Source organism: Onychomys torridus, chromosome 9, assembly GCF_903995425.1.
Source record: "Onychomys torridus chromosome 9, mOncTor1.1, whole genome shotgun sequence".
NCBI lineage: Eukaryota > Metazoa > Chordata > Mammalia > Rodentia > Cricetidae > Onychomys > Onychomys torridus.
In genome coordinates, this window is record NC_050451.1 from 57,747,509 (window position 1) to 57,819,332 (window position 71,824).

Sequence of the window (71,824 nt, forward strand, 5' to 3'; positions counted from 1 at the left end):
TATAACTCAGCCCCGGGGATCCAATGCTTTTTCTCGACCTCTGCCACTATGTACATGGCAGGTATACATACATACATACATACATACATACATACATACATACACACATACATACATACACACATACACACATACACACATACACACATATACAATACTTACATACACACAGGCAAAATATTCATACACATAAAATAAGTAGATATAAAAATATTAATCCCCATGGATTTAGAGATCCTACACTGAACACAAGTCTGGAACCTAGACAACTGGACTTGTGTGCTTCCTTCTATGAGCATCTTGTGTGAGTAGCTTGTGTATACACAGCTGGAAAGTCAACTTCTGAGCAGACTCCTCTGGAACTTCCCACTCACAAGCTAACTGGTGTGCAGCCTATGACAGGCACTTTTAAAGTACCATATGCTTCTGTTCCAAGCTGTAAGAAACAGACTGTGATAGGTGATCAAGAACGAACTAAAAACACTGAAAATACATATGCATATCTTACCACAGATAAGATCGACCAAATACAAGTCTCCTTGACAAAAACATGCTAACGGAATTTTCTTTAGAAATGCTGCCACTTGGGGAAAAAAAACAAAACCCTGGTGCAACAGGGTATAGAAAGGATGAAGAGGTGGGTTTGGGTGGGTTTCCTGATTGAGCTGAGTTAACAGGTGCTTGACTTCAGCTTTAATGAAGATAAGACACCACCTTGTGGCCAGAAGTAGAAATTCAGGATTGATCACACAGTGAAAAGAGTGTATGGACATTAAACCCTCAAATATGTCTCTGCTCTAATCATGACCTTACAGCCATGATTCCTAATGCATACACATTTCAAAGCCTCCTAAACTCTCCCTGCTCCTGTCTGTGGAGTGAGTCATCACTTCCACTTCCACCTGTATGGATTTACTCATGACAAACACCTGGGGGAGGGGAGGGGTTCGTCTAGGAAGACAACACTAGAGATGTTCCCGAGAACTGGAGCTATGGATGCTAAGGAGCCACCATGAGGAATCAAACCTGGGACTTCTGCAAGAACAGTGTTCTTAATAACTGAACCATCTCTCCAGCCCCGTATGCTGGTTAAAAAGAGAAGTCCAGAAGTCTTCATTTGATCAGAAGTGCTCAGGAAAATAAAATTTACTAATATAACAATTTGTAAAATGCAAACGATTCATCACCATATTCTGCTGAATTTGTGTAGCATTCTTTTTTTTTTTTTTTTCAAGACAGGGATTCTGTGTAGCTTTGCGCCTTTCCTGGAACTTGCTTTGTAGACCAGGCTGGCCTCGAACTCACAGAGATCTGCCTGGCTCTACCTCCCGAGTACTGGGATTAAAGGCGTGTGCCACCCCCACCCGGCTTGTGTAGCACTCTTAAAACTGACTTTTTTTTTATTAAGATGGTTCGAGCTGTCCCAACTTCACAGGTTACATCATATAGCCAAGTTGCTGGGTGATAGCTATTTCTTTGTCCTTGAGATGTTACTCAATGAAATCGTATTGCTCCTAATTTTCGTGGGAACCACTTAGGATGCCACCAACCCCACTCACTCTGTGACCTCCGTCCCATGGCTTTTTCCAAAGACCCTCAACATCACCCATAACCCATAACTCCTCGCAAAGGCAATGTTGCGGTTTCAGTGTGAAATGTCTCCAACAGTGTTTAAATACTTGACCTTCAGCTTGGCAATTTTGGGAGGTGGCAGAATCTCTGGGAGGTGGAGCCTACCTGGAAGTGGGGGGGACACCCAGGGTTCCAGCTGCACTCCCTTCTCATCTCTCTGCTCCATCCCTGCCTCTCCCCCTCCCTCTCAGAAATGAGCAAGCCCCTCCCACACCCTTGCCTTCAGGGCCATGAGGTGGTTCACATCTCCCTAAACCAGGAGTCAAAACAAGTCCTTCCTTCATCAAGAGTTGCTTTAGACAGGCATTTTATCACAGTGCAAAGAGGAGGAGAGGAGGAGGGAGAAGAACAGGAGGAGGGGAGGGGAGGAGCAGGAGGAGGGGAGGGGAGGGGCAGGAGGAGGGGAGGGGAGGGGCAGGAGGAGGGGAGGGGAGGGGCAGGAGGAGGGGAGGGGAGGGGCAGGAGGAGGGGAGGGGAGGGGCAGGAGGAGGGGAGGGGAGGAGCAGGAGGATGGTGAGGAGCAGGAGAAAAAGTGGGGAGTAGAATACAACCAGAGGCTAGAAAGAGGGCCCATGGGGAAGGGTGGGACCGCTCTTGCAGAAGACCTCAGCTTGGTTCCCAGTACCCACACTGGGTGGCTCCCAAATGCCTGTAACTCCAGCTTCAGGGGACTCCAGCGCTCTCTTCTGGACTCCATAGGAACCTGCACTCATGGGCACATGCCCACACCCGCAACCCACACACAAATTTGTTTTAAAATTAAAAGTCACCAACGCAGACTGAATGTTTACATACAGCTTACTGTCGATATAACTCCTACAAAGTGATGTGGCTATGTCCCAGGCTTTCTTTTCCCTACTCACTGTAAGGCTACTTCTTGCATTCAGCCTTAGACCAGATAGGACACTTACTTGGTAAATCCTCTTCTACCCCGCCCCCCCACCCCAACACACACACTCAGCTGAGTCTTGTGTACAGCATCAGGAGAATATCAATATTCTCCTGAGATGTTCAGCCCGACGAGCCCCACCCCTCCCCAACCCCCCCCCCCACCCCACTCCCACTGCCCCTTAAGGATCAGCATCAGCGTGAAGGTCTTCCCAGGAGAGCAGTTAGCCCACTAAAAGTCACACCAGGAGACCTTAGATGAGGAAAAAGAAAACCTTCCTTTTATGATCTTTTTAGGGCAGGAATTGTGGGTGTTCTAGAGAGGTCCCCATAGGGAAGTAAGCTTTATCCCTCTCCACAAAACTTTACAACACACCCAACAGTCTGTTGTACGCCAGCTCCCAGAAAAGCAGCCTAGATCTGCAGAAACTGCTGTTTTCTGTGGTGCATAACAGTTTAGTGGAGCAGATTGTAAAGGTCTAACCTAATGTCCCTGCAGAGGAAGAAATGCACCCTGAGCATTGGGGAGCCAGTCCCGCCAGAGCAGCTTCAGCTACCTCAAGCTGGGAAGGACCAGTGAATGCGACATCCCGTAGACAAAGAAGTCCCACACCACATGTAACTTCCATAGCAACCTCCACTGCCATCTTGGGGTCAGGGGACTAAAGTGTGTCAGTAGGAAAGTCCTCATCTTGCCTTCTGGTGGACTCCTCTGTGCATGCTAGGCAAGCACTTTACCACTCAGTTTAACCCGAGTCTCCTTTAAACTTTAAAAAATGTTTTAACATTTACACTGTGTGTATGTGCGTAGTGGTATGTGCATGTGAGTGCAGATATCCGACAGAGGACAGAGGCATTAGACTCCCTGAAGCTGGAGTTCAAGATGGTTGTAAGCCACCCATGGTGTTGGGAACTGAACCCAGGTCCTCAGCAAGAACCGTAGACGCTCTAATTGAGCCATGTCTATCAGCCACACACCCCACCCCACTTTATTTTTTAAACTTTTTGAGACACAGTCTAAGTTGCTCAAAGTAGCTTTAAATTCGCTCTTTAGTCCAGGCTGGCCTTAAATTTGCCACCCCCTGCTTCCCAGGCAGATTAAAGGCCTGCAAACAACAGGCCTGGCTGTCTTCGTATTCTCCGAGGTTGCATGGTCTCTGAGGGTAGGGCATCTTACACTTCCATCCCACAGCTCCAGCATGAATCTGTTGGCCTCACTCACCTTGTATTTGCTGGCTCAGCTTATCCAGGCAGGCAGGCAGAATGGGCTGATGAGTAAGTAGATACGGAACCCACCCCACGCCCCACATCCCATGCCAAAATGCAGCAGCTACAAGGCATGAGGTTACTTTGAGTAGCTCAGAGTTGGCTGTGGGTAAGAGGGCAAGGCGGAAAGCTGATACCCAACACACTCTGCCCAGCACCTTTGCCCAGCTGACACCCGTGTCCACGGCTGGATCTCAGGCTTAGCTCCATTCTCACTCTGTACCTTTGGGAGGGACTCAGTAGTCACACTGAGTAGATCAATGGCCTTGACTCTGGGTAGAGTCCAGAGTTCTCTGAACAAACTCTTTTCAAAATTTCTCACTTGTACCTCTTGGGAAAGTTCTACTCTCCGGCTTTGGCTGTGATGGTTTGTTTGGTCAATTGGGGCTTTCTCTGTAAGAGGCTCCCAACTGACGCTCCATGAATAGATATGCTGAGAAAAGTCGCAATCCACCAGGTGTTCAAAGCAAGCACGAGGGTTTGGAGAGACAGCTCAACAGAAGCACCTACTGGCTGTTCTTCCAGAGGGCCCAGGTTCAGTTCTGACATGGCAGCTCACCATTGTCTGTAACTCCAGTTCCGGGGTACCTGACACCCTCGTACAGATATATATGCACATAAAATAAATATTATTATAATAATAATAACAGAACAGGCCTCCAGCCACTGTGGTGTACACAGGCGCCCTCTGCTGGCAAGATGGTGCTCTGCATGCAATCGGACTAGTTCCCAGCTTAGCTGTCCTTTCTATGCGGTCTCTTCTAGGACCACTCTCCCAACCCTTCTGTGTCCCACAAAGAGCCCACAACGCGTTCAGGATCAATGCTTTATTTTTCCCAGCTCCAGTGTTACAACTGTAGCAGCACGGCAGACATCCCACATGGGAACACACTGCAGCGCCTAGTACTCCGAAGGCACGAGGCAAGGACAATCTCCACCACAGGCATTTTAACACATTCGGAAAAATAACCCTGGACCACTTTTAACCCACACACTGTGCGACTGGCAGCGGCACATCTGTTGTTCACAGACACAAATACCCATAAATAAAGTTAAATAAAACCTTGCTGGCGTAGCAGTGTGTTGGAGATACAGCCTTGGGGTGGCGTTTGGAGGATGGCTGTATGACAAGGTGGAGGGCACAAGCACACATAAAAGTAGCTCTATTGAATCCAATTTTTAAAAAAATAGGCATGAACTAAAAACATTCCATTTTTAAAAAGATCAACGTTTTGGTCTATAATAAATGAACACTCATCTATTAAGTGGATGACTGTCATGTGGCCTGAACAGAACAACACACACACACACACACACACACACACACACACACACACACACACACACACACACACACAGCTAAAGTATTAACAGTGTACCTAGGCGGCACGATCCATCCGTGGATGTCACTTCAAAGACAGCAATGACAATGTTAGTCTGGCGACTGGGGCAGGGGAAGTATTTTTCCCATTTAGAACTTGGCGGTGTCAAAAATAATCACCATCAACACATAGGCTATATATATAAAACGAGCATGGGGTGAGGACAATACCAGGCTTTGGAGCTAAGGGTGAGAGGGGGAAAAAAATGAACCTCCACTGGAGTGACAGACACTTCGGTTTAATGCCCCACAACTTGTTCAGATACATCATTTGCTCACCCTATGAGGAATGGCTGGGCTGGCCTGGGCTGGCCTGGGCTGGTTAAAAAGCAGCCTCCCTGCAGATCTGCCCATCATCACAGGGAGGGCACAGCTAGGACTGGACCCCTGGACTTCAAGCCCACAGAGTCCTGAAGTCCTGGTATTACCTCTCCATCTTACGTGGCCCTGACCAAAGAGGTTATTCCAGAAGATAACCTTAAAGAAAATCCAACAGGGAATATTATTTTTGCAGTGGGATTAGCCACCAAATAACCCAAAGGGTGGGGTAGAAATAATGTTTCAGACTTGGTTTAAAATTTTCTTTAGATTCTATGATTTCCCTCCCCACCCCACCCCCCTTTTACAGAATTTAACACTACTCAACATGAGCAGGGGGAGAGTAGAAACATTTTCAGTGATAACAGGACACCAGCAAGTACAGAAACCTGTGCTATGTCAGGTCAGTAGCCAGCCACACAACCCTCATGGAGCGGCACACCTAAGTACTTGAACCGGCTCTCTCCTTGCGATCTGAAGAAAAGAGAAGACAGCCGGCCATCAAGTAACTTCTCACAGCTGCTGGGCAAAAACAAAACCTGTGCCCAGGGGCACGGGGTGAGGTGTGGTCCCAAGATGAAAATTCTCCATGTACAGGCTGGATTTTTCCCAGGCAGCTGCACCTATCCTCCCCAGTGAGAGGAAGGATGCTAGCTATGGCTCGCAAATGAGACCAGGGCCAACAAAATGAAAGTGCCAGTGTGTTCCTTGCTCATTCACAGACAAGCTGGAAGAAGGAAATTGAGACCATCCTGTCACCTCCACCAGAGCGGCCGACTAGAAGACCACACAGGCTTGTGTTTTCTCTCAGAGATGATCTGACTCCACGTCAGGAAACAAAGCGGAGAGGACATAGGTTCTCAAGTGACACGGGATGAGGCCAGGCTGCTGAGCAGCTTTGCAGAGGCAGAGAGGGTCCTAGCAGGCTTCAACGGGGCAGTCTGGGCTGGAGGGCTGGCCTCGCGGTGCAGTGAGAGGCTGTGACGGTCAAGACACGGGGCTGAACAGGGCAGGGGACACATGAATGCCAGAAAGACTCTAACTGTGGTTTTCAAAAATCCCTAGACTGCAGGGGAAATGGGTTAAGAGGTGACTAATAAAAACACATACCGACTTAGCTGAAGTGCCTGGGAATGAGGTCGCTACCGAAATTAGTCCTCAGACCAACCAACGCTCACTGTCTCACTGATTTGCTAGGCAAATGACGGCGTATCCAGTGCTTAAGTGCTGATGAGGGGGAGGCACACAGTCACATCACTCTCAGGGAAGGTTAAGGCCAGCCGTTCTTATTCTACCGCGGCCACTACCCTACAGTGTGGACGACCAGGATGCTTAGGGCCGCATGGGCGGGTCCACAGATGGAGGGAAATGCTCCAGGGCCATCGCTTTGGTCCTGGAAGTTTTAGGAAAGACAGAAAAGGCACACGTGGGTGACTTTTGTTATTTTTTTTCTTTTTTAAAAAGCTCCAAGTGATCATTATTTTGACTTGATTTGTTTTCAGCGTACCTTTTTCCCCCATGAAAAGAGAAATTCAAAATATAAAGTTCGTATTTATTATCTTACATTCAAGTTAAACTCCTATGAGAGGGGTGCTACACACAATTTCCGGCCACATAAAGCCATTTATTACTTTGGTGCCTTTTTTTCCTGTTTTGTTTTGTTTTACTTCTCACGGTGGAAGGATTCAACCCTCTTATTTAAAAAAGAAAAAAGAAAAAAAGAAAGAAAGAAAAAGAAAACAGGTACATCATCCCAACTCTAATGCTATATATGGACACACACAAGCACACACAATTTCAAAAATCTCTATGTAGAAAAATAAAGGATAAACATTATCCACCTATTTTAGACTGGGTAACGGTACTTTTATGTACGTAAACTCTTTCCTTACTGGGTCACTCTTCTCCTCTGCGGTGTGATCTAGAGATCCCGGGAGGAAAAGGCCACAGTGATGCAGGAACGCTGCTACATTCCTCTCAAGGAAGGAGGAGAAAAAGCAACTTCTCCCTCTCCTTCCCAAGTTTCTCCCACCCACCCCCACCTGGGATGTCCCCACAGACAGACTTCTGGGCCGTGGAGGCTGGTCTTCCCTTTCGAGGGCACCAGGGTGTGAAGGGCCCGGCGTGCGCACCCTGTAGGACAGGGCCTGGGGTGTGAGGACTAGGGGCTGAGGCAGGAACAAAAGATGCTTGAACCACTTCCCACTGCCCGTTCCTTTAGTACAGAGTTCGATTCTCCAGCTGCCGCTTTGTCAGGAAATACTTGAAGAACTCATAGACGGACCAGGAGATGGCGGTGGAAGGCATCTGGTAGATGACCCGAGCGTAGAGACCTTTGAAGTAGCCAGCAAGGCCGTTGAGCTGGTACACCATCCTGAAGGCATTGGCCATGCCCGACAACCGGCCACTGACGTTGGCCAGGGAGAGCGCCATGTTCTCCTGCGTGTTGAGCAGGGTCTTGCAGACGTCCAGCGGGGTGGTCGCGGCTGCAGCCAGCGCACCGGCCAGGCCTCCTGAGATGATGTGAGACTGCGGGTTGTAGTTTCGGAGGGGGTTGACCTGCTCCTGCAGAAACTCGTAGGTGATGAAGTGGATGGACTGGAAGGGTATGTTCATGGTCAGCTGTGTGGTGTAACTCCGGTAGAAGGCCCCCAACCCCTCGGTCCGCCACACCGTCCGGATACAGCTGAGGGCTGACTGGTGCTGCGAGTTGTACATCTGTAAGCGTTGTTTCACCACTGTGTCCAGGCGGGGATGAGCCATCGGCAGGCAGGTGGTTGGTTTGGCCCCCCATCCCCAGATGGGAGTGAAATGGGGAGCCAACCAATAAAGAGAAACAGGCATGTTAGAACACACAACGGTGACAGGTACCAAGACAGCACACACACACACACACACACACACACACACACACACACACACACAGCCAGGAAGCCATGGAGGGCCAGCCTCAACTTTGCTTCATTTCTGTCCCTAGGACCCTGTGCCAGGAAAGTGAGCACTTCTAAAGAATTTCCTGTCTGAAGTTTGAATGAGAGGTCACCCCAAATCAGGCATTCACTGCAGCCTAGATTAGATGACCTGACCTCCAAGGTCTTAGCCTTCTACACACTCCCCACAAATATCTCCCTCTCTGACCTATTCTTGTTCCATCTATTAAGAGTATGCCTGGGCTGGAGAGATGGCTCAGCGGTTAAGCGCACTGGCTGCTCTTCCAAAGGTCCTCAGTTCAATTCCCAGCACCCACATGGTGGCTCACAACCACCTGAAATGAGATCTGGTGCCCTCTTCTGGTCCACAGGGATACATGCAGACAGAATACTATATACATAATAAATAAATAAAAATAAATAAAAAAATAAAAGAGTATGCCTGAGCCGGGCAGTGGTGGCGCACACCTTTAATCCCAGCACTCAGGAGGCAGGGCCAGGTGGATCTCTGTAAGTTCAAGTCCATCCTGGTCTCAAGAGTGAGTTTCAGGACAGGCTCCAAAGCAACACAGAGAAACCCTGTCTCAAAAAAAAAAAAAAAAAGAGTATCCTGAGCTGACAGCATGATGGCACATGCCTTTAATCCCAGTTTATGAGGCACAAACAAGTGGATCTGTATGAACTCAAGGCCAGCCTGATCTACACAGGCAGTTCCAGGCCAGCTAAGACTACACAGTGAAATCTTATCTCAAAACAAAACACTAACCTACAAGAGTATCCCTAACTTCTCTGATTTTAATCTGTATCACAGTTCACCTGGGACAACACCAGAATTATATCTGTCAAAGTGGAATGACATATCCCAGTGCAGACCCTGGCTTTAAGACAAAAATAAACAAATGGTTCATGGGACCAGAGAAAATGGAGTGTGTTCCCTAGAATTTTACGGCACCTACACACTGCCAAGAGCATCCACATGATGCGCTCCATCTGTAAATAGGGACCAAATCAAGAGTAAAGCCAGTGGAGAGGGGACATGAGCCTCATGTAAATTATTAAAATAAAAGGGGGAGGGGCTGCTCTTCCAGAGGACTCAGATTTGATTCCCAGCACCCACAAAGAGGCTCACAGCTGTCTGTAACTCCAGTTCCAGGGGATCTTGTCCACTCTTCTGGCTTCTGTGGGTACCAGGTACACATAAATACATGCCAACAAAACACCCATACACATAATTTTTTTTTTTAAATATGAACATCCAGGTGTGATAGCATTTACTTATAATCCCAGAAATCTGGAGGCTGGGGCAGGGGGATAGAGACTTCAAGACTAGCCTGGGTTACATAACAAGGCCTTGTCTCAAAAGCAAACCAACAAAAATACTGTTTAAAGCAACTCTTTGCTTAGTTAACATTGAAAATGTGACTGTCGTTGTCAGGTCCCTGTATGGACAGCTTTGTTTTTTTTTTTTTAAAGAAAGGATCCCAAGATATATACAGATCGTCAGTCCCTTGATACTGTGACTCTGTATCCAGAGATTTAAGTAACTGTACATCAAAATAACCAGGAAAGAAAATAGTCTGTCATAAACAGATGCAGACCTTTCTCTTGGCATTATTCCCTTGGGGATATCATACAGCATCTACTTACACAGTACTGAAACCTAGGAGTAAGCCAAAGATGATTTAAGCATGCATAAGGACACCAAGTGGGTCATAAATACTGCCCTATTTTTTAAGAGGACCTCTAAAATAAAGAGTAAGAAAAAGTCCCTCCCCTCAAAATGGCCACATGTTAATTTTAGAAGTACATAGGGTTGATAACTCTATATATTCACCTTCTCTTGAAATTTTCCATAATCATTACAAATTAAGCGGGGATGGGGAAAGGCTGGGTATGGTGATGCACACATCCCAATAATCCCAGTGCTCAAAAGGCCGAGGCAGGAAGGTTTGGAATTTGGGCTAGCCTGGGTCTCAGAGAGTTCCAGGGCACCCTGGGTTGTATGGGTAGATTCTATATTGGGGGTGGGGAGTGGGGGGTAGTGGTGGGGGATGATGCCACCCACAATGGATGAGATGGCAACAGTGGCCTCTAAATTTGTGACTGGAGGAAATGAACAGTGTCGGATGTGCACAGATGCATGCACACCCTTGAACACACAGGCTGCTGGACAGCAGTGAAGAGCGTGCAAAGCCATCCCCAAGTACTCCGCCCCAGTGGGCCTGGGACGGAGCCTGCAGAGCTGTTTTTAACTCCTCCTAGGACGCTGCAGGCAGGCGGGCAGCTCTGCCTAGCTGCTCCCACAGCTCCTAGAGCTCTCCGGTGCTCCCTGGCTTTTCTTGGGGCCTCCCAGTAATGTATAAAGAACGCAGGCAGGCGTCCTGCAGGCGCTGATGAAGCCAGCCCTTGCCCACCTCCTGCCCCCGGCTCCTCTGGCCTCTCCACCTGTCCCCCACTGTCCCTCCCTAGAGCCGTGGGGCATTACCTTCTGCTGGATTCATCACTGCGTCGTGGAGTAGGGTGGCCATACCCCCAGCTATCCCTGCAAAACAAACTCCAGAAAATCAACCGCTGACTCCTGGTGTTCCGGAAAGTTCCTTGAACTTACAGTCAGATGGACTCTGGATTTGGCTTTCTTAGGCTCAAAACTGACTAGCGGCTCGGCCCAGATGAGCAAATTTTACAACCCTAAAGCGGTGGCAGAAATGCTGAATAGCAACACAGAGTGCGGCTGACCAGAGAGCCCTGTTATACACATCTCAGAGACTTTTTTTTCCCCCTTGGAAGTCAACCGTGGGAAAGGTTAGAGCCCAGAAACCACGCTCTAGGCATCTCCCACTGCCTAGATTTTGGCTCTCTTGTCTTGAGCCCTTGGGTACAGAGCGCTCTCTGGGCCCTTCAGTTGAGGCTACTGAAGGGGATCACATCACACACGTGGCTGGCTGCCTTAACTGAAGTCTTGGGCCTGGCCTTGTGAATGAACTTCATCTGAGGTCTCCCCCGGCCTGGCTTTGAAAGCCTGAATCGGCCCTGGGATTTCTGCTTCTGGCTTCCTCGTGCGTTCCACCCTTCCAGGGCAGTGCAGCTGCCTTAGCTAACGACATGACCGGTGGAAGGGATGAGGGACAGACTCTAAGTCACCTCTCGGGAAGGCACCTAGAGGCCCCTGCCTACTGCACACACAGACACAAGTGCAATTATCCCCAGAGAGGTGACTGCGACCACAGCACAATGCTGCAGGGACAGCACAGGGCAGACTGTCTCCTTCAAGGAGACCAACGGTTAGGTAGGGCAGTTTGGGTGAAAGAAGGGCCTGTTATCACCGCCTCGGAGATGCATGGGGGCGTGGCTCTTGGTGACTGGGGCAATAAATATGCAAAGAATGGTTCACCAGCAGAAAAGCCAAAGGATGTCAGCCAAGCACCCGGGTATGCTCGTCTCTAAGGGTGGCCGGTGGAAAGGATGCGATTTTGTTCTGGGTAGAACAAAAAAGCCAAGCAGAGCTTTACCGTTGATCACATTCGCCTCTCCATTGTCTCAAAATGGATTTTGTCAAAATGAACATATCTTATGCTGCTCTGCTGACCATAATCCCGTCCCCTCCACTGAAAAGCCCACTGAAGTCCCACCCCATGCTACCATCCGGCCTGGCTCATTGGCTCCTGCCTTATACACCAGTTGCCCACAAATGCCCAATTCCCACCCACCCGCCCTCCCGAGATCAACCACAGGAAACTAGTTCAGCCCTGGCTTGCAGAAAGATGCGATTCAGACACACGGAGGAGGCTGGGGAGGAAGGCTCAAAAGCCCGAATCTCCTGCAGCTTAAAGTGGGGAAGGCCTTCCGCAGTGGCAGGAGTCCTCTGTCAGCATAAAAACGTCTTGACCTTTCAAAGCTTAGTTAGATCCTGGTGCTGGAGAGACCTGTTGTACCAGTTTTTAAATAGTCTCAAGGAAGCTGTCCTTCTGAGTTTTGTTTTGCATCCAGCATTCAAAAGAATTTTTTTCCTATGACTGATCATTAATTGTGTTGAGTGGTTTTTGTAAGAAGAAGAAGAAGAAGAAAAAAAAAAAAAGCCCACGCAACAATAAATACCAAAACGCTTCTACCATCAGCTTCCCCCAGAGGAAGAGGGGATGAATACAACATGTGTACGAGTGTTTGTGTGTGCGTGTGTGTACATTCACGTGACCCTAGAGTTCTCTGTTCCTGAGCAAGCTGATGAAGACGAAGGCTGCTGGGTCCTGGGGAAGAAGACCCAGGAGCAAGGACTGGAGAGAAGAGCTTCCTAGCTCCAGACAAATGCTTTCAAAATACCATTAGCTAGGTGGCTGTTTCCTTGCTGGCTGAAAACGTCATTTAAAGTCCTTTTCATGTTTTCGTAGCAGGCAAAATACATGGCATGTGCAGGCCCTGCACCCATCATCATCACGTTCAGGCCCCTCAGGGGCCTCCAGAAGCCTTCTGTTTGTATGATCCTCTTGAAGGCGCCATAGATGCTTGGGTACTGGGCTTTGGGATCTGGATTCAAACTCTGCATTCGTGTCTGCGGGAGACAGAAAATATGTATGAATAGGGGAGTTAATACGTATGAAAAGGGGAGAAAAGACAACCCGGAGAATAGAGGGGAAAAAAGTCGGTTCTCATGACTTCTCAGTGCTCCGTGCCCCATAACTCTCCATAGCCTTGCATTTGAAAAGCCTTCATAACCTACAGAAAAGACAAGGAAGATGGGGTGTGTATGTGCAGAATATGAATGAGCTCCCTACTGAGTCCTGCCATGGGTACACTGTGTGGCTTCCGTTAGAGCCGTTAACCACTCTGGGCCTCGAAATCTTCAATGAGAAAACACATTTGTTATGAGGAAGCATTGAAATGACGCCTTTGAAAACTCTTCAGGGGCTTGGACTCTCGCTCCCCAGTCTCTGTGGGAGGTTGATCGTAGAGTCTTTAAGAATACCAAAACTCATGAATATTTAACCTTGTACAAACTGCTATATGCTATGTACCTGTCCCAGATGATGTAATGTAGTAACAGTGCTATCTATATAAAGGCCATGGGAGGAAGCTCCATTTGGTAGAATGTTTACCTATCATGCACAAAGCTTTGGGTTTGAGCCCCAGCACCCTAGACATAAACCATGCCTGGTGGGCATGACTGCAATCTTAGCACTCAGGATATAGGAGAAGAATCAGGAGTTCAAGGTCAGCCTAGGCTACACAGGACCCTGTTTCCACGAAACCAACCAAACAACCAACAATAAGAAAACCAACTAACAGGGCTGGAGAGATGGCTCAGTGGTTAAGAGCACTGGCTGCTCTTCCAGAGGACCCTGGTTCATTTCTCAGCACCCACATGGCAGCTCACAACTGTCTGTAACTCCAGTTCCAGGGGACCTGATGCCCTCACACAGACATACATGCAGGCCAAATACCAATACACATAAAGTAAATAATAAAAATTTAAAAAAAACAACAAATAACAATTAAAATCTGCTGCCATCACCAAAAGAAATGCTATAGGATGTTATTAGGGTGCACTGTTGAGGGACTAAAGACAAGATCTAATAGTCTGTACTTGTTTAACATAGGTGCACATTTTTCTGAATTAGGATGCACAGCTGGCTACAGCTGCTAGTCTGGAGAAAGCCAACTGAGTTATCAGCACCCTTCTGGTCTACTCTGGTTCCCAGCATCCTTCTGGTCTACTCTGGTTCCCAAGTCTTGTGCACCCTTCTACACCTGAACCTCTGTGCCCTGACAGTTATTCCTCGGGCCCTACTAGGAAATCTCCCCAGATCCTCTGGGCCTCACCCATATCATCAACTCTAAGCATCTTTTACACTACGTTTTTGTAAGTAACACTCAATGAGTTAGGCCTCCTTCTTACCACTTCCTATGCATACAATGGTCTTCGTGAGGAGAGGCCGTGGCTTCCCCAGCTCTGCTGGCCTCTAACACTCCCACAGGTATGAAAGGCACTTGAGGTGATGGGGGTTAATTCCATTATTTCAGCCTGGCTAGGCTGAGATACCCAAATACCTGATCAAACATCAGTGTACTCTAGATGATCCGCTGATGTTTGGTTTTGTTTTGTTTTGTTTAGATAAGGTTAACAATTAAAGTCAGTTGTCCCCGACTAAAGCAGGTCACTTGTGTGATGTTGGTAGCTGTCCAGCCTGCTGGCCTGCCCTACAGGCTAGGAATGTGCATCCCCTGCGGTGATGTGAGCCAGTTCCTTAAAACAAATCTCTCAGCTTCATTCTCCCTCCTCAGAGAGAGACAGAGATCTGTGCACACATCCCTCTTGGCCTTTTTCTCTGCAGAGGTCCTGCTTATAACATCAGTAGGAGATACTTGAAACACTTGCCAAAATGGTGGGCATATGTTCCTTCTTCTCTCCCTCCTCCACACACCCCCATGCCAGCCTAGAGGAGGGGAGTTTTCAACCTTTGGAGGCAGTGTCCTTTCATTCCCAAGCAAAACCATATAATACATCTAATGTGTGAATTGGAAATGAGACAACGGGTTCCACTGTGGTACTTCTCTTCCATTCCTCAAAAACAGCACCACTTCCCACCCACCCCCAGAAGAACACTGAAAAAAACAACAGCCTAAATTAGGGGCCATTTTCAGATTTCAGAACTCTCTGGCCCCTACAATCGCAAAGAACACGGACACATTTTTGCCAACCAAAATCCACTACCAACAAGAGCACCAGTTACCACCTGCCCTCTGCAGCAATGACCATTGCCTCAAAAACTTAAGTGCATTTTTAATGCTTAATAGAAAAACAAAAGGAGACGGGTAGTGGTGGCGCACACCTTTAATCCCAGCACTCGGGAGGCAGAGGCAGGCGGATCTCTGTGAGTTCGAGGCCAGCCTGGTCCCCAAAGAGAGTTCCAGGAAAGGCACAAAGCTACACAGAGAAACCGTCTCGAAAAACATAAACAAACAAACAAATAAACAAATAAATATATACATACATACATATAAAAGGAAAGGAAGAGTGTGTGTGTATGTGTGTGTGTGTGTGTGTGTGTGTATGGGGTGGGGGGAGGTGAGGGCAGGCCTAGTGAGTGGTACAGGTCTGAAATCCCAGCTACTCAGGGGGCTAAGAAATGAAGATCCAAAGTTCAAGGCCACCGAGAAGTATCTAGTGAGTTCAAGGACAGCTAGGCAGCTAGTGAGACCCTGCCTAGAAGTGAAAATGAGAAAGAAGCTGAGAATATAGACCAGCGGCAGAACACCTGCCTGCAGGCACCAGATTTGGTCCTTGGCATCACAGAAAAACAAGTAGGAAACTGTCCCACTGTGTTCCTGATAAAACACCAAGGGAAAAGCAGCCTTATTAGAGATTTCCCTTTCCTCCCAGGGGCTGAGGGAAACATCTCTGGTCCACCCCGAGGAAACCACAGCCTCTGAACACGCCTGAGTTGTGGACAGCTCAGAGTCCCTACCTCTTCACGTTTTCTATGTTGATTTCTGCTTGAATCGGAGGGTCCATTCTAAGCAAACAAAACCAAGGGGGAAGACTTCCACAGGCGAGTATGACAATCAAAGGGACAGTTGAGTCACGGCTACCACAGTTTAGCTGCTGGGCAGCAACCTAGAGATGTTTGGGTATGTACAAGTGTTCGTGTGGGCCACAAGAGGCTACTGTCCCTGGGAGCTGAAGAAGCTCTCCGGCACTAACTTGTAGAAGGTTTGAAATCACTCTGAGTTTCGAGCAAAGGAAACTTTCACCAGGCTGTGTGTGTCTCCTGTGGCTGTCGGTGACAAAAAGCCAAAAATCTCAGCAGGACAGATGGTGCAATGCACTGTTTGTGGCCCTGCGCCTTGGCAGCACAGGACTGGCGTGGATTCAGATCCTGTGGCTCTTGGTGCAACCCTGGTCAGTCGGTTCATCTCCCTAAGCATGAGCTCATTCCCTGGGAGAGTGGCGGGGGAAATGAAACAGGATCAAGTCTATTTCCATCTCTGCAGTTTGTGATTAAGGAGTCACCAAGTTTGGGGGTGTATGAAGGGGACTAAAGTGGATCCAGGATATAGCCTCCTAGAGATCTGAGACTCCACCACCCCTAGCTTGGGTTCCAGCTCACATTCACTGCAGAGACTCAGGCTTGGTAGATGTACCACTCCTGTGTACCCAATAAATATTTGATGGATGGATAGATACATGGATTGATGACTTTGAATGCCAAGTGGGGTGAAAAGAGTCTGCACCACCTGGCCCACCTCCCCTGAGCAAGAGCCATATTCTTGGGGACTAAATCTGCCCTTCATTATCCCCACCATCTATCCATTCCTAATTGATGTCAAGGCTACAATCCACTGTGTTCCTCAAGCTGTGTTGTGCCCTGCTGAACAAACCTGTCCCTGAGGTCTAACCTGGGCTTGTGGAGAAGGGTGACTCTGGCCAGGCTTTGTCCAGGGCAGAGGCCTCGATGCCTCCTGAACTGTCTGCTGTCTTGTGCCTCTTCAAAGAGAAGGAAGCACTGGCCTACCTGGTGGGTAACCACCTCCTCCTGAGTCCCTGGCCTAGGTCAAAGTCCTGTCGGGGTTTTGAGGACTTCCTTGGATCCAAGCAGGCAGAAACCCAGAGCCTAAGGCAAGAGGGGGCAAAGGGTGAGAAAACAGAGCCATCAGGGGTAGCTGTGGCAAGTCCTCAGGCTAGACCAGATGCTGGCTCCGGCAGGCCCAAGTGGGTTCTGATTTATCATATTCTCTCTCTGGTCCTCGGCATGTTTGATTTTAAATGAAAGTGGGGGGAGTAAAGCAGAGGCTGAGTCACGTGGGAGAAACTGCGGCAAGATCTATGGGTACCACCACCTCAACACACAGGAATTCAAAACGTTTTTGTTTCCTAAATTCCTCTGCCGATTCTAATCACTGCAGGGTAGGACGTCTCATTACAGGACTCTTGAGGCCCTGCCCAGCCCCTGGTACTTTCTATTAACATCCTTGGCAGTACAAGATTCACCGATAGTTCTATGAGAAAGAGGGCGGGCATTGAGGGAAGGCAGTGGGCACACAGCCAGGCAGGCAGGGTGGGTAATGGTGAGGTCCACAGTGTAGGCTTCAGAACCAACCTGAGGTAGCTTACCCTAGCATGTGGCTGTTCTCAACTGTAATAATCCCCCAGAGAGCTCCTGGGGAACACTGGGTTGCCTGTCAGTCAACAACCATACCTCCTTCACCCCTTTTATACACCCAAAGTATCCCACAGGCCTTTCCTTTACACACGTATCCTTGTCAGCTCACTGGACACAGCATCAACACTAATGCTTCCCAGGGACGTCTGGGATTGATTTTGCATTCCCAAACCCCTTGTCTGATAAAAACATGGCGGTTACGCCAAACACCATTGAACTAAAGTGCGCCAACCTCCTAAGAAAGAGACAAAGTCAGCTGGGCATCTCTGCACTTTGGTGGTTGTTTCTGTCCTCAGGGAATGCTCAGTGATACTCACCTGGAGTACAGCACGTGGCTGTGTGCCTGGAGCAGGGCCCAGGTAGGCCCTCCCCAAAGAGCCACCACCCAGAGCCAGACTCTGGACGCGGAAAGAAGAAAAGACAATGGAGAAAAAGGAAAAAACAAACAAAAAAAAGAACATGAAAGCATGTGGCAGGAAGGGGAGAGAACAACACTGAGGCATCCAGAGGTGACAGGAGAGCCGCCATGGCTTCAGAGGAAAGGCTAGAGTCGGGTGGGTAAGGAGTGAGGCAGGAGGATGCAGGAGATGGAGGGAAGGTCATTGGTTTAACCTCTAGCTTTTACATTTCCAGTAACTCTGTCTACAAAGTGTCTATAAACGAGAGAGCTGATATTCTCTATCTCACGGGCCAGAAGAGGAGAAAAAGTGGGTGAACGCAACTCAAGAGAATGAAGGGTTAGCAAAAATGTGGCTACCCACTTCACGGAGCACTACACTGACAGAGGGGCCTACCATAGTCAGATCCACACAGGCAAAGCAGGGGGCAGGGCGGGGGGCCAGAGGCTGAGGGTAGTGGAGACCTGTCTAATGGGCACAGGAGTTTGATTCTGCATCAGGAAGAATTCTGTACGTTAACAGTGGTGATGGTTACCCGACAACATGACTCTATGTGATGATGCTGAGCGATGTGGGTACTTAACAACGGTAAGAACGGCAAAATGTATTAAAGATCTCTGTGTGTGTGTGTGTGTGTGTGTGTGTGTGTGTGTGTGTGTGCGCATGTGTGCGTGTGTGCGCGTGGGTGAGTGTATCTGCAATGCACAGATACATTTTGTGGCCACAAAAGGACATCAGGAATTGTCATCTATTGCTCTCGGCCTACTCCTCTGAGACAGGGTCTCTTTCTGAACCCAGGACGTCGAGCCTCAGTCATCTCCAACTCCCTGGGAGCTGGGGTCACAGACACGTACAGGATGACTATCTTGTTAGGTGGATGCTGGGATCCCAATTCTAGACCACATGATTGCAAGGCCAGTACTCTTAACAACTGAGCCATCTTTCAGCTTCTAGCCTCAGCTTGAAAATGGCTAAGACAGAAATATATATATATATATGTATAGAACCACAATTTTTAAAATAAAAAGACATGAGAAGAATGAAGGAAATGAACAAATGAGGTCACATGAAGATGCAGAAAACACACGCACGCACGCACTCACTCACACATGCACCATAGAAAAGATTTGCCGGTCTGGGTTTCATCATCACTTGCCATTTATTTCTGTGTATTTGCATTTGTTTGTATGTGAGCAAGCATGTGGCACGGTGCACATGTGATGGTAAAAGGCAAACCTTTAAGGATTAATTCTCTCCTGGTACCAAGTGGGCAATGGGGCTCAAACTCAGGCTGCAGGGCTCCACAGCAAGTGGCTTTCTCCAGCAAGTCTCACCCGCCCGTCTGGATTTCGGCTCCTGCATTAGACCTCGCTGCCTTTCCTACCTCTTAGGAATTCATCACACACACATCAGCATGTGGTAGGCTCTGGGAAGCCCTTCAGGAAAGAAACCCGTTCAGCTAGTTTTAACCAGGCACTTCCTAAACATGTGTCTTTGGCAGCACAAGCGGGTTTTTTTTTTTTTTTTTCATTGAAATAAGCAGTTACACTTGGCCAAGCACACTTGTGAAAACACAGCTGCAGCCAACAGGCGAACCTCTGAGGCAGGAAAGACATGGAGTCTGCGTGTGTCAGAGACCCTGGGGCAGCCCCTATGGAGGAAGGACAGAGGACGGGGTGGTCAGCAGGGAGCGGTCTGGAGACAGCAGGTGTGTCCTCTTCTGCTTCTGCGCTTGCTTTCTCCAATTTCTTCGCACTACCGCCTTTCACTCTCAAGGGGGCAGCAAAGAGCAAAGTGTTCTGGGGCTTTGGCCCAGCTCTGCCGTGGCTCTTGAGTGTGGCACATTCAGGTCCCCTTGGGAACCAGGCACTTACTTGAGTTCTAAGAGGGATTTTGGGCAACAACACATGCATGGAGCAGGCTCCTTCTATTAAGCTTCCAGAGAGATTAGGAGAAGGGTCATCTCTTTCTCAAACCCTCCCCAGGACAAGGCAGGTAGCCTGTTCTCTTACGGCAGGCGGGGAGAGGGGAGGCGGGAGAGTGGAAAATGTGTGTGCTGTCCCAGGTGAGCTCGTGGATCATATAACCAGAGGCAACAAGCCCGTGGAGCTCAGCCCAGTCTTTAGATAGAAAACTAGGACCCCAGAAGCACCTTCCCCATCACCTGATCCATGGGGAGTATGGAACCTGGGTCCAGCTCCAAAGAACAGAAGAAAAAAACAAAAAACAAAAAACAAAAAAACAAAAAACTGGGAGGCCTGAGATCTTCCAAAAGCGCCTGCTCAGGACCACTGGCCCAGCCCGGGCACCAGTGTGTCATCACTAAACCACTGACTCTGCCCGAGAGAGGCTGGCGACGGTCAACTTCCCATCTCTCATTTCTCAAAAGAGGGTGGAACAGACCTTCCTGGGTTCAAAATACATTTGGCACTTCCAGGATCAGAAGATAATGTGAAAGCCAAGAACAATGGGGATACAGCCAGTGACCAGGTTCCCAGGCCCTGGTGTGAATATACATACACACAACTTCTCTAGGGACCACACACACACACATATAGACACACACACATGTGCTCAGTTCATGTGCTGTGCTGTGTTCCCTCCACACTGGGAGCTGAGTCTGCTCTGAAAACACGCAAGACCAGCTTCCACCAACAGCCACTCACAGCACAGAAGCTGGGGCCTAGGAGCTCATTCCCAAGTTGAGACCTACCCATGATTCACCCTGCTGCAGATCGCAGGCCAAGGCCAGCAGGCAGAGGCTCCTCTAGCCAAGCGTCCTGTGGGAGCAATGTCTTTTTGGAGTAAAGCTACAAACTCACCTAGGCCTTGGAGAACCATGTCCCTACTTCCAGGACCCTTAGAGGAACATACTACAGATGTGGAATACCAAACACAAGGAACAGCATGTGTTGTGAAGCATTCAGTAATCAAGATATAAATGGCTCAAATTATCCATGCCCCTAACACACCAACACACTAACCAAACAATACCATAGACTACCAGCATTCCTAACACGCCAACACCCCTAAGCCACCACCCCCAATATAAACCACCAACCAGTACCTCTACCCCACCAGCACCTCTAACTCACCAGCACCCCAACTCACCAGCACTAACTCACCAGCACCCCTAACTCACCAGCACCCCTAACTCACCAGCACCCCTAACTCACCAGCACCCCTAACTCACCAGCATCCCTAACTCACCAGCATCCCTGACTCACCAGCACCCCTGACTCACCAGCATCCCTAACTCACCACCATCCCTAATTAGAACCTGTACCTGACTCATCAGCATCTGTGGTGATATTTTATTTGTACTGAAATGTGATTTTATTTGTATATTAATAAAGTTGCCTTGGTGTCAGAGCAAGCCATGGCAGAAGCTGGGCAGTGGTGGTGCACACCTTTAATCCCAGCACTTGGGAGGCAGAGCTAGGCAGGATCTCTGTGTGTTCAAGGATACAGCCAGCATGGCGACACATGCCTTTAATCTCAATACCAACCATAGAAGACCTGGAGGTCTGTACAGACCGGCAGTGATGGATGAGGAGGTCATGTGGCTGGGTTTACAACCAATGAGAAAGCAGAACAGGAAGTCTATAAAAAAGAAAAAAGCACACAGAAGTAGGTCTCTTGCGGAGAGGAAAGACAGAGCAGCAGTGAAGGGTAAGGTTTTCAGCTCTCAGCTATTGCTCTGACCTCTTGGCTTTTAACTCTGTATTTGGCTCTGTGTTTCTTATTTAACAAGACAGTTACATCAGCACTACACAGCACACACAGTGGGCATTCCAGAACATAGATTCCAAACAGAGACCTCTTGTGCTTGCTGAAATGTCCCTGCTGAGAACTTCTAACTGGGAGCAAGCAGAAAGGCTGGTCCACCTGCAATACCACTAGGGCGGAGTTAAATAGAGTGAGGAGAGCAGGTCCGGTGGAGGACCACACCAAAGTCCCTGCATTTCTTCAGGTGTCCCCAGTGTTATGAGGCAGCCGAGAGAAAGTGTGTTCATACACAAACCATAAAGGTCCTCTGCTCTCTTCACTCACAACCCCCAGGGATCCTCTGTTCTCACAAGTGTTATGTTCGCTGTTCCACAGTCCTGCCTTCCTAGCTACCTATGACCAGGAAGGATCCTCACCTGCCACTCACCCTGTAGGAACACTACTGAAACCTGCAGGGCCCAATAGGGTGCGCTGTAGGCACTACTGCTGGTTCTGTCAGCTGTGCTGGGCATCAAACCAGGTCCTCGTGTGTGCTAGGCAAACACTCTACTGACTAAACTAGGCCCCAGCCAAGTCATTTGCTGTTTCTGAGGACAAACTGCATCATGTGTTGAATGGAAATCCATCTTGGTGAGAATAATAAAGTTCCTTAGGCTGTGTGAAGGAAGCACAGATCTAAGCCTGCCCCTCCTCCTACAGCCACACAGGGGTACAACAGGTACAGACTCATACTTTCAAGGTGGCCAGAAAGGGGCCACTCAAGCTACAGTTAGGAAAAGGGACAGGGCATCAAGCTGTCAGAACAGACGACAGCTCTTTCTATTCTATTTAATTTTCTAGACTATGTTACTCTGAGAAAAATATAAGGCAAGCCCACTCATGAAGGGTATGGGAACCATGAGCCAGCTACAGGAGGCGCACAGACATGTAGGGGGTATCTAGGGAAATAGGGCCATGTGGACATGCAGAGCTATCTGGAAACAAGATCTTGTAACTGGGGCATGATATGCAGGGAGTGTCCCTCAGGAAGGTACGGGGATAGGAGAAGCACCAACCAAGACCCAGAGAAATGGCTGGAACATTTACACAGGCACCTGAAGATGGCTGTAAAAAGGCAGGTTAGGACCGGACCATGGAGAGGAGGGCCAGAGTTGGGCCGTGAATCTGGAATTCGATCAGGTGATTTCCCTTGCATGGCTATATGCCACTTCCAACAGTGATGGGACAGACAACAGGAAATGTCGTTTAGCTCAATAGATAAGCTCACTGTATCAGAAGGCAGCACCTACATACAACAAACCCTCCCTCCAGGGTCCCCAGACAGGTCAGCTTCTCTATCCTAAGCTTCTGCCACTTAACATTACACCACTCAGGTTTCTCCTCTACCTAGGGCAGCAGCTCACATCATGCCTAGAGCTCCAAGGATAGGGTTCCCATTCCTGACCCCAGGCACTGGACTTGGACTCTGCGCTTTTTCCAGAAGGAACTACAGCCAGCAGGGAGCGATAAAAGAATCCAAGCCTGGCTCAAGTCCAGTCTACTCAGGACACTCTCAGAACATCCCTTGTGTTCTGGGCACACCCCAAGGATTAGGCGATCTCTACCCTTCAGGTGGGGCAAATTCCCAGGATACCAGATAGCAGGGCTGAGATCTCATGGGTGCAACAGTGACCTCACTGGGAGACAGAAGGGAAACCTGAGACACAGGTCACTCCTTCCCACTCGGAGCAGAGCCTCCGGGTCCTGCTCCTGTCACAGGGAGACTGTGTGGCAGACTCTGAGCCTTCATCTCCATTTTCTGAAAACACTATAATAAAGACAGAAAAGGAACGGCTAGCTAGCCTCATGTTATGAATGAGGAAACCAAGGCAGAGCGCCAGGTGATGTGGCTCCAGGAACGCTCCACACCACTCCAAATTCCTGCCTGTCCCCGGCACCATTGCTTCTGTGGTCAAGCTAAGTCACGTGCAGCCATCTCCTTTGTGCCCAATGGTGGGGAATGGGGGAGAGCAACACGGACTGTCAACGTCACCCAAGTTCCCCCAAGTTCAAGTCCAGGCAGCCCTTAGTGGGCTCTATCTACGCATGGCCTGCACCAGTGTCCTCGCAGGCCAAGTTCTGAGTCACTCCCCCCAAAGACCTCGTGGACTAACGTCTCCAACTGAACTGGGGACAGTGCTGAATCAACATACCACCACGTGGTCTCCTGAAAAAGAATTTGGGCCACACTCACTGAGGTCAGGGGCGGGAAGCGTATCTGGAGGGATGAAAACATGGAGCTGAATCAGGATTTGTCTCCGTCGATCTTCTTCTGCTATAACAGAGCAGCAGTGGTGTTTGGGGGAGGGGGGGTCACAGTGCTACATACAGCCCTGGAAGTCCAAGCACACGTCCCAATATTTGGGGAGGACCCCTGCACTGTGGAAGGCAGAAGGGCAAACACATGCAACACAGTAAATCCAGCCAAACACACTCTTACCAGACCCTTCCCCACTCCCACGGGACCCTGTATGGGGACATCAATCCATCCAGTAGGTCAGAGCACTCCTCTCAGGCCTCCCCCTGGAAGGACCTGTTTCCCAGCTGTGCTATAATAGCAATTCAATTTATTTTGGTTTTTTTTTTTTTCAGAATATATAAAGTTATTACTGTGTTTCCATTGTCAAAATGTATGTTCTTGGTCTTTCCTTCCTGCCTTTGAAAAACAGGGCCAAAAGAGAGAGACTGGCAACTTTAACAGCCTTAAAGACGATTCTAGGAATATCACCTGCAGTGTGACCATTCGGACCAAATCCAGCAACCAAAACTTCATGGTTTTCCTCAATGAAGTTCAGCCAGCCGTCACTGGGCACAGACGCTGTGATCTTCCTGCCGTTCTTGATGAGCTGCACCCCAACACACCTTCTGACAGCAGAATCTGCCTGCTTGACTTCGACCTCTACTTTTTCCAGCCCAATCCCCTTTTCATGAGAAGTACGTCTAAACGAATTGTCCTTTGGTTCTGTGCCCAAGTGGGCTTTCTTACACTGGGTATCATGCCACTTTGGATCCCACTGGTGACTGCAGAATGTCCTGGCAGTCCAGGACATCTTGCCAAAGGGCAGCAGTTCAATTTCAACATGGTTTTTAAACAGGATATTCAAAATGTACCAGTATGCAAAGACTAATGCTTCCAAGAGACACAATTCGACTCCCTGCTAATAAAGTGAACTTCTAAAGCCTCCCACTGACTCAGCCAGTCTTGAGGAGTTGAATGGCTTGTAAACACTCCATTCACAAGTAAGGACAAGATGTCAAGACAAACTGGAGAAACAGCATGCTATTTTCACAAAGCATAGGTAAGCTTGGCATTGCCACAGTGATGAACAAATTTAACCCAGGAGTCCCCGTGCAAGCACTACAGAAGCCTACCAACCCATCCCGGGCAGGTTCCATCTGTGTGCATGAAAGAACAAGAATCCAGGAAGATAAGCAAGACCAAGCTGAGGCTCTGCCGGCAATGGTTGTCTGGCATGGTGCGGCTACCTTGAAAGTTGTCATTTGACTTCCAAGTTCTGCCCTCCCCACCCCAGCCCGCCATGGGCCTCCCGCTTGGTTCTGCTATGAAGGAAAGGTAACATAGAGCTGGTCAGGGACCTCGTCCTCTGCCAGTCGCTGGAAAACCCAGAGTCTGGTGGAAGCCCACCATCCATACAAGGCATGTCAGAGACAGCCACTGCTCTCAAGGAAGTGCATTCTGTCTGGGGACACTATACTAATAGACATCTCAGTGCCATGAAGATGGGATGGGACGGGACGGGACGGGATGGGATGGAATAAACAGACTCAGGAGAGACCTCACACCTGAGGAGGGTGGCATCGCTCTGGGGCACTGGACACAAGGCTGGGGACAGTGGGACACTGGGAGAAGAGTTAGAAGTTTGTTACCCGAGTTAGGGTCAGCCCCAGCAACCTGTCTCCAATGAGTCAATTAAATAACAATTGTGAAAAGCAGAGAAAAGGGGATTTATTCAATGTGGCCATGTTGGGATGAGAAACACAGAGATCCAGTGGTGCCCCCATTCCATCTTCAGGGTCCTGCTGTGAGGTTCAGACTTATACAGAAGAAGAGGAACATAGAGTTAGGCATTTCTAGGCCAAGCGCCCATCACTGCCCCAGCTCAGGTCTCCTGCAAGGTGGTATGACACACTGTCAGGACTGTTGAGATCTCCCTGGAGACAAGCTCCCGCTCCGGCTAGCACCAGCCTCCAGCCTCTTCCCCTCTCCAAGCAGGAGACACCTGTGGGAAATCCCAGTACCTTGGGCTGCACTGTCTCTATAGTCTGCTAGTCAAAAGGAGGGGCAGACAGGGCTCCTTAGGATATCTACATTCCTGGCAGGGACAGTTACAAGTTCATCTACCTACTAATGCACTCATCTATCAGTGACAGTGCTAAAGCTGATTTGAGGCCAGGACACAAAGACAGCCCAGCCCTCTATGACCTAGTCACTGAAGTCCTAATTCAACTGCGTAGCCTGGCAAATTGCTTAACCTCTCTGACCTTCAGCGGCCTCACCTGCGCAGACCTGTGTGCTTCCCAAGATGAAAGAATGAGGAAACAGAAGCACACTGGTCAGCCAGTACAGTGGCCGAGTGTTCAATAAGGGTTTGTCTCTGTGGCAGTTATTTGTAAAGAGGCTATAATGTGTTCCCTACCTGGGAGAGAGAAAGGCACCTCTGTGAATACGGATGCCTGGACTCTCCCCAAGATCCACCTTTGAAAGGAGCTCCACCTAGCCTGAAGGAGGGTTCTCCTAGCTGGCTGGCAAAGGACTAGATGTCTGGCACACAGGACTTCATGACAGGTTTAAACAGAATCTCACTAGACTACAAAATAGAATGACAAGCAAGTACACAACTTCAGGCCACAACATTCATTTCCTAAGGTCACTGCCCAAAGGAGCTGGAGGCTAGGCCACCTCCACTTCCCGATGGCCCCTGGCCACCAGTGCAGCCTCTAGAGAGGCATCTCAGGCTAAGGCTTCTTCTCCAGCGAGGGTAGCCTCGGGCAATGATTTATCGCCTCGGTGTGTTTCCTTGTCTGTGTGAGTGAGGTTCCTCACAGCACCACCTTCTAGAAAGGCTAAGAAGAGTGAAGCCCTTTACTTTGGATCTGGCCAGCAGTTACCTAAGGCCCCTGGTTTGGTTTTTGTTTTGGGGGAAAACAAACAAATAACAACAACAACAAAAAAAAAAAGATTCCTAGAAACTGCCATTTGTGCTAATCCCATCCTTCGACACTCCTTGCTTGGAGAAGAAGGGTGCCCTTAAGATCTGCCCAGGGTGGGAGTGCAACCACCCATTAACACTGCCTGCAGACTTTAACACCCCTGAGGTACCTTTCTATTCTGCCATCCCACTCAAGAGAGGGAAAGCTAAGGCCCAGAGGAATGAGGGGATTTGCCCAGACTGTCCCGTGAGGGACGCCAACACTCCCAGTCACTCCTCTTCCTGTCATTTCTGAACGAAGGGACAGAGCTGCTTAAATTAATCCTGGTTATATAACAGAGGGAACTTGGACAGCTGACTAGCATGGAGGATGGGGAGCTGCCACTCCGGTCAGTTTACATGGGCTAAAAAAGTCCCAAACAAAAGGGCTCCAGGAAGCTCACTCACCTGGCCTCCTGGCTCACCTTTACTGGGTACTAAAGCTCCAGCCCAGGACTGGAGACGGTCCTTGAGAACCAAGATGCACTGAGACTGCTGTGTGCTCTGTTAGGACGAAGCTCCCCGCAATGGCAAGCCTTTGGCCTTGCTCAATGCCTTCTGGAGTGTGGGGAAGTGTGGCTGCCTCAGGGTGGCAGACAGGTGAGGGTTGAGGTCAGCTGCGGGACTGAGCATAGGGAGGCCTCCCTCCCCTGTTCATGCCCACTGTGGCCCTGGAGGACCTGGACCTCCCCATAGCCCAGAGATGGGATGCAGGTGCTCTAGGAAGGTACACCCGGTACAAATGCTGACATGGTGGGACTCGCTTTGTCAAACAGACGGCTCTCCAAAATATTCTGGGAGTTAGGAGACCCAAATTCCTGTGCAGCTCGGCCACCACAGGGACACTGAGCCATCATGTCACCTCTCTGGGAGCCCACCAGCACAGAAGCTTAACAGGCGGATTCCTGGTGCTTTTGTTCACCATCTGGTACAACTACAAACACAGGCCGAATGAACAAATGGGGCTAACACTGTCTCTAAGGAGACATCCAGCACGTCAATCATCAGAGTCTACATAATTGGTAGCACCATCGATAAGCAAGGTGCATCAGTGTGTAGGAGTGCTGAGTTGAACGAAGTAAGCCTCCAACATTAATGTACATTGGACTTAAGGCAGCTTTAAAATACCTGTATTTAAAAAAGAAAATTTTAAGTGCATCTGGACAGGCATGGTCGTGCACACCTAAGATCCCAGCACTTGGGAAGTGAAGGCAGGAAGCACATAAGCTCAAGGTCAGCCAAGGCTGTAGAGGGAGACACTGTCAGGAAAAGAACCAAAGGTGTAGAGGGGCAAAAAACCCAGGAAAACCTGAGCCCTTGTGCACTTGTTGTACTGTTCTATTGCTGTGAAGAGACACCATGACCAAGGCAACTCATGGAAAGCAGCATTTAATTGGGGGCCTGCTTATAGTTTTGGAGGGTGGATCATCATGGTGGGGAGCAAGGTGCAAGCAGATGAACATGGTGCTGGAGCAGTAACTGAGACCTTACTTACATCTTATCCTTGAGAGAGAAGCAGAGAGGATAGAGACTGGACCTGATGAGGGCCTTTGACACCTCAAATCCCACCCCCAGTGACACACCTCTCCCACAACAGGACCACACCTCCTAATCCTCCCCAAACAGTTCCACCACCTGGAGACCTAACATTCCAATACATGAGCCTATGGGGGCCATTCTCACTCAAACACACGATTCATTATTGGCAGGAGTGTTAAAAGGACACTCTGGTAATTCTTCTAAAAGTTAAAAGCAGAATTTCCAAGGATCCAGCAATTCCACTTGTGGGGATACACTAGGAGAAAGGAAAGCAGGCTCTCGAGGTATTTGGATGGGCAGAAAGAGTCCTGTTGCCCATCACAGACAAAGACAATGTGATCTTAGCCATACATTAGAATACTATCTAGCCTTCAAAAGGGTCATGATGAATGAACCTGGAAGGCATGCTGACTGAAATAAGCCAACTGCAAAATGGCAGGTATAACACAATTCTGGTTACATCAGGGCAGGAATGGCATTCAAAGAGACAAGGAGCAGAATGAAGGCTGTTGGGTCTGGGGGCAGGGGAATAGAGCTTGTTGTTTAAGGGATGGGTTTTAGTTTTGCAAGGTGAAAAGAAGTCTGAGTCTGGCTATGTCTGGCCACATCACAAAGGAGAAGTGTTACACACTACCAAAGGTGAAAAGGGCAAGAGGCGGCTCAGTCAGTAACATGCTTGCCAAACAAGCCTGAGGACCCAAATCCAATCCCCACAACCTATGCAGAAGCCAGGCACAGAGGCACTGGAGATGGACATAAGTGGATCCCTGGAGCTCTCTGGCCTGTCAGCCTAGCAGTTTCGGGTAAAAAGAGACCCTTTCTCAAAAGACAAGGTCAAGGCCTGGAGAGATGGCTCAGCAGTTAAGAGCACTGGCGTGCTGTTCTTGTTAAAGACCCGGGTTCAATTCCCAGTATCCGCAGGTGGCTTACATCTGTCACTTCAGTTCTAGGATATCCAATGTCCTCTTCTGAACTCTGTGGGCACCAGGCACACATGTGGTACATAGACACACATGCAGCCAAAACACTCACACGTTATATATATGTGTGTGTGTGTGTGTGTGTGTGTGTGTGTGTGTGTGTGTGTATGTACATATATATGTATGTATACACACACACATCAATGTAATTTAAAATTTTTAAAGAAAAAAAAAAAAAACAGATGGGCAGCTCCTGAGGAACAACATTCAAGGTTGATCTCTGGTCTTCCCACACATGCACCACACACACACACACACACACACACACACACACACACACATACACACACAAAGTTTTTAAAAGGGCAAAACAACATATTTTATGTATATTTAGCCTCAATTTCAAAAAGATTTAACCTACAGCTTGCTCCAAGGATGTATCTCAAGAGTCTGGATTCAGAATTCCCTGAGGTGTCCTGCAGGCCCACCCTCCGGGAGCTAGCTGTCTGTCTATCTGCAGGGTCAGCCCCCCAAACACAGCACTGTCCCTAGCCAAGCACATGGAGGAAGCATCTGAAAGGCCAGGTCCAGGGACTCTCGGGCTTCTGAAAAGAAAGACAAAATGCTCAGACCACAAAACTCCTTCCCATGGGCCAACTTGGCTGGATGACACAGCACTTCTTCCCCAGCATGTGCCAGTTGCTTGCCATCCCAAAAGACACCCTCCCAGAACACATCCCAGCTGTTTAGGCTCCAGGGAACTGACCAGGTGGGAGACAAGGCTGGCGGCCCTAAGACACAGCCCTCAGCATTGACACCAAGGAAGGGGGGCAGGATTTAGTGGGCACAGCTCAGGTGAAATCCACACTGGACTGGGAGACAGGCACCCTGTGCATGCCTCCAAACTGGGTGCGGCCCTGCCAGCTTCTACAGGGCTGGCTTCCACACCCTTCACACTGCCGCACCTTCTAAAGTGTGCCCAGTGATCAGCCCATTAAACAAAGGAAGAAAGCAGCATTCACATTAATCCTGTCGCCAGGCTTCGCTTGCTCATTCCTCTACTTGTAATTATATCAGGTGATGCATCTGTGTGTCTGTCTCTTGTGAGAATCACCCACTGATGCTCACTGGGCCTCACTGAAACATTTTAACATTGGCCAAGGAGTCGGGGCCAACATGGTTCCACTTGCATGCACAAAGCAGGGCCTGAAACCCTCCCCCAGACCATCTACTCTGAATCTGTGTGCCTCCGGAGGCTGGGACACAACACACAAGAAAAATGATCAAGGCCATGAGCACCAACAAAGCCGAGCCCCAGAGTTCAGGGGGCACTAGAGGTCCAAGACCTGGGGATAAATTCATGAGGCCAGAATTCGCACAAACTCTACTACGAAATTATCTCTACAATATAGGGAGATATATGTCCAGTCAGGCCAGTCATGGCTACCTGGACCAGTGTCCTTACTTCAAGTACCTTTTACCTCTTACCCAAAAGAGTGACACCAGGTAGGAAACCCTAAGCATGACATGGAAGGGTCTGAGGAAAGGATCAATCAGAAGATTCAGGTTTCAGCCTCTAGGGCCGGCTAGTGAAACTGAAGCTATGTGACGTGTACAATTTATTCCTGACGTTTTGGAGGGAGACAGATTTTTCTCTGGATGCAAATAAGACAGAAAGCTTGCTTGCATTATGAGTGAGAGCTGAGGCTAACTAAAATCTTCCCCTTGGAATGAAGAAACTAGGGTGTGTGAGTTACATCAAAGCTGCCCGAGAGAAGGGTTCCCAAGAGTGACGACTGATGAGGGACTAGGTTGAAAGTGGGTCCAGGCTGCTGAGGTCCCCAGCAGGGGAAAAAGGCATGCTGTTCTGCCAGAGAGATCTTTCTACAAGCCACGCAGTAGTACACTTCTGTGGGGAGGAGCCAGCAAGGTGCGTAGGGTTCTGGCCCTTGAGATAGTTACCATCTAGTAGGGGAGAAAAAGGAAATCCCAAATCCCTCACATAATTTCCAGACTCTGAATGTCCTAACTAGGTGGTGCTATGAGATCAGATGCAGGGGACCTGATTTAGATTTGGGAGTGATGGCACTATGGACAGACACCACGGCTGAGGACGGTGAAGCTGGGCGATGTGTGGGAGAACGTTGCTTGTGGCTGGGGAGATAGCTTAGTCATTGATAAAGTACTTGCAAAAGACCTCAGTCAGATGTCCAGAATCCACACTGAAAACAAGCCAGGCACAGTGGCTCCCTCTTGCAATCCCAGCACCGGGACAGGGAAGATAAGAAGACCTGGGGCTGCCTTGCCAACCAGCCTAGCCTGGTGAGAGTCTGTCTCAAAAAGGCAGGGTGGCACAGGCCCTTCATTCCAGCACTCAGGATGTAGAGACAAGCAGATCTCTCTGAGTTCTAGCCAGCCTGGGCTACATATGAGACCCTGACTCAAAAGAGCAATACCAAGGGTGGGGAAGGTGAAGCTGGTGATGGGTATGAAACACTAGAGGGTGGACAGGAAGTATCTGAGGAATAATGGGTAGCATTGTCCCTCTAGAAACACACATATGTACACACACACACACACACACACACACACACACACACACACACACACACACACACACGAAAGAAAAGAGAGGGACTTGGGCACATGGGACTGTGGAATGGGAATGTGGATGAGTGACTGAGGGTACTGCTGCCCCTAAAACTACTAAGTGTGGGGAGATGAGCCTGGGAGCACAGCGGAGGGGCTGGGAGCCCTAGCTGAACCCAAACAGGCGACCTAGGAAGGCTTTTATCCTCTGCGCTGTGTTTCTGTTTGGTTCTGACCTTGGCCTTGAATTCAGAGAAGGAAAGACGTCATCAAGTGAACGAAGTCGGAGGTGGTTCTTCGCTGTGAAATCCCCAGGATGTGCGGCCGCCGCCCCCACCCCACCCTCAGAGAGGCGATGCCAAGGCAGGCCTTGAGCTCACCCACTCTGTCATTCCTACACTGCTCCCCGAAAATGCCCAGCCCCAACCCTATCTGTGCTGCTGGCAGCACTGGATGACCTTTGATCATGCCAGCTGACCCCTGGATGACTCAGCTTCCTGGTGATGAACTCGTGAAAGGTCTCCAGCACGCTAGAGTCGGAGTGCTATAAACAGAGCCCTCCAGAAACATCTGGGACATTCTCCCCTAGGATCCAGGGCGGAGCTGGAGTCATCCAACACTCTGGAGCCTGCCTGATGAAGGCTCTGCAGCCCTGAAGGGTTGCTGGTGATTTCACATTGACAAAATGAACTATAATTTGGAGGCAGGCACTCTGGAATTCAGGGACAAGGCAGGCCCCAAAATGGGACATGCGCAGCTGGCTCCCCTCTCCCAGAATGCACCGCAAGCAACCCTCCCTCCCAGCTTTCTTCTCAAGGCAGAAGTGCTCTGGCTGGGAGTCTATGTTAATGTCCAAGTCTAAACAGAGCACCTGGAAGTCTCACTGTCTGAGGAACAGAGGCCATGAGTTGCAGTCACACCTGCTGCGCAGTCAATGTACCCCTGATCACCTTGCAGGGAAAGTAAACATGGGCCTCACTTCTCCTCCTTGGGGTCCCTGCCTCTGGGATAAAAAAAAAAAAAAAAAAATCACTCCCCTGTGCTTCCTGGTTTCTTCTCTGGCTGCTCTGAGATCAGACATCTGCTCTCAATTGTGCAGTAGTTTCTGGGGACAGCCCATCTTTGCAGTAATTTTTTATTTCCAGGGTCTGAAAGAGAATTTCAGGAACTTTCTTAGGACGTCCTTGTCATAAAATGAAAAGAACAAGGTCTGGGACATGTCACCATTCTGACGGAGGCCTGCTCATAAGCCTTAGAGAGGAGCCCTATATCTGAGGGACCACGGAAGCCACCACTCTCTGTAGGCATGGCGCTATGTACCCCATAATAGCACATGGCATTTTCAACTTCCCCAACTCCAATCCAGAACTTGAAAGGGTTGGCCGGAAGTAAACAAGTAGCTAAGAGTTAATCCAACTCGCAGATTGTGAGGGTTGATCTATTTATAATTAAAGGCCGTTTCTGAGCTGACATCTTCAAACCTCGAAGACGCATTTGTCAATCTTCAGTAATTCTGGAAGTGGGTCCGTTGAACCCTTCTCCCTTCCTGGCATGCACAAGTGCTTAGAACTCAGACGTTTCTGGAAAAGCTATGAGACCAAAGAGGGCAAATAGCTTGATGTGCAGTTTCATTAAGGAGGGTGCTCCAGGGCTGCAGGGGAAATGGCTCCACAGGCAAAGCGCTTGCCACACAAGTTCGAGGACCAGAGTTCAGATCCCCAGAACCTTACGTAAATGCCAGACAGATACGGTGGCCCACCTATAATCTCAGCACATGGGAGGTGTGGGCAGCCATCCCCTGGAACAAACTTGCTAGCTAGACTAGATAAATCAATCAGTAAGCTCTGGGGGAGAGGGAGGGGAGAGACAAATAAGAGACCCTGCCTCAATATGTAAGGAGGAGAGTAATTGAGAAAGACACCTGACATCAAGCAAGTCTCTGTAAAAACACACTCGGATCTGGCATATACATATGTGTGCCCATATACGTGCAAATGTGCATACGTACACGTGCATACCACGTGCATGCACAAGTAGGGGTGAGGGCAACAGAGAGACTCCCTTCTTACACTTGGGTACTTCCTTGCACTCTACTTCAGACTAAATCTTTTCTGTTGTTTCTTCTGAGTGACTACCTAGCACTGGCTAGACACAGAAAAAGGTCCATCCCCAACCAGAACAACCAGAAAACAGAGTCACCAATGCCCCCAGTGCCAGCCAGGGTGGTGTGGTCAGTGGGTCCATGCACGTGTTGCTGGAGTTGCCTTCAGGAGCAATGGGCCTCAGTTTCCATCAAGTGGACGTTTCAGGAACCCCTCTCTAACCCAGGACTGGTCAGCAGGAGCAGAGAGTCCTCATGCCCGGGACTCCCATCTGCACTCAGCAGAAGGAAGCTAACGGAGAAGTATGCCCAGGCACACCTTCACCTTCCCACAAGGAAACACATACGAGTTCCGGCCTCCAAAGCAAGTCCCCTTGCATGTTTATTGTCCCTTCTCAAGTTTCTCTCGTCCCCCTGCCAAGGGCAGTAAGGGTCACTTAGGCAAACCCTAACTTCCTGGCCACTCCTGCTTTCCACTAATTCTGGCCCGGTTCTGAAAAGCGATGCCTCTGACCCAGCACAGTTTCCCTTTCCCTACCTTTGTCTCCACCTTCCCCTGCTCCGGCAGTGAATGTTCTCACCCCTGGACCAGGCTGGTTGGTCTCTGAAAGCCACCACGGAAGTTCCCAGCAGGGAACTGAGGGAGAGTGCTGAGTTTGAGCTTGAGGGACCCCTAAACAACAAGGCATTCTCACTAAGGATCAGGACCTAGTCCATGAAGCAGATCATCAAGAGATTCCCCAAGATGAGCTGGTGTCTAGGGGACCTGCTGGGATGTCTCAGAATGAGACACCTCCATCTCTGTTCTAACAGCCACAACTTCTTCAGGCCGAGACACACGCCGAGACACAGCGGAACCAACACAGGGCCTCACAGACCCTCAGAGTCCATGAGAATGGTCCATCTCCCTTCAAGGAATTGATGTAACATGCATCTGTCCTCTTGGGTATCAGATGCCAAGGACGAGGCATCCATCTCACAATGAGTACGGTTGCTTGATGGTAGCCAGGGCATAAAGCATCTTCACAAAGGCCTTGAAGTCTTCCCAGGAGGGACATTCAATGAATTAGGGAGGCAACAGATTGGAGACTTACAAGAGCAACGACACCCAGAGATGGTGACTGTGGAAATCCACCTCTCCCTTCTTCACTGAGATGCACCCAGCTCACCTGCACACCCATGCACAAGACAGACAGATACAGACAGACAGACAGACACACACACACACACACACACACACACACACACACACACACACACACACGGCAGCATCAGCATCCTTTTAGGTCCAATTCCTTGAAACTAATTATCTACCAGCCACCTAGCACTTTTAATCCAGGCACCAGAGAGCCTGGGGACAACCCTAACCACCTTGCCATGTCTGGACAAAGAACACCCTGCACTCAGGCCATGGCTGAGTCAGAGGTTGTGAGGGCAAGTCTTGTGCCCCACAAGCCAGCACTCATCCCTTCTTCGGTTCCTGATGCCAAATACCAGCAAAAACCATGAAGAAAGGGAGGCCAGGGGACCTTGAGACAATGGCACCTATTTCTACATAAATTGGCAAGCACAGAAATTAGGACAGGACACAGTTCATGAGCCAGCGGATCCAGGGGTATCCCTCCCCACGACGTCCCCAGACTCATCTGTCGGGTGCTGCAGAGGACGGACTCTCAAAATTAGAATGAGGGTGTGCACTCCTAAATCCATAGAGGGCCCCCAGGCAACAGCCCTGTGCATTCTGATGGTCACCTCCTCTTCCGCTGTGTCCCAGGGGAAGACAGCAGCAGGCAGCTGAAGACACACCCGGGTAAGAGGTCAAAGGCCAAGGCCACAGCCACAGGGATCCCACTGTCCCCCATGAACTCAGGGCTAGCTTTACCCCTTTCCCTAGGAGCCCAGTTTAACAATAAATAGCATGATGGAGCAACCTGCATACAGCTTTAAAGCTGTGCTCCCAGGCTAAGGAGGTGGCTCCCTGAAAAGCCACTTGTCACGCAAGTGAGAACCTGAGTTTTAATCCCCAGATCCCACAGAAAGGCGGGCACAGTACTGTGTGTAATCCCATTGCTTCTCTTGCAAGACAAGGGGTGGAGACGGGAGGATCTCTGGAAGCTTCTGGCCCAGCTAGCCCGCGTGGGCGGTGGTGAACAAGAGACATGGTCTCAACAAGAGGGGGGGATAAGGATCAGCACCCAAAACTGTCCTCTGACCTCTGATGCCATGACACCAACACACACACACACTAGGATAGAAGGAAGAGAGGAAGGGAGAGCAGGGAGGAAGAGGAGGAAGGGAAGGAGAGAAAGAAAGAAAAAACCTGTGCTCTCTGCACGGAAAGGTACTACTTCATCTCAGCACTTTGGGAGGCTGAAACAGGAAGATTAAGAGTCAGAGGCTAGCCTATGCTACAATGGTGAAAGCCCATTTCAAGTAAGAAAACAACAGCCAAAATAAAATTAAATTAAATTAAATTAAATTAAATTAAAAAAAAAAGTCGGGCTCTGACAAAACTGGCTGCAACATCTTCTAAGATGCAAGGAGACCAAATGGAACACAGGTCGAGCAATGCCCCTCTTCCCAATTTCAGATAAGCCTGCAGCCCTGGTGGACAACGGAATTCTAACACAGCTCAGAGAAATGACTTTCCCAACATTGAAGCTCCTTGATGGCAAGACGGAGGATTAAATACATAAGGTTGTCCCCTGGCTTGATGGCTACAATAAGCAGGATATGCACACACCTCTTCTGAGCTCCTGCCGACAGGTACATCTCAGAAGCACCTTTCCCTGCCATCCCAGGGGATAAAAATCATCGGCATACGGAAATACAGGACCAGGGTCTGCCTCCAGCCAGGGCACACACCATCTACTATGTGGACAGCCAGACCTCAGGGTTCTGGAACTAGACTCTGCCCAGCCATGTCTGATGGACCTAGGAGCTCATCAGACACAGGAAGTGCCACCGGCAACAGAGGCTAAACTCGACCATCAGAGGACAGACATTTCCTAAACCCATTATGCAACTGTTGCCTCCAGCAGGCTGGGATTTCTCCCAGTTTCAACACATTTTATTTTCTCTGCAAAGACGACACCGGTGTAAGGCTGTGGCCTCTGAGTGACTAAGCTACAGCATCCTGGGCAGTCTGGGATTACAGGCATGGTGGGGGATGTTTTCAAAGGCACCTCTGTGAGCCAGGGTGTGCGGCTACAATGACTCCAGATCATAGGGTGGGAGCAGTGAGGACTGACCATCACTGTCTCTGGTCAACAGTGTCCCCAAAGGAGGCCAGGTAACATTGCTCTAAACTCCAGACGTTCAAGAAAGCAGCAGTCTGGCCACTCCAGAACCTGACAACTCCCACCTCATCCTTCTAGCCCGAGTGAAAGTACTGCCTTTGGGTCACTGGGTATGAAGTGTAGGAAGGCAGGGCTGCTTTTCAGCCCTGCCCCGCCCCCACCGCCCCAGGGTCTGGCACCATGAAAACCAGCTGGATGACCCATGTCAGGGAGCCAACCTTACCCTTACAGCAGGATCCCAGTTTGACTATCATAAACACTATGGGCAGCCCCGGCACAGAACCTTCCCTATTGAAAACTGTGGTGCCTAGAATCCTGGTCATGGTGTCTCAGAGCAGATGTGACACGCATCTGGTGCTATCTCACTTCTGATTTCAGATGGATAAATCTTGAGGGCTCTGAGGTCAGGTGCACAGGAGCAGCTATGGAGGGTGGTCTCTGCGGAATGGACAGCAGGAATTCATTCACCAAATGCTTCCTAACACCTATGGTGTTTCAGGACATGGAAATGTATAAAGATCAACAGAACACAAGCCCTGCCTACTGGAAGCTGATAGTCTTCCACAAGTAATAAAGAATGCTGTACTGCAAATAAAATCTACACATTATAAACAAACGAATGGTAAGTGTGTTAGAAGGAAAAGAGAAAAATAGAAAAGAGAAGAGAGATGAGGAGTCCAGGAAGCCAAGGCCCATTGACAAGTCCAAATATCCTGAAGTATGGCAGCAGGGAGGGAGGAGCACATTAAAGAGAAATTAGAAGACTCAGAGATACACATGTCATCTGTTTATACAAGCAGGAGCCAGGAAAAAGCTGAAGATGTCATACCAAGGAGTTAGGAATAGGCTCTCAGAAGGGCACTGAAGCGAGGCAAAGGGAGGCTAAGCCAACAGGTCATGGTGTCCAGACATGCTGTGTCCAGGGGTGGTTGCAGGGGGCACCAAAAAGAGATACATGATGTCATTGAGACCAGCAGGGCTTCAGCTCCAGGGAGCGTGGACTGGAGACTGGGAGAGAAAGGGATGGCGGAGTTACCAGGCCAGATGGAATCTAAGACCCGAACACTCCCTGTGAGAGACCAAGGTGTGCAGGGCAAGTACCCGAGGCCCAGAAGGGAGTCAGCTGCAAAACCCAAGATCACTAACAGTATCCAAAGAGTGGTGGGTGCGAAAGTCTGGGGAGTCATGTGCCCGGCCTGTGATCCCAGGCCTCAGGGGGTTTAGGCAGGAGGATCAGGAATCCCGTGGTGATCCTTGCCTATAAAGTGAGTCTAAAACCACCCCGGACTACAGAGACACTGTCTCAAAACAAGCCAGGTGCAGAAATTGGGAGTTGAGGAAGCAGAGGCCACAAGACACCAGTCCTCTCCCAACACTGGTTATTTCGGAGGAGGAAAGGGAACAACCAGGGCTTGTTTGTTTACAAGAAGAAAACAGGAGGGTGGCACTTCCGGGCCCACAGGGTCCAGGTGAAAAGTTCAGGATGGGCTTGCTTATTTGAGACAACAGGGCTGGCTCTGATCAGCAAAAATGCTAAGGAGAAGCCAGTGGATGGAGGAGAGCCTAAGGACCCTGGAATGGATCAAACAAGGAAGGCAAAAATAGGTGACTACTTCATGCAGTTTACTGAGAGCCTCACTAAGCAGGGGACGCGGCACACATTGTCCCATTTTTTTTTTCTTTTAGTAACCGCACAAGGTGCGCCTGTGGTTAATAATGTCCCCCTAGTCTGCAGGGAAGGAACCTGAGGTGATAGAAGTTAAGTCACGTGCCCTAGATGTCAAGTCAGGAGTCCTGTGGTATCTGGGTAGTTCATGAACACCACACCTCCCTGCCACTGTCAACATTCCCCTAGGGCAGCAGTTCTCAACCTGTGGGATGCGACCCCTTTGGGACAGAAAGATCCCTTCACAAGGGCCAGTCACAGATCAGATATCCAGCATCTGATATTTACATTATGATCCGCATGAATCAGATATTTACATTGTGATTCGTAACACTAGCGAAATTAGTTATGAATATGTTGGGGGTCACCACAACATGAGGAACTGATTTAAAGCATTAGGAAGGTTGAGAACCACTGGACTGCAAGAACAAGAAACACCTGTTCCCTCACAATGGGTGCTGGAAAACAAGAGAGCTTGAAGGACACTGACTGGAAGATGGGGGAGGGAGGGTGTCCTGGTTCCTCTGTAGGCTAGGAAGAGATGGATCTGTGGCAGTGTGGAAGGCAGAGGCAGTTAGGTGGTCAGAAGCAATTGATGGGGCTTGGGAGGACAGACCCAGAGTTCGGGGCCCACAGGGTGTCAATAGGAGCAGTGCTGAACTACCCAAGAGCTCAGCCGCCCAGTAGGCAGAGGAGCTTTCCAGGATGAAGTGTGAAGGCGTAAAGACAAGAAAGAGAGCCCCTGGCAGCTTGCTGCAGTGACGGTCCAGGGAAGGCGGCAGACCATGAGGCAGGAAGGCTCTGCGTCGGGACAAGGACCCATGGAGGTGAAAGCGGGTGGTCTCCAGGGTGTGAGGAATGGGAGAGTGAGACTAGGGGGACAAGAGAACTTGAATTTGAACCCCAGAACCCCACGCCTTTAATCCCAGCATTCAGGAGGCAGAGGCGGGCAGATCTCTGAAAATTAGAGAGAGGCTGGCTTGGTCTACATGTGAGTGCCAGGAAAGCCAGGACTACACATTGAGACCTGGTCTCAATAAACAAACAAACAAATGGGGGGTTGGGAAGGAGAGAGGAAAGAAGGAGTGTGTGAGTACACAAACTAGCTGTGGCGGTGTATATTTGTAATCCCGGTGATGGGAAGGCCTGGCTGAATCAGCAAGTTCCAGGCCAATGAGATCTACATACACATGCATGCGCTTCTATACATACACACAGCGGGCACAGGGGCCTGCACTGTCAGGCCTAGCCATAGAGATCTGGAGAGAAGCAGATTGCCAAGTGTCCAAATCCTTGGAGAAGGGACAGTGGACTATAGTCACATTACTGAAGAGGAGGAGGAAGAAGAAGCAGGCTCATTCTTGGAGATCATCCCCCTTGTATCAATTGCTGTCCTGAGCATTGTAAGGACCTCACCCTCTCTGACCACCCAAGAGAACAATGCCTTCTTTCTACAAGTGGGAAACCGGCCCAGGGAGGCGAAGAAACTATTTCAAGATTACACAGGTGAGAACTGGGGCCCACTGCCAGGTGAGAGGTCCGCATACTTCCCCAACGCTAGCAAGAGAGATGGGCTCTATGAGGAGGACAGGAGGTAGCAGCACTCGGTGACAGCGGAAGATGTCCACAGACATTCCCACAGGCTCCAGTGAACAGAGAAGGGGAGAGGCAATCGATGGGAGGTGCGGTCAGGAAAGAGAAAGCAAGATGGGAATTAGGGTTCCCCCTCTATAGATAAGGCACTCAGAACTGAGGAGAGCTAGGGCCCTTGCCTCAGCTTTGTAAGCCAAAACACTGGGATGTGAACTCCAAGGACAGAAAAGGTCAGTTTAAGGTGAGCCTTGGGAGTCCAACCAAGACAGAGCAGGAAATAGCAAGGCCAAACCGCAGGGCTGCAGTGCTGTGTCCCTGGGCAGCACCGACGGGGGCCAGACTGCTTCAGATTACAAACACCACTGCCCCAAAAGGAGAGACTGAGTATAAAGGGAGATAGGAATGGGGTTCCAGAGAGACCCCCCTACTGGCTTAATGAAAAGAGGGAAGGGAGGAGACGGGGAGGAGGTGAAGTGGGGAGCAGGGAGAGCAGACATCTACAGCCAAAAGGCAAAGTCCGGTAGGTCTTGTGGCTCACCCCTGTAATCCCAGCACTCATAGGTGGGATTGGCATAGTTTGAGGCTAGCCTGGGCTACCTAGTGAGTTTCATGTCTCAGAAGAAAAGGTGGGGGAGGGGTTCTGGAGAGATGACCTGCAGAGCTTGATTCTCAGCACCCATGTCAGGTGGCTTACAACCACCTCTAATTCCAACTCCAGGGGATCTGAGACCTCTAGGCTCCATGGGCACTTACACTCATGTACACATACCCACACAGGAATATACACATACATGTAATTAAGAAAATCTTTAAACACATGTATGTATGTATGTATGTATGTATGTACATACATACATACATACATACATACAAAAGCCTGAGGCAAAGCAAAGTGGACTTAGAAGCCTGATGTGGGTCATTTCAAAAGAGACAAAAGGATCTTCCAAGAGGAGACAGTCAAGGTGGCAAAGACTTGGCCAATAAGAAGTTTGGAGGGCATACCTCCAAGCCCTGAACACTTGCCCCTGTGTGACTTAAGAAACACAGCCAATTCACACACACACACACACACACACACACACACACACACACACACACACACCAATAAACTCCAAATGCACAGTAGGTAAGATGGCTCAGCAGATAAAGTGTTTGATGCTGCAAGTCCCATCCCCTGAACCCACACAGCCAAGTGGTCCCCAGACCTCCACATGTGCACTCTACCATGACCATGCCCACATTCACACATCATGCCCATGCACACTAATAAAAAAGGAACATTTTTAAAACCGTAATAATATGCTATGCCACTCCACATTAGAAAGCTCAAGTGGCCAAGTGCACTGGCTAGTCTTACCTCAACTAGACACAGGCTAGAGTTATCTGAAGGGAGGGAATCTCAATTGAGAAGAAGCCCTCCATAAGATCCAGCTGTTAGGTATTATCGTAATTAGTGATTGATGGGGGTGGGCCCAGCCGACCCAGCCCATGGTGGGTGGTGCCATCCCTGAGCTGGTGGTCCTGAGTTCTATAAGAAAGCAGGCCGAGCAAGCCAGTAAGCAGCACCCCTCCATGGCCTCTGCATCGGCTCCTGCCTCCATGTCCCTGCCCTGTTTAAGTTCCTGTCCTGACGTCCTTCAATGGTGAGCAGTGTTATAGAAGTGTAAGCCAAACAAACCCTTCCCTCCCCGTGTTTCTTTGGTCATGGTGTTCGATCACAGCAATAATAACCCTAACTAAGATACCGGGCATGGTGGTGCACACCTCTAATTCCAGCACTCAGGAGGCAGAGTCAGGCTGATATACAGTGAATCTCAGGCCAGGCAGGGCTACATAGAGAGACTGTCTAAATAAATTAACTACCTAAAGTTTATGCATCAGTTTTAAAAATTAATTTAAAAATAAGTCATTAATTTTCTTTGCTACTCACTATTGCTCTGGGTGCTATCCTCCAACCTTTGTGCCCTACCCAGCCTGTGCCTCCATTCCTGGGCAGGGGAAATAAATGTGGGGGGGGGGGGGGGGGTGTCAAGGTGCAACTTTGCAATGGGATGCAGGCAGCAGATACGATCATCAGCGTGCACTGGGGGTGTCATGGAAGAAGGGAAGAGCTGTAGTTGAAGAGAACCCTGAACCCTGTTTTTGACTCCATGTCTGCTCCTAACCCACCTGTCCAAAGTGCTTTTCAGTGAAGGGGCGGGAAGAGAAGACAGAGGGAGAAGGGAAAGTGCCATCACTTTGCTCCAGGGAATAGAGTAATTTGGGACTTCATGGCCTCTTGAAGTTGAACTGGTATCACCTGTCCTACACTTTGTTCTAAAGCATGAGGAAGTGGGGGGGGGGGCGCTCTGGCAGCTGCTAGCACACTCTGCCAATCAACCGGAAAAACTCAAGAGCTGTGGGGTGTCCCAGAGGGCAGACTAGGTTGTGGCGATGGCTTGGCCATTCCCCACAAGATGCCCATCAGGACCACCTGAGGAGCTGTTCCCTGCATGGAGGACAGAGGGCTCACCCAGGAAGAGTTAGAGCAGGGCTTTCCCTGACAAGCCACTCAAGAAGAGCTGTGAAAGGGTCAGCGGAAGTGCCCCACTTCAAATCTTTCCTGTTTCCTTTCTTCCCTGTGCTTACCACGCTGACTTGCATGGTCTCTGCCTAATCTGGATGGAATTTCCTCCTCCACCCACCTGGCATGCGCCCTACAGTCTTGAACACTTCTGAGCATGGGTTCTTGCTTCCACCTCACAGGCCAGTCTAAGGCACCCTACCACTTGCCACCCAGTTAGCATTTCCTGGGGAAATGCTGCCAAGACCAGGGTAGAGAGAAGACACTCAGGCATCCTCCATCCCTGACTTGGTACCCCTCTACTGGTTGCTACACTCACAGGAGCACTCAGAGGTCCCACCAGTCTGTCTGTCTTTAAATGAAGCATTCCCATCTGCTACAGGCTGTGAAGACTAAGGGGGGAAAAAAGGTTGGAAAAATTGATGAGAGTCTTCCCAACAGGGACTTAAATAACCTCAGGCTAGCTATTGCTGTTGATTATGGACCATCAAGTGCTATGATGCTCATCCTTGGTTTGGAAATGGAGTTTGCTAGGTAGCTCAGGCTAGTCTTGAACTCACTATGAATTCAGGCCGACCTCAAATTCTCCATCTTCCCGTCTCGGCTCCCAGGTGCTAGGCTTCAATGCATGCACTATCTGGCCTGGCCAGAAGTGCTTTTTCCACTGTCTCTAGGGAACGTGACCCAAACAGAACTTCCACAGGGTTTCTTCCTACCAAAGCCATACCTGCTTATATGCCATGCTGTCACCAATCTGTCTTTCAAATGTCCAGCTGACTAGCGGATCAAAAACCCCACAGTTTGAAGAACACTGGACATTAAAGTGGCGGTGGAACAGAATCTCACGAAAAGGCAACTTCAGGATTAGAACAGTAAACATCCACAAGTCCTCTTACTGTACTTAAGACCACAAAACCAAGGAGCTCAGCAGGCTTAGGGCTGCAGAGGACCTGCCCTGGGTACCACAGCTCACACATCCTAAGATAGCAAGTCTGAAAAAAGCAGGCTCAACACTCACACTTAACAATGTTCAAAGCAGGAAAAAAAAAAAGGAATGCCTTTTCAAAAATCAAACTTTATTTTCTTTCCAAGATATGATTTACATGCATTTGGTTTCAGTGGTGATAATTAACGTGAAAGGACAGCAGGTATGCCATGGATGGGGGACAGGTTAAAGATGGAGGAAGTCCCCACCACAAAAAAAGAAGGCACACATCAGTGCTTGGGCAGAGGGCAAGTGAGCTGAAGAGCTGCCAGCCCAACCCAGGTCTCCTGACTCCATTACTCAGTCTTCATCATCCAAAATATTGAAGAGGAATGCAGCTGTGGTCTTCTCCACACGACACATTTCCATGACTGGGGCCTAGTTACGTCCCTGTCACCTCGGGCTAGCCACAGACAACTGTGATGATCTGGACAGACACTGGCTCACCTGCTGCCTGCTTGGAGTCACACAGCTTGTGCTACATAACCTTCTCTGTGATTTTTTTTTCCTTTGCTGAAAACTAGAAAGAAAGAAAAAAAAAATCCTTGCTACCCCAAGAAAGCTGCAGGAGAACACAAAAGGAGCTTCACACCCAAGCCTGTGAGACTGAGACCTGCAGAGCCCCAGGGTCACTACCCACAGCCAGGATCAGAATCTGAGACCTAGAAGAACTTGATGACTGGTAATGAAAACCTTCATTTTGTAAGTACGTGCATAAGGTGCAAACTTAACTTTTGCTAGACAAGGTAGCTACACACACACACACACACACACACACACACACACACACAGTCACACACTCACAAACATGCTCACACCTCACACTCACAAATACACATGCTCTCTCTCACACACAGATCACACACACAATTCACATAAGTTCTCTTTCTCTTAAACACATTCACACTCACACATGTTCACTCACACAAGCACACACATGTTCACAGTTCACACAGAACACATGCTTTCTCTCACACTCACATACTCACACACACCCTATGTTTACACCCTATGTTTGTACACACACACACACACACCCTATGTTTATACCCTATGTTTGTACACACACACACACACACACACACACACACACTATGTTTATACCCTATGTTTGTATATACACACACACACACACACACACCCTATGTTTATACCCTATGTTTGTCCATCCACACATGGGAACTTTCTGGGAGACTCAAGCACACAGGTGAAGTCTGAATCCAGACAGGCAGGGCAAAGTGTGGGAGAACTAAACACACAGCACATTACTTACACAGAGGAGACAAAGCCTTGACTGTCAAACAAACCAAAAGGCATCAATAATTGCTTCTAACCTCCAAAGGAAGCTAAAGTGATCCTTGAGCCAGGATTCAGGGCAAAGAGGCACCAGGCCTCCCAGGTGTAAGGGCTCCTTTGATGGAATGTCATCTCCAAGTCAATTAATTAATAGCTCCTAACTTTCCCCTGACTCTAACCAAGACACACTAGACTGCAGAACATGTCATCACATTTGATCTGTTCTTTCCCATACTAATGCTATCTAGTATGTGTCCCAGGTCTCTCTGAGGTGACCTGAAAAATCTAAGACGTCTCCCATGATTCCCCACTAGGACAGTGGAGGGACAGAACTGATGACTAGGTCTGGCAGAGAGCTAGCTGGAAGACAGGCCTTTCCTTTTAGGCCCAGTGTCTGTTCTTACTGGACTTCGCCTATGCAGCCACTGACTGCCAGCTCTGAGAAAACCCAAATATTCACACCTGCTCAGGTGGGGCCCGCAGCAGCATTAGGGGACTGTTTTGTGTGTAGAGACATGGCCCCTTGCCTTACAAAATAACTGTCACTTAGGGAGGCCAAGTTCCCCCAAAGCATACTGGAGGGACAGCCCAGAATTCAAGCATCTTAAGACTCGAGGAGCAAGCTCCTCTGCTCCCATCCCTCGTGCCTCGGGTTCATTCATAGGTTAACTCTCAGAGATGTCCCCTGTGTATTAGATGAGTTCCACCCCTAAAAGTCAGTAAAGTATTACTTCCTGCATCTCTCGCGCGGCCTCTCCAGGTCCAGCACAGGCAGCTCTCACAAGACTCTCACCTGTTTAAGCCGCCTCTTGACAGAAGCGCCTGCGAAACTACCTTGAGAAGTGACCAGGTCAAACTGGTCTGTTACACAACCCATAGCCTTACACTACGAAAGTTTGCCAGTCCACCTCGCAGCAAATGACCCTGTAGGTCCCACTGACTCCCAGTAGAATTAGGTGGGAAGGAAGGCGTCACACCACATTGTCACCGATCCCATATCCCTAAAGAGCTGCCCTGAGCCTGGGGACACGGCGTTGAAGGCTCATCCCCAGCCCCTAAACCACCCCAGAGTAGCAGGCACGCGCCGGGGCCAGAGGGCGCGCTGCAGGGGTGGGGAGGGAGGGGGGTACGATTCACCCAGAAGCGCTGCGGTCGCTTCCCGGCCGCCAGCTCCCTAGGAAGCCTCGCACGTGCAGTGCCCGCCCGGTAAGACGGCGCAAAGCCACAGCCACCTTCGAGCACAGAGTGCTCACCACTTTGTGTCCATCTCCTCCCCTCTTCCCCCACCCCGGCCCCCCATGATCAGGGAGAGGACCCAAGTGCGGGGCTCCAAGGCAGGATCTGGGAATACTCCCCCAGGGCATCGCGGAAGGAGCAACGCAGCACGCTCCTCTGAGCCAGGGCTGCACGCGCCCAGTCCGGGAGAGACCCCCTGGCCTGTCTCTGCACCCGGAGGGACCGGCAGCGTGGCTTCGCGGTTGCTGCGCGGGATGCAAACATGCGCGCTGCTACAGCTGCTCTCCCAGCTCCTTTCCCCACAGACCACCGCACGCCTCACCTTCACGGAGTCCAACGGGTACATGATGGAGTGCTCCAGAATCCCGGCCATCGCTCCCGCTGTCATGTGGGTGGACACCGAGGCGCTGGTCGGTAGGTTCTCGTAGTCCTCCGACCCGGCGTCCTTGCTGCCGCAGCCGCCATCGCGGCAGTCCCCATCCATCCTCCGGCCCGCAGCCTGGCTCCCTACGCCGCCTCGCTGGAGCTCCATCCGCAGCCCCGCGGGGCGCGGGAGGCGGCAGGAGGTGGGCAGGAGGGGAGGGGGAGGAAAACTTCACTTCTTAAAGTGGGAACCTCCTCCCCCGGGTTGCGGCGGCTGACGCCATGGCGGGCTGGGGTGGAGCCGAGCGGCCCGAAGCACCAATAGCTGGAGAAGAAGAGGCCGGCTGCGGCCGCGCTATTGGTGCTCCCGGCAGCGGGCACCCGCCTCCCTGTGTGACGTCGCAGCTCCCTGCACATTTCCAAGCAACCGGATGGGGGCGAGAGCCGACGTTGGGGTGTCCCGGGAAGTTGTGCTACCTAAGGAGTGGTGACCATCTGCAAGGAACAGCCCGGTCCCTGGGGAGAGTCAGCAGAAGGGATAAACCCAGAACTGCAAGATAAGGAGCAGGGGCTGTCCCCAGAACCCGTGGTTTTGCGGACACTGGTCACCCAGCTTCAGCATTCCTTAGGCTAGGAGGGGAGGAAGGTTACTGGGAATGTGAATTATGAAGCATGATGGGTGGACGTTGGAGTAGAGAGAAAGATGTATCCTAGAATCAAGAGCACACCTGGATATCAATGGGACCTTTTGTGCTCCACTAGGGCACATTCCAGGGAGTGAACAGTTACCGCTCAAGGTTCCCCCCTTCTAGCTTGCTTGGAGAGAACTTCATTGATTGGGAAATGTGTTTCTCTTCTGAAAACAACGAAGGGCCAAGTGTGTTCCTCTTGTTCTCTTGAAGATCCAAGTCCACCCTGTCCTGGATTAACCAAGACAATAAATAGCAGCAGGAACAGAGAACCCTTCTAAGCAGCTCCCTGGGTCATTTTCTTTGGGTTTGTAAGGTCCTTAGCTGATGTTACAGAGAGAGCGCCCAAATGACTGAATAAAGCTTTGCAACAAAGTCTGCCTGTCCTTTAAGACTGTTCTTTTAAAGCCATCCCTGCTGGCTCCTTCAATGAATTGGAGCCCAGGTTGCTGTGTTTTAATTTAATATTGCCTTGCTCTGTCTGAGGTTAAGTGTAGAAATCAAAAAGCAGAGGTCTGTCTGCTTACAGAAGGTTCCATTCTTACATGCATTAGGACCTATGCCAGGGCTGAGGGCTGATCTCCAGACCCTGGGCCTCCCTCACTTATCTAGAGAAAACTTCTGAGCAGCAAGACTGGGCAATGAGATATGCAAGGGTGGAGGAGACCCTGTGGATACTGTGCCTGCCAAGCTACATACAAGTCAGCACATCTCAGGCAGCTCTCAAGGATCTGAGATTCAGTGGTGGCCACATCAAAAGAGGACAGTGAAGTGTCAAGGCCACAGACCATTTGCTAGTCTTGAGTAGATGTCCTAGTAGCTTTCAGGTAAGTTCTAAGACTGTGAAAGTAGATACCTGTTTAACAAAGGTGACAGAAAAGTGCCTCAACTTTTGACAACGGTCCTGTTTCAGAACTGTTGATCAGAAGTTGTTGACCCTCACAGGATGTACCCAGCAATCAGGAGTGTGAGGCAAGGGGATAGCCACCAGTGTGAGGGCAGTTTGTGCTATGTGGTGAGTTCCAGAGCAGCCTGAGTTCAGTGGGAGACCCTGTGACATTCAAACAAACAAACAAACAAAAAATGGATTTCTTCAGCCAATACATATGAATGCCCTATGCCACTTCTGGATTCGAGACATGAAGGCCTGAGACATACAAAGCTTTGGAAAGCATTATTTGTAGAAACTATCTAAATATTCAGTAAGAGGGGAAATGAAGAAATGATGATGTGTATTAGTGAAATATTACACAGCCCCTAAAAAAACGTGGCTCTGTTAGGCAATCACAAAGGAAATGATTCATACACTGTTGGGTTTAAAAAAAAAAAAAAAAAAAAAAGCACAACTCTGTGGCCATCATACTCTCAAAATGTCTGTGCAGAGAAATAAAAGTGAAATGACCTGAGTGTCTTGTTTTTCAGATTTCAGTATGTTATTTCTGTGATTTTAAAAATGTCACCTCCTAATGATAGGAAATGGGAAACTGTTTGAAATTTGCAGCAGCAGCTCTGGTGGAAGAAATTCAACTTATCAGTGACTAAGACTATCCTTGGGTTGTTTTTTTTTTTTTTTTAATTGAAAGAAATTCTTGCAAATGTGAATATGACTATAATCTTCAAAATCAGAAGATTTTTAAATTTTTCTTTAAAAATTCACCACTGCGAAGCTCTGGCCTCTTGCTGAAGAAACTTCTCTTTGCAGCAGATGGAGACCATTACAGAAAGCCATAGCTTGTCAAATCACAAAGGACAAGCAACCATGAGGTACCCAACCCCCACTGTAACATCTACAACACAACCCCTGTACCTGAGGCTCACAGAACATGGATGTGGAAGGGACAGGAAGGTTATAAGGACCAGAGGACCAGGACATCTGCTGGGGAAGAGTGGTTGGGGGGTTTTTCTATTTTTTGTTGTTGTTGCTTTATTTTGTTTTGTTTGGTTGGTTGGTTTTAGTTTTTCAAGACAAGGTTTCTCTGTGTAGCCCCGGCTGTCCTGGAACTCGATCTGTAGACCAGGCCGGCCTTGAATTCAGAGATCCCCCTGCCTCTGCCTCCCAAGTTCTGGGATTTAAAGGTGTTCCACCACCACCTCCCAGCAACAGTGTTTTCTAGAAGACAGGGAAGTGCCACCCAGGAAACTACAACAGTACAGTTGCCTAAACAAGACCTGAAAAATGATACCACCTATTGACATGACAACATGGATGGGGAATTCTCACAAGGCTCCACCCCTAGATGAAGAACTACAAGCAATTAATGGTTGCTAAGAGAGGGAGAAGCAGTCTTCTCCAGGAATGAGGCCCCGAGAGGCTATCCAGTCCCAAAGAGGTTAGCCCTAAACACATATGAGCAATACTAAATGAACTCAGCAGGTTGTATTTATAAATGTACATGTATATGTGTAACAATAATAAAGAATAAGAATCTGGGGCTGGAGAGATGGGTCAGTGGTTAGGGGCACTGGCTGCACTTCCAGAGATCCTGAATTCAATTCCCAGCATTCAAATGGTCACTCACAACTGCCTATAATGGGATCTGATGTCCTCTTCTGGTGTGCAGATGCACATGCAAAGCGCCCGTATACATAAAACACAAATCTTTTCTTTAAAAACAAAGGCCATTGAGAAGGAGTGTGAGAGCTCAAGAGGAGTTGGAGGAGGAGTTAGGGAAATTGTGTAACTATAGTATTTATATATGATTTATATATGATTTATATTAAAAATCTATGAAAAGAACTCAAGTCAGGCCCAACTGCAAATCTGTGAGCACTTGCTGTAAGTGCTCAGTGTTTTGGTTTTTTTTCTACCTCTCTATATGAAGGCCTGTGAACCCATATGTATTTTATACTCTCTGAATTGCAGTGGCCACAGTTTTAAGATGCCCTTGCAGCCAGCGGTCCAGATGTGCTGGTCTACCAGTAGATGAACTGGAGAGACCTGGACGGCAGAAGTGCAACCAGAGCCATCTGCTGCTGCTTGCTGTTTTCTGTAGTGTCTGGCCACCAGAGAGGTGACTATTGAGAGGCTTTGATGGCAGGAATGATGGCAGCCTCCCAAGCTCTTCCTGAGAGCTTCATATGTGACCTCCTGATCCCCCACCTTCAATGATGTGAGAGATAGCTGTTCCCTCGAGAAACCATCTTGGCTGTGTGCATCTGGGAGTTATCCTCAGAGACCTAGCCTGGAGTCTGCTATCCACACCTCCAACAATACCACGCATAGCAGTCGAAGGGCCCGTGGTGGTGGAGGACTCACAGCTGGACATGGGAATCCAGCAGCCAGCCTGGAGGAAGGCCTGTTGGGACAAGATCCACATTCCAGCCCTAGAACCCTGTGTTTTGGACACACCCTGCGCTGACAAAGCTGCTCTTTGAAAGGCAGGAGCCCAGGAACCCAGAATCAGAAGATTGGCTGCGGAGTAGATATTCTCTCCAGGGTCAGGTCAGGAGATGCAGAGTAATGATTCCGCTGGAGTCTTGCATAAAGTTCCTGACCGTTGAAGGCCTGAAGATGTCAGCATGCCATCTGCCCCAGGCCAACTGGAAGCCAAGCTTAGTTTAGAAAGAGGAAGTTGCTGAGCATGCAGGGTGCACAGCCTCTAACTTTGGCTCACAGACCTGTGCCAGCTCTGGTTCCACCATTTACTGACAATGAGGTTCTGGCCTCTAGATTGGCCCGCTTCCTCTATAGGCTACAGCCACGGACACTTAACCACACACAGAGTGAAATACTTCGGAAGGTTGAAAATGAAAGCATCTGCATGACTAATTTTAACTCAAGTGTATACATTCAAAAGCCCACAAACTCCCTCACAACTGCGCATGTGTCCCTGTAATCCCAGAATCCCTTGCTTTTCCAAGGACAGTACTATTTATAGACTCTTGACCTATGACTCATCCTCAGGAGTAAGTTTCCCCCAAGACACAGAAGAAGAAACAGAGGAAAAAATGAAGAGGTGGGACAGAACTGCCTCAGTTTACCAGGCTTCCTTTGATCACAGGTGGTGACAGGTAGGTACAGTTGAGGATCCCATCAGCAGGTAGAGAGGACCTGTTAACCTACTCCCCCTCTTAAGAGTCTGCCCCCTCCTCCTGCCTCGGCCACTCCAGTCCACAAGTCACCGTGACAACGTGACAGCAGCAAAGCCCAAGTGCTAAGAGGTGGTCCGGTTCTGCTCCTGGGGAGTGCCTGCCCCATGCTGCATGACCTGAAGACACCATCTTGGACCAATATTTCTGCACTGCTGTGGGCCTTGCTCTCACTCCATAGCCAAGCTCAGAGTGGCCAAAGGGGATGTCAACGGGCATGGGAGGCAAAGTGGTGAGCGCACTATGGCTGAAACAGGTCCTATCTGTGCCTCTGTAGGGTGGACCATAGGCCATCCACCAGCTGCCCACCGTGTTGGCTGGCCCATAAGATTACCCCCTCCCAGCCCATTTTCACAAACATACCAGTGCCTCCTGTACCTAGGAAAACCTCTCTTTCCAGCCTCACGCTTTAAACTGCTGCCAGCCTCCCTCCCCCATCCCAAAGTCCTTGAAAGCCTTACCTCCTTTCCTCACTCCTTTATGGCACACTTTTCAAAACCCTGTGTGGTAATTTTTAATCCCTGCCGTTTTCTGTGGGTTCTCAGTCTTAGAAGGTTCACTGATGACTTCAATGCCAAGTCAGCCCCTGGCCCCCCAGCTGTCTCCATTCCTGTCACTGCCCTGCCAGGAATGAAGGTGTTCTAAAGGGGCACTTATACTGTCAGGCTATTGAAAGGATTCCTAAGAAGTTGGGATCTCCCTAGGAGTCTCACACCAGATGAAGGAAAGGCTGAGGCGCTGCCAGTTAGGAGGAGCTTGCCTCTTCAGAAGAGACACCACACAGCTAGGATGACGTGTCCGACCACCTTGCAGAAGAGACCTAACTGGGACAATGCTGACAGGAGGGACTGCACCTTGAACAGGACTTCTTAGTTATACACACCTCCTGCTTTCTACTTAAACCTAAAGCTCATGTCAGAACTTGAGGAGGGAGGGGACTCCATGGGCTTCTTGGTTCCTCTTCCCGGTGTGGCCACATTGAATACGTCTTTTTCTGCTTCTTACTATTAATTGTGACGATAATTGGTCTATTGAGGACAGGTGGCCAAGCCTAGTTTGTTAGGGCTGCCAGGGCCCCAGCTCGGCCCCTGACAACTCTGGTAACATCCCCAGCACGAACTTCTAGATCCCACCCCTCTCCCCCGAATCCTCCCTCACTCCCCACTCTTTCCTCCCACCCACTCGACCTCTCGTTCCTCTCTGGGTTCTGTTCTCCTTTCTCTCCTCCCTTCCCTGGGGTCCTCTTGCCCACCCCAGTTACCAAGGGCAGCTCAGTGGTGCATCCTACCCCAACCTCTGCTCTCCATGCCTGCTTCATGTGCTCCCTGATGGCTCCGCCTGAACGTCCTACCACACCTACAGTTCAGAGTTGATCCGTGTCTTGGGCCTGCTGTACCAATATGCTCCTATTGGGGGATAGCTTGAAACGACAGAAGTTTATTATCTTTTGAAGGGTCAAGTTCAAGGTTGAAGGGACAACAGTGTCTTACTCTCTCTCTGAAAGCTGTCATAGAGGACCTTGCGGCCCCTTCCAGCTTCTAGAAACTCCCTGCCACCTCAATGCTCTTTGTGTGAGGTCAGAAAGCAAAAAAAAGATAAGGAAACAAGCCACTCCATGACAGCACAGACCTGGGGAACAAAGATCTCTGGTATAAGACACTAGAGAGCCCACTCTGCACTTGCAGACTGGGGCACTGAAAATGTTCCTTCTGTGGCCTCAACTTTGTCATTGCTAGGAGTAGCTTAGGAGCTCAGTTGAGTGGCAGAATAATGGAGAATAAAGAATGTCAGGTAATGGAGAAATATCTCTCATGACCACACCTCAGGGATGGAGTAGTGACAAGGGAGGAAGGTCTTGAATCTGGAAAAAGAATAATGTTAGCTCCTGAGGCCAAATTGCTTTAGTTTCTGGACTTGTCACTGATACGAAACACTGTGGCCACGACTAACACTCCTGACTTTGTTCCCATTAACTGGGTAGAAAGGAGGGCACAGTTGGTGCTCTCACAACTGCTTCCTGTTACGCAGGAGTGGGATCTTCATCTGGGGAGTCCTGAGGCAGTCTTTTATATTGGAAATTTCGGAGGATGCTGTCCACATGCCTTTGGGTGGTGTCCTGGACAAAGGAGCCAAGTCTCTGGGACACACAGCGGGTCAGGCAGTTAAGAAGACAAGACCCAAACGTCAGTAGGAAGAAAATGAAGAGAAGAGGTCCCAGGAAGGGAGCCAGCCATGGTAGCCAGTGTCCCGGGTCAGGCCACTGTCCCCAAGAGTCAGAATGTTCGCCAAGTTTCGATGCTCGTTCTCGGAGTTTCCTTGCGGCATCCCGGACTACTCCAGACTGGTTTACATAGAAGCAGCACTCTTCCTGGAGGAAGAGACAGGTGCCCCCTTTCTCAGCAGTGATGAGGTCCAGAGCTCTGCGGTTCTGAAGAACGACGCCGGCGAGCGAGTCTATTTGGTTCTGGAGAGTAGTGATAGAGGCAGCTATTTCATCCAGGGTATCTGAAAGAACCTTAGAAAGCCGTTGGAAATAAAAAGTTGAGGAGGCCAAGCCAGCTATACCAGTACCAAGGGCAGCAGAGATGCCCAGGCCTGCAAGGAAGGGGAAGAGGTGAGGAGACCTTTTGGGGCGAGAAGCTGAGGCTGAGGATAGAACCGAAGCAAAGAGAGGGACAGACACCGTTTGGTTATCGGGGAGGAGTTCAATATCCGGGTACTGGAAGACAAGGGTACAGACCCCAGACCAATTGGCCGGGAGACAGACATACGTTGATGTTCCACAGAGGAAGAAAACTCCTGAAGAGTTGAGACAGAAAGAGTATGAGAAGGTCAGGAGTTGTGAGAATATGTTTGAGGTGACATCCCAGTTTTCTTGAACAGTGACCTCATTTTCCCAGACAGAATATTGTCCAGACAGGGCAGCTCCTGTGAGGGGCTGGTAGTGGAAGAGTGGATAGGGGTCTCTGTGACCCTGGAGTTTGATCTTGAAGTTGGTAGGGTCCACTGACATAGTAATGGGGTGGGTTAAGTTGTCTGATTCAAATAGCGTAAGACTATAGCAAGCGCCAAAGGGAACGAGAGGACAGCGCATCCAGGGAGTGGCTGGGGAGGTATGGCAGTGTTTGATGTCTGTTGGACAGGGAGAATAAGAGGCTTCCGAGGAGACGAGGGAGGGGGGTCCGGAAAAGCGGAGCGGATTCTTCCATTTGGCATCTGGTCTTTTCATTGCCTGTTTGAAAGGATGGGTGGTGGACAGATCTAGGTTTTCATGACTAGTAGAAGGTGCTAGGTGAAGGGTGTAGTTGCAGAGAGAGGCAGAGAGGGTGCCTACGAACGTGGCGTAAGCTGAGACCTTGAAGAAGCGTGATATGCAGAGAGGAGCCTGTGACATGAGGAGGGTCTCTGTAAAGAGCGGTCCCCATAAAGGGCGTTGGGCAGATTCGAAGAAGCGCTCCTTGCCGGGATATATCACAGAGGTGAGTCGGGTGATGATTGGAAATATGCCTGTTGAGCTGACGAGCTGGAGGAAAGCAATGGCCCGTCGGTCAGGATTGTGGAAGGAATAGGAGGCCCTCAAGGGATGAAAGAGCTGGAGGCGCCTCTCGATGTCAGTGATTGGATAGGAAGCAGGAAAGGGCTTGGCTGAGTAGGTAAGGTGAAGCTTCATGGGTGAGTCTGCCCAAGTGGACAGAGGAGCTGGCACCGCTAGAGACCGTTGGGTTTGGGTGGACAAGCAGACCCAGCAGTTGGAAAAAAAGGAAGAGTTGGTATCACGTAGGATGCGGTGGGTCAGGTTTACAAAGGGCATCCAGCTTTCGGGATAGGACAAGGAGCAGGGGAGAAGGATCACACTGAGGACCCAAAGGCATGTCATGGTGCTTTACGAATGGCCAGCAGGAGTGCGGGGCGCAGAGAGGTTGGTCCTGTGGATTCTCCAGTCCTGAAACTCGTTCTGTCAGGGTGTTCAAAGGTGGCTGGTAAGTCTGGGTGGCTCCAGGCCATGCAGGTGATGTGTTGAAAGGTCAGACCTGTGAGAGAAGAGGTGGGGGAGGGTCACCAGAAGGATTAAGAGTTCTAAAGTTAGGATCTGGAGCCCTTTTGAGCTCAGAGTGGTGTAGCCAGTAAGAGATGGCCCCTACCTTTGCTTCTGTTTCGGTAGTTACAATTACCTGGTGAGGTCCCTGCTAGAACACTCAGGATGGGCATGAGTTTAGGAAGGTATTTGTGAGCCAAATGCCTGCAGAATGTGAGTGGTTATATCTAAAGCAGTTCATACATCCAGAAATGTGCTCGGAGAGAAGGTGGCAGCAGACCAGTGGTACTTGAATTCTAAGGGGCTGGGGCTAAGGGGCTTTTCTGAGAGGAAGTTGAAAATGAAGGAGAGTAAGAGGTAGATAAGCTAGCTGGGACAGATTGATTACAAGCATAAGCTGTGTTGTTTGAGATGAACATTGGCATGGTTCACATTTCCTGGGGACTGAGGTCTAGAGAGAGTGTGAAAAGAGTATTTGGTGCCTAAAGAGGTAGCCAAGTGTTGTTTTATGATAACAATGTAAATAAATAAAAAGCGGGCCCGTTGTCAGATGGCACAGACAAAGGCAGGCCAAAGTGAGGAGTGATTTGAAGGATGTGAGAAACCTCTTGTGTCCTCTTAGACAGACCTAGTGGGGAAAGTCTCAGTCACCCAGAGGGCAGCATGTTGGGTGAAGTCGATCTGCTACTTCTGTCCCAGATGTCCTGGGGTGTGGTGAGAGAGGAAGATGGTGTGGTGCGGAAGGTCTGTGACAAGGTGGACAGTAGAGGTCTTGAGCAAGGTGAGCAGAGGTTGATGTCTCACATGGGAGTGATCACGTAGAGTGGAAAAGGGGGCCCAAACAGAAAAGGGCGCAATGGGAGTCTCAAGAACCTTTGAGGATAGCTTGACACCCTCAAAACACACACACACACACACACACACACACACACACACACACACACACACACAGGAGATATATAGGTTGAAAAGGAACAAGGACTGGAAAGATAAAAGTGAACAAAGGAAAACACGAGCTCTGGGTAAGCAGACTCCAGAGGGCTGGGAGTATTGAGGCAGAGACCAGTGTTACCTGTTTCATGGGGGCCTGAGCAGTGGATGACCGCTGCTGCCAGAAGCAGGCAGGCAACCTGAAGGACTTTGTGGTTAATGATAGGGGTGCTCTGTTGAAGTCTGAAAGCCTCTGTCTTGCCAAACTGTGGCATGAGAATTAGAGTGTAACGTGCATGTTTGAAATTGACGTAGATGTTAGCCTTCCGTTTCCTGCTAATGTGAGGGCCAGGGAAGAGAAAAGAGTTCTGCTTGCTGCGAGGTGGTGGGAGTGGGAGGGGAGAGGTTGAACTTTTTTGGGAGCAGCATCTGTGACAGTGTCATAGCCTGAAGCTTGATGGGCTTCTTTAAAAGAGCACCTCCCATGGGGCTGGAGAGATGGCTCAGTGGGTAAGAGCACTTGATGCTCTTCCAGAGGGCCAAGAGTTTGGTTCCCAGAACCCATGCCAGGTGCCTCATAACCATCTGTAACTCCATCTCTAGAGGAATCTAATGCCTCAGGCCTCCAGGGGCACCTGTCCTCACATGCATATACATTATACCTACATGCAGACACATACACGTACACATAATTACAAATAATAAAAATAAATCCTTAAAAAAGAGCTCCCACCAGAGAGGTGTTTGTTTATTTGTGTTGTGCTATTATTAGTTGTTTGGGGGGGCGGGGAGAGGTCTTTTTGTGGAAATGGTGCAGAGCTGAAGGGAGGATATGGGGGGACTGGGAGGTGAGTGGGATTGGGGTGAATGATGTGAAATTCCCAAAGAATCAATAAAAAATTTATGTTTTATATATACAAAGAAAGGAGCTCCCACCAACGGCCCAGCTAGAGGCCCCAGCAATGGGAGCCCCTGACAAGGTGGGCCACAAGTGGGGAGCAGCAATTCAAGGAGATCAGTGCAAGCATCGGAGTCCTTTGGAGAACTAAAGTCTTCAGGAACAAGGAGGGCTGGATGCAGGGTTTCATGCCTTTGAAAGGTGACTGGGGGCGGTGCAGAGATAGAATGTATGTGTCTATTGGATGTAAGAGGGAAAGAAAGCAGCAGTGATTGTGATCCCAAGGAGACTGTGGCAGGCAGAGACAGCGGTGAAGGAGCCAGAAGGTGAGTTTGAGGGCTTGTATCATTAAGACAGGAGTCTCTGAGGGTCGCTAAGCAAAAGGGCCAAACCTATACTACTGAGTATGTTTAGTCGGATAGGCTCCTACTTGGGGCTGTTTCTCCATCAAAGTGACAGAAGAGACCCGAGGCGAGCTTAGGAGAGGAGCAGACAAACAGATCAAAAGGTTTGGAGGGGTGTAGAAGTAGTCAGAGCCTCCTAAAGCTTGGAGAAGGTAAGTCAGATAGGTCAGGAAAAGCCCAGGGGCTCTGCGAAAGTACAACAAGCAGTTTGATAAATGGGTTTGGCTCAGACCCCCCACACTGGAAATCCACATCAGAAAGTAACCCACTAGGGAGAGAGGATCCCATTTAGCTGACTTGTTGGCTTGTTTTGTTTTCCAGCAGAGGGAGTATGTCCCGGGTTACCGAGATTTGCAGCTTTGAGGTATGCCACAGGAAGAGAGGGGTAGGGAGGGGCCAAAGTAGGTTGCCTGGGAGAAGACCCTGTGCGGCTATGGTCAGCTAGGACATGAAGAAAGATGGAGATGGATTGTGGAGACAGGGCAGAAGAGGGGCTGCAGAGGAGAAGGTCGTTCACACATGGGAGAAGAGTTCGGAGTGGAGTTTGAGGCTCAGCAGATCATGAAGGGGACTTACAGGCCAAAGAGATGAGGGATCTTATGGAATCCTTGGGGAAGGGCCGTCAGGGTTAGCTAGGTGGACATTTGGGTGCCAGGGTCTGTCCAAGTAACTGCAGAAAGATCTGGACAAAGTCGGGTGGAGAGGAAGCGTAAAGTATCTGTGAAGTCCAGGACTGAGAACCGACAGCTGGAAGGAAGAATGCAGGGTAGACGGGTATAAAGATTAAGGATCCCCGGCAGAAGAGAAACTTACAATTTGGGTTAATCAGGCAAGTCTTGGACTAGGCGATAAGAACCACCTGGCTTTCAGACTGCCAGAATAGGTATGTCGTGGGGAGAGTTGGTAAGTCCTGAAATGTAGGCTTTCAGGACTCAGATAATTATAGGTTTAAGTTCCTTGAGGCCAGTAGGGGGGTAGAGGGTATTGGGCCTCTGGGGCTCCCATACAACAAAACAAAAACTGAGGGGCCCTACAATGAAATCAGTAAGGAGGGTTGGAAGGTAGAAACAGCGTGGTGGGTGGTACCCCAGACCAGAGGATGAGTGGAGAACGAGAAGCCGTGAAGGTGAAGGTGTCCCGGGACCCAGTAAGGTCTGACGGCTAAGCAGTAGGAAGGGAGTTGCTTTGCAGGGACTATGATGGGAAGATAAGAGAGGCATGAAATTTTCCAGAATGTCTGTCCCAGGAGAGTCATCGGACAACTGGGAACAGGGAAGGGGATGGCCCAAAAGGTTACACAGTCATTTAGGTTTGGTTGGAATGACTTTCACCCCTATCATAGAAGAAGGGGTCCTCCATACAGATCAGGAAAATTCTGGTAAAAAACCAAACAATTCGCTCTCGTATCAGATAAAAAAGAAATAACCTTACCAGTTACAGACAGCGTCTCCCTGGGCTGAGTGAGGCCGATGGATGGCGGGAGCAGCACCTCCTTGGCCCAGTCAGTTGTCAACAGATGTCAATCCCAGCAAGCTCGCCAAGCTTAAGGCCGGTGATTGGGACTTGGCCGGAATTGGTGTCTAGCACAGTTTGATTTTCAGTGTCCTTTGCTCCCCTCAGGAGAGGGGGAATGAGCAGCAGTTGTAAGCTGGGGCAGGTTCTTGCCCAGAGGCCCTGGGTGGGCTAGCCCTGAGAGCAAACAGTTTTACTCCCCAGTTTGAGTTACCCTGAGATGAATCCTGGCATAAGGCTGCTTGCCAGCATTTGAGTATTTAAGATTCTCCTCTCTGTTATGAAAGACCTTAAAGGCTGTTTTGTAAAGGCTCTTGGAGGGGTATAGGGGCATTCCTCTAATAGTTGGAGTTTTTTTCTAATGCGGGCACTGGCAGAGAGATAAAATGAAGGCAGAGATGTGATCGCCCATCATGGGTGTCAGGGGTCAGACCGGGGTATTTGGTCATGGTTCCAGGCAAGCAGGAGAAGAAAGCTGCATTTTCAACCCCTTGAGTAATCTCTTTGCCTTTGTCATAATTGACTGCCTTAAGGGCAACCTTTCCATTCCAGCCTTCTCCTTGCTGCCATCTGGGAGCTCATCTGAATCGCCTGGCTATCCCAGCCGGTGTCTGAAACTGCCAAGCAACACCAGCTGGGTTATAATCCTCAGCCTGGGCATGAAGCGTGTTGGTATGTGCATGAGCTGCCATCCAGACACACTCCCTGTCCTCATAAGAAAGGGAAGAGGGCAAGGTGACAAACGTCATGTCAGGTCAGGTCAAAGGGTACGATATTGACACTCTTTGTGATAGGCACTGGATTGGAAGCAAAGGAGTTCAAACATGTTTCTCTTTGAAATAGACCAGTGACATAAAAGGGATCATGGACAATCGTGAGGCCTTCGGGGAAGGCAGCCTCACAGGGCAGAAGAGTGGAGTGAGCTTGGGCAGGAGGAGCTGTTGAATGAGGACAGGTGTGAGGCAGAGAAGGCAGGGAGTGGCAGTGGAGGGAAGGGAGATTAGTAGGTTAACCGTCAGTGCCGGGCATGTGGGGGATGGTCTCCTCAGAGGTCTGGCTGGATTGGGAGGAGGAGGAGGGGCAGGGTGCTGTCAGGAGAGGCGGGTCAGCCGCAGGTAAGACGTCTCACCTTCGGGATGAAAAAGGCAAATCAAGTGTGGTCGCTTGGGAGAAAATGGATCAGACTCAGGAAAGTGGCAGGGATCTGAATGGTGGAGCAGAGACCGACAAAGGCCGATAGGAAACCTTGGCCCATTTTCCACTGGGCTGGAGGAAAATTGCAAGCTTCTTTTGAATCTGACGGTCAAGCACGCTTCCCTCTGGCCAGCGGTAGCGACTGTACTTCAGCCAGGACAATACAGTACAACATGAGACATTCTGACTTAACAGAACCTTTTAGTCACAGGGTTGATAACTATGTGAGTAATAGTGCCAAAGGTGAGCGGCTAGGCATTTTAAGAGGATTGCTGCCCGTGGACTGAGGAGCGAGAGGAGGAACAAGAAAGGAGGTTTTGTTCAGCAGGACCAAAGGAAGCGGCAGCCCTGCAGCCCAGTGGCTCTGCTTGGTGAGAAACAAGTCATGATGGAGAGTGGCAATACAGTCCTGGGGAAACTCTCTGCCCAGTGCTGAGGTCTTGAAGAAACCAGAGATCGAGTCTCCACTCTGCTTACAGGTTGGGGTAGTTACAGGACAGAAAGGGGAACAGGAGAAAGGGACTGACTTTTCACCCCATGTTTGGCCATTGCTAAGGGTAGCTAAGGCATAAGGTGAATGATAGATTTTTTTAAAAAAATGGTCTGGGAATGTATATACATCAGTGGCAGCCATTACAGGGAGTCAAGATGGTAGGGAAGTAGGAGTCTAGTAATAGAAGTTACTTTAGTTTTGGAAGCCAACTCATTTGGTTTGGGGAATTGTTTAGCCAAAATGGGATATATATATAAAAGCAAATAGTGTGGCCAAGGCAAACACTGCAGCTCATGGGCACCTTACTACAGTATGACCTTCCTCCTGGATGACCTTCCTCCTCCTGGATGACCTTCCTCCTGGATGACCTTCTTCCTCCTGGATGACCTTCCTCCTGGATGACCTTCTTCCTCCTGGATGACCTTCCTCCTGGATGACCATCCTCCTGTGCTTTTCTAGCTCTTCTTATAAATATACCTGCACACGGGGTTTAGGGCCTACCCTATCCTGCTATGACCTCATCAGCCATGATAACATCCACAAAGACCATAAAGTCACACTCATAGGTCTGGGTGGACATGAATTTGGAGGGACATGAGTCAACTCTGAACAGTGGGGAACAGGCAAGAATCTAAGGGTCCCTGGCTCTAATCCTAACTGCTACCTTATCCCCTAAAACAAACAAACAAACCACTAATGTTGGTTTGGGCCCAGTTAGGGCAAAGCCCATTACAACCATTTTCAGACTAAATTTATAACCGTTCTCCACAATCCTGACCTTTTTCCCTTTGAATCCTAAGGATCGAACCTAGGACCTAGCATTTAGCAGGCAAGTGATCTACCTCTAAGCTGAATCCCCAGGCCTTCTTAGTTTTCACTTGAAGACAGAGTCTCACTACATTACCCAGGCTGACCTTGAACTTACTCCATTGTCCAGGCAAATCTTGACCTTCCGTCTTCCTGTCTCTACCTTCCAAGCAGTCTGGATTACAGGCCTGGTCAACAACTTCTTCCAACACCATTTTCTCTGCATTTTACATGATTTTTTTTTACTCTCCAAAAAGCTTAGGGCTTGCCTATTCCTCCTGATTCTCCTTTTCTACCTCTCAGATCTCATCAGCCAGATGTGTTTCTGGCCTCTGCAACAGCATCCCTTAGAGCCACACAGACTCTAGAACTTATTGCCCAAACTGGGCCACTCTTGGGAATAAGAAAATGACCTCTTAATCACTTCAGGACAGAAAGGATAAACTGAGTGTCCTGAGAAAACCAGGACATATGTCACCATAATCTTAGCCACTCTTCGCTTTTTATTTCCCATCATCTCCCTACATCCTTAGGTGGAAAGCCCTACACACACACACACACACACACACACACACACACACACACACACACACCTCTAGCCATCAGAATTGTAGCCAATATCCAGTTCCCAGTGCCAGGCACATGATGCATCTTCCATGGAGCTTCTCTGACCTCTAGCAGGGAGATGAGTCCTGACACTCCACCCTGCCTATGCCCTACTCCCGACACATTTCACTCTATAGCATGGTTCAGCTATGTCTTACTGCTCCTGGTACATGCTCAGCTCCTTAAGGGCATGCACTGAGATGACAAGAAATATTCCTAACTCAGTAAGAATTTATTTGGGAAAGAGGTTCACATTCCTTTATAATGGCCTTATAGTATTATAGGCATCCCTGGTTTGTAAAGGAAAAATATATACTGTAATTCAGGTTTGGAGGCTCTGGGTAGATTATGGAGAAACAAGACAGAGGGCCATATTTAATTCTTCCAACGTCTCTATTATAAAAGGTAATTAGGAGGCCACCTCTCTTAGGATAAAATGAAGTTAGGACCTGAATGAGACCTAGAATATAATCTACTCTTTATATCCCATCTTACAGGCCAGCAAAAGAGACCCAAAAAGTCCTGGAGTACAAAAGAGGTTGTTGGTACCAAACTTCGGGTGAGGATTCCAACTCCTTCATATGCTCACTCTTTGTTTTGTTTTGTAGTATTTTGGTTTTGTTTCTTGTTTTGTTTTGTTTTAATGAAGATCTTAATTTATAGCCCAAGTTAGCCTTGAATTCATTATGTGATCCAGGGTGGCTTCAAACTTGCCGTGATCCTCCTGCCTCAGCCTCCCAAGTGCTGAAATTAGAGACATGAGCCATTCCCACCTGACCAATATTCTCACCTCTGAAATAAACTCTGAGGCTGATAATATTCCTTTATTGTTGTCATTAGTCAGATCTCAGATATGTGCTCTCAAAATCAGTAGTCACCTAGTCCCAGCTCTGGCCAGCTTCACCTGACACACACAGTAGAGGGCAGCCATGTTGGCTGACTTCCCCCAGATGGCTTACAGAGGCTTCCCATCATGAATCAGACAATCAGTACTTACAATCCTCCAGGCAGCATACGTACCCCATTTCCAGTGCCTCGGACAGACAACTGAGCAAAGAAGGATGTGCTTTAGGAAAATGAAGATGGAATGGCAGAAAAGTCAGAAGCACATGGTTTGGAGACACACCAGGGTGAAGTAAAAAAACAAAAACCTCTGTTTCCAAGAGCTGCCCTTGTGAGAGACCATCCCCTGGTGATCAGGAACACCAGCCCCTACAACTGTCCCTGGTACCCTCTGCTGGTGGCATCTATCTGTATGGAGCGTGTCTCTCCCTGCTTCCAGCTGCTGGTGGAAGACCATTGCAGAGCAGTTGTGAAGCCACAGGAGAATGTCATGCAAAGGAACCCGGTGCCACATCCTGACACGGCAGAACTGAGTGAGCACCAGAGACTGTCAGGTGACGGAGAAGAAGGGTTAACCCATGGGTAACCATAGCTGTAGCTCCTTCAGAGATGGAGTAGTACTGAAGAGTGTAGGGGTGCATACCTGTAATCCTAGCACTCAGGAGGCTGAAGCAGGGGGATTGCTATGAGTCTACGGCTCATAAGTAAATGTAGTGAGTAAATATAGTGGAATAAATATAGTGAGTTGCCGGGTGGAGGTAGCGCACGCCTTTAAACCCAGCACTCGAGAGGCAGAGGCAGAGGCAGGAAGATCTTTGTGAGTTCAAGGCCAGCCTGGTCTACAGAGTTGAGTTCCAGGAAAGGCACAAAGTTACACAGAGAAACCCTGTCTCGAAAAACCAAATATATATAGTGAGTTCCATGCGAGCATGAATTACAGTGAGATCCTATCTCAAAAAAAAGGAAAGAAAAGTTGGTGATGGAGAGATGGCTCAGGGGGTTAAAAGTGTGAGGATCCTCAATTCCCAACACCCACACTCCAGCTCCAAGGGGAGGCACCCTCTTCTACTCGTCATGTGCACACACACACACACACACACACACACACACACACACACAAAAAAAAAAAACACACGTGAGAGAGAGAACTTTAAAAAGAAGTCTTCCGGAACAAAAAGGGCAACCCCTTCTCACATTCCTCCCTTGCTCCAATTAGCCGTTCCTATGACTCTGAGTAAACCTTGCTTACTTGCATAAAAAGTAAAAGAAAAGAGAGGTAAGAGGGGGTGAGAGGAACAGAAGGAGGGAGAAAGGATGGTGCTAGGAAGACTCTTTAGGGAGTCTGGGCTTCCCAAATGACCCACTGTGCTACAGGAGGGATCTAATATCTGCGCACAATGGACTGTGCTTGAACCAACTGGATGGTACATTTCCCCCTTGGCTAAAGCTCCAGCTACATATAGACTGTGAAGTTCTAATTCGCCTTTGTCAATGACAGGGGTCCCCTTGATGTAATAAATACATTCTCTAAAATGTAACCCAAGTTCACCAAGTTGGTCTGAGAAGCAGAACACTGCCTACAAAGGACTATTTATCAAAACTCAGGGCAGGTCCCGAAGACAGACAGCATTTTCAGTCCCTTTCTTAAAACTGATCAACATTTCTATTATACAGTCCATTTGGAAGGCAGTCTGGCAGTATCTGCTAATGCTGAACATATGCATAACCCACTTCTCTGCTCCTAATATGAACCCACCAGAAATGCACACTTGATTCATCAAAGGGCGTGTACATAGTACTCAAGACAGCATGCACCTGCTTAGGTGTAAGAATACTATCTCTTACCCACTAAAAATGTCTTTCTGCTAGGTGTCCCTTTGTCCTTTGATCCACCATTTGTCCCAAGAAAGCAGCCTTCCCACTTAGTCCCTAGGTCTCTCTACTCCCACAAGTGGGTGGTTGGCAGCTCACATAACCTTTGACAACTTTCAAGCCCTTTCACGCCTCTTATCTCCTTCCCACCTAAGGATTGCTATTAAAGAGTAAGATGGAGACATTCAAGATATTCAAATAAATAGATTGAGTCCCTGTGTATCTCCACCCAAGGAAGGTTAGCTAAGGGTGACACTATCAGCAAGAAGAGAAGTGTGACATAGGACTCTGTCCTTGACCAGTTTAATCGACTATTGGAAAGCATCACGGACCTCAGACTCGCCTTCTGCTTAGTAGATACAATGCTTCTTGGGATGTTAAAAGTCTTTAAATATTTAAAATTTTTAGATGTCCAGACTAAATAAATGGCTTAGTTAGTAAAGGGCTTGCCTTGCAAGCATGAAATCCTGGATTTGATCCTCAGAGGCCATGTAAAAATTCCAGGCTAGTAGTATATGCTTGTAATCCCTGTGGTAGGGAGGCTGAGACAGGGGAGCTCCCTGGGGTTCTCAGGCTAGCCAGTCTAGAATAATCAGTGATCTCCAAGATCAAGAGAAACCCTGCCTCAAAAAGGTGGATAACACCTGAGGAACAATACCCAGAGTTGTCCTCTGGCCTCCACTTACACAGGCACACACATCCACACACAAAACACGCACATACACGCATCTATTTAAAAGCCTAGTAAATACTTCTTGAATGTATAAGATATTCCCATTAAATCCAAAACATAAGAATGTCTTATGCAGGACAAAGTACTTCTGAACTGGTGGGCTTTCATATGCCACTATCATTGTAAGTGTGTAAGGTCCAGCCTTAGGACACTCTTCAGCTAAGTGAATGCTGATCCCCCTTCCAATTCCATACAGAAGTTGACTCCCCTAGGAAGCCACCTCAACCTCCAAGATTTGCTACTAGTAGCTCAAACAAAAACCCTGGAATCATCCCTCAGTCTCAAGTCATTCACACAAAACACTCTCCCCATCTACCAAGAAGCAAGACAGATTCACCACAACATAATACCTTCCAGGACTGGAAAGGTCCCTCTTGAGTGAAGTGTTTGCCCTGAAAGCATGGGGACCTGAATTTAGATCTCCAGCACCCACGTCAAGAGCTGGGTGTGCTCACAAGCATGGGGGCTGGGGGCTGAAACAGGAGGATCCTAAGAGTTTGATGGCCACCTAGCCAATCAGTGAGCTTCAGGATTAGTGAGAGACTGCCTCAAAAAAACAAGGAAAATAGTGATAGAAGGGAAGATCTGACAACCTCTGACCTCCAGATACACATGCCTGGGCATATGCATCCTGCCATTCACACACAGTACACTCATGTATATACTACACAAGAACACACACAATAAGTAAATAAAGCCTCTCATTATACAACACAATTGCATTTCTTGATTCATACACTATTTAATTGAAGTGTTTATTTTTATTGTTTGTTGCCTGCCCCCCCACTCCCCACACACACACCAATAAAATGTTATCTTCTTGGGGAAAAGATCCTTCTCTTTTTTTCACTGATCTTTTCTAAAATCTATACACTGTAAGAACCTAACAAGTGTTTATTTTTAATAAATAGGTGAGTGAGTAAGTAAGAAAGAGCTCAGGGCTCCATTTTCATGCTCTCCTGTGACTCGTAATTCTCCGGTCCTAACATTTGCCAAAGTATAATTGACTGAGGTTAGTCTTTGTATAAAAATGTATCTTTTAATTACACATTTTCCTATGCATAAATCCAAGCTGTCATGAAATGACTTACCAGCCCAGCCATTTCACTAGACTGTGAACCACAAAGGCTCTGTTGCTGATCAGCCTGGCTGGCTGCCATTCCCGGCACCTGGGCCAATCAATGCCCTGCCAGTGCAGTGAAATAGCATGTTTATGGAGGGCCAAACCCTGTTCTGTTTTCAACATACCAGTTCATTTAATCTTCACAACAGCCCAATGAGGTGGGTCAGATAAGGAACCGGAAGTCCCGCGAAGTGAAGAAACCTACAGAATGAATAGTACATGGTTAAGGATGTAACTTAGATCCTGACCTAGGAAATCTGGATCCAGAGGTCAAGTTCCGAGATACTACATTGATTGCCTTCACTAGACAACCAATAAAAATGTTTGATGACTGAATCAATCACATACAGCCAAAAAAAGGAGCATTCATTGTTACCCTACACAAGCAAGGTATCCAGAGAAGGGAAGCTGTACCCAGAGCTGGTACAGATCAATTCCATTTAGGCTGATTTCTTCTCAAAAGGAGATGAGTGGGTTGACATGAGCCTAAACACTTAAGTGACAAAGACAAATTGTCCAGAAGTTATAAAGCACTCAGTGTAACTTTTGTTTGGCCTTTGAAAGGTGGTGTGGGAATTCAGGCCCTCTCTTCAAATCTAGTGATTCCTTGGAGAAGTAAACAGCTCTGCAGCTGCGGGATTCCTAGGCAGAGATGAGCATTGGATGTGCATCACACAAAGAGGGATGTCAGCTCACTGTGTAGGGGAACCCAGAAAAACATTCAAAACGGAGGGGTCCGCCAAAGATAAATGGATAAGCTAAGTGTGGTCTGTACATCCCAAGGAAGGTGACTCAGCCTTACAAAGGAAAGACACTCTGATGCATGTTACAACATGGAAGAACCCTGAGGGCATCGTGATAAGTAAAATCAGGAATTCAAAAAAAGATCAAATGGGGCAGGAAAGATGGCTAAGCGGGTAAAGGGACTGGCTACACAAATTTAGCAACCTGAGTTCAGTTCCAGGCACCCACCTAAATGTGGAAAGAGAAGAACCAATTCCACAAAGTTTTCCTCAGACCTTCACATGTTGGCCCTGGCACATGTACCCCCATAACCACATAATGCACATATACATAATAGGAATTAATTACATTCCTTGTTTGGTTTTTCAAGACAGGGTTTCTCCATGTAGTTAATTACATTTTTAAGAAAGAACCAATGTTATATGACTCTACTTATATGAGATACCTAAAAGAGTCTGAGTCATGGACATGGAAACAATTATGGTTCTCAGATCCTGAGCGAGAGGAGAAATGGGCATCTGTAGTTTGGTGAACCGAGTTTTAGTTTGATGGGATGGAAATGTTCTGGAGATGGCAGATGGAAGTGGTTGCATCACATACTCAGTTGTTGTGAATACACTTAGTGCCATTACTATACACTTAAAAATGCAAAAGTGATAGATTTGCTTTTTTATCACCAAAAATTATATCATATTAGACAAAGACAAGACAGTTGTGAGTTCACAGCCTCCCTTTTATACAGAAAGATTCTGACCAAGAGTCATCAATACCATCACCATCATCATCACAGTCCAGATACTCATTTCTCTTGTTAAATGCATGGCTGGCCTTGCTTCCTAGTACCATCTATAAACCTGGAGCACAACCCAGGTCTGTGGAAACTCAAGTCTTCCCAGTACACCCACCAAAACAGGCTGCTGAGTACAGAAGTCTGCAGCCTCACTCTGTATGTGTGTTACCAGTCACCAAAAAGGTTTGTGAACACTATCCAGAATGAAGTAACCATCTCAGGCAATGCCCAAGAGAGGTTCATTCATTTGACAAATAGTATTTGAGCATCTCAAAGTGTACAGCCTGAGCTGAGTTAGGGTGAGGATTACCAGGTCCCCACTTCTTAGGCATCAGCTTAGACAAATGTCAATAGCATCTGTTTTCAACACCCCTGAACATCAAGGCTATCCTTAAAAAGAACTAAGCAGGGGGCTGAAAAGATGGGTCAGTACTTACAAAATATTGGCCATTCTTCTAGAGGATCCAGGTTTAATTTCCAGAACCCACACAGAAACTCACAACTGACTGTAACTCCAGTTCTGGGGAATCCCGTGTCCTCTTCTGGCCTCTGTGGGCACCAGACACAGGAACACAAGTGATGCATAAACATACATATAGGCAAACACCCAGACACATGAAATAAAATAAAACATAATTTAAAAAGTAAGTAGGTAGCTGCAGCCTGCGGGGAGCTTCTGTTGTGTGTATTAAACAAGAGTGAGGGGTTCCCTTCATGAGGTCCAGCTCTGTCTTTGTTGTGCATATCTTGGATGGAGGGTCAAGGGAGCCACCAGTAAAAATACAGTAGCCCAGCCTAGCCATCCGGATCCAGGTGGGAACTTGCCTGGAGGCAGGTGGAGCATTCAGGTGCACTGGAACCCAGGAGACAAATCTTCCCCAAGGCTCTGGGCAGTGAAGGAACAAGAACCCAGCTGGGTTCAGAGGTTTTATCTTTCAGCTTAAGTCTGCCTGGGAGTACCCAGCACAGCCCACCAAAGCTCTGAAAAGGGTCCTGCTGGCCTGTCCATCAAATGTTCACACACCCAGGAGGTTGATGTTTCTCCAGTGAGGAACTATCTACCCAGCCACAATTATCTCCCATGAACTTGCTCTTGTTGCTTGATTAGCAAGAGGGTGGGTTCTGCTCCCCAGCCAGAGGCACATGTGTGAAACAAGATGTGGCAGGTGCATCGGGATAAGCAGGGAGGGACTGGTGGGTGGGGTACACCCATTGCAGAGCTGGGAGTGGGGGCCGGGGATAGCCTAGAAGGGGAAGAGGAAGAGGTAAGGTTTGTTTCTTAGATGTGCTTTGATTATTGTGAATGTTAACCTTGTGACTTTGGCTTAAAGGACATAGAGCTAATTGCCTCTCACTGTGGCTAACTGAAGGCAGTGGTGAGTGGCGGTAACAGGACTTGCTCTTAAGACGTCTCCAGGAGCTGGGTTAGCCCCCTGCAACTACTCATCTATAGCATCTATGGGGAGACAAGGTGGGTGGAAATAAGGCAGTGCTGCCCCAGACTCATGGGAAAGTGAACCACATTCCTGCCCCAGGTCTCTGGTCACACCCACAGCACCCCACCACCACCCTGCCACTGCCACAGCTATGGATGTCTCAAATCTACTACAGCATGCAGTCCTAGACTGAACTCACCCCAGAGCGTCAGCTGGGCTAACCAGATGCCCTCCGCTGGCATCAGGCCTTTGAAAAAACACAAGGCTAGCATCCAATCCTGCACAATCCCTGTCTCCACAAATAATGGCCAGGAGTATCAATGGTATGCACCTCTGGTCAGACTGGACTCCAGAAGGACAAAGGGTGATGCCCCTGCCTAGTTCTGAGGTCTCCTTCCTCGCCATGTTTTAGTATAGAAACGTGGCTCATTGCTGGCAGCCATCATCTGAACCAACAGTTTTTTAATATTTAGCTCTAAGCCTATGTTGGACAATCACATCATAGGAGCAACTGCATAGGCCTGCACTCTTCAGAATGGGAGCTCTCCTTCCAGAGAGTATATGGTATTTTAAGCCTTTGTGGTTTATTAGGTCTGCCCCACCCCTACCTGACACCATCCATGGAGCTAGAACTTCCTGGATTTAGAGGCTTGGAATTTTTGTGAATCACCTCCTCTCTGAGTGACTGCTTGAGTGACATACTGGAAGAAGAGCCTTTGCTTACCTCATGTTCTGAATTCCCTTCCTTCTGATTTTGCTGAGTGAGCAGCAGAGGAGATCAGTGGTCCTGTGCAGCTGTGTGATATACATACATATCCTGGCCTATGGAGGCTGTTAACGGTCATTTATTCGACTGGGATAGTCTTGCCTCAAACCTCCAACCCTCACAGCAGGGCCTGTCAGCTGCATCCTTGTAGGAAGGCTTCCCACTGCACCGAAGGCACAGCTCAGCAAGAAAGGAAGCTTTCTGCCTTTTGACCACTTGCTGGACTTGAAGCCAGAGCTTCAAACAACTAAAAATCAGGAAAAAAGGGTAGAGGGGGAGGAAGGAAGGAAGGGAAGGAGGAGAGAGTGAGAGAAGAAAAGGAAGGGGAAAGAAAGGGAAAGGACATGGTCCTGAGACAGTTACACGAAATGCCAGCAGAGAGTTCTTTCATCTTAGGAAGCCCTTCAGGTGTGAAGCCTTCCTCTGGCTATCTCATGAACAATTCTACAGTATTAGTCTGGTGTAGAGAGAAGGCAGGAGAATCCAGTGACAGACACTGGTCATCAGCCCTTAGAAAAGAAAAAAAAAACAAAAAAAACAAAAAAGAAACGCCTGTCCTGCTGAGGAGGACTGGAAGGAATCTCTGAGACTATGTCTGCTCCCAAGTCCCTGAAATAACAACGACTAAGGAATCAAAGGATAACCCATGATCACCTGAGAGGACCCACTGCCGGGAGTGTGGGCCCGTTCAGCTGGAGTGGAGTCTCCTACATTCCTAAACTGAATCTTTGGAATGTGCTGGTTGGTAGGCCTTATTAAAGAA

At 48.9% G+C, this 71,824-nt stretch overlaps 2 protein-coding genes across 2 annotated transcripts; both read right to left on the reverse strand.

Moving 5' to 3' along the window:
* Positions 1 to 4,598: 4,598 nt before the first annotated feature.
* Positions 4,599 to 47,385, reverse strand: Slc25a37 (solute carrier family 25 member 37). The gene is made up of 4 exons (XM_036199354.1): positions 47,056 to 47,385; positions 12,733 to 12,961; positions 10,901 to 10,957; positions 4,599 to 8,223 (listed from the first exon to the last, which is right to left on the reverse strand). Exons 1-4 carry the CDS (start codon positions 47,263 to 47,265, stop codon positions 7,703 to 7,705), a joined length of 1,017 nt encoding a protein of 338 aa, XP_036055247.1. The 5' UTR covers positions 47,266 to 47,385; the 3' UTR covers positions 4,599 to 7,702.
* Positions 47,386 to 53,894: 6,509 nt separating this feature from the next.
* On the reverse strand, positions 53,895 to 55,751 carry LOC118591083 (syncytin-B). Its single transcript, XM_036199154.1, has one exon. It carries the CDS (start codon positions 55,749 to 55,751, stop codon positions 53,895 to 53,897), a length of 1,857 nt encoding a protein of 618 aa, XP_036055047.1.
* Between the last annotated feature and the right edge of the window lie 16,073 nt (positions 55,752 to 71,824).

Bases quoted from the DNA above. Each gene is read 5' to 3' on its own strand.
- Slc25a37 (XM_036199354.1), bottom strand. From the start codon at position 47,265: ATGGAGCTCCAGCGAGGCGGCGTAGGGAGCCAGGCTGCGGGCCGGAGG. The intron at 10,958-12,732 runs GTATTTTGAAAG...TTTGTTTTGCAG, and splicing joins AAACAGCCACCTAGCTAATG to GGATAGCTGGGGGTATGGCC. The intron at 8,224-10,900 runs GTAATGCCCCAC...GCCTGGACACAG, and splicing joins AGTGATGAATCCAGCAGAAG to TGGTGAAACAACGCTTACAG.
- LOC118591083 (XM_036199154.1), bottom strand. From the start codon at position 55,751: ATGACATGCCTTTGGGTCCTCAGTGTGATCCTTCTCCCCTGCTCCTTG.